Raw genomic sequence first — 62,136 nt, 5'->3', positions numbered from 1 at the left:
ATTAATGTCCTTTCCAGGCACTATTCAGAATTGATGAAACTATTGTGTACTTTTTTTCTCTCTGATGAATTACAGTTCTCTTCTGCATTTGTAAGTACTGGAATGTTATCCTTTCTTGAAATCTGCTACTGCAAAGATTTTGTACATGAGGACACCCAATATAGTTAGGATCATGTAGCAGGACACATCCATGCCAGAACAACTATAAGTACTGGGATGGATTAGATCAAGGGTCTTCAAACTTGGCAAGTTTAAGACTTGCGGACTTCAACTCCCAGAATTCCTGAGCTAACATGACTGGAGGAGGAATTCTGAGAGTTGAAGATCACAAGTCTTAAAGCTGTCAAGTTTGAAGACTCCTGGATTAGATGAGTCATTAGAATTCATGGGCATGAGCCTTGTACAAAGGGGCTATAACAAAGGACACTTAATTTTGAAAGATACATTTGGAGCAGAACATCTAAGACAGGGATCCCCAACCTTTTCGGCCGCGGCCGGTTCCGGCATCAGCTGGGCGCCGCGGCCGGTCACAGCGTCAACTGGGCACCGCCATCTTTTTATGATGAAAAAGCGCTTCCGGTGACGCCACCGAGCGCTTTCGCAAAAAAGATGGCGGCGCTAGCGCTTCGGTGAGCTTTTGGGTAGAAATGGCTTTCTACCGGAAAAGCTCACCGAGCATGCCGCCATCTTCTTTGAAGCGCTTCGGTGAGCTTTCTCACCGGAAAAGCTCACCGGGCGCTTTTTACCAAAAAGATGGCGGCGCCCAGCAACCAGCGGCCGGTAAGGCTTGTTCCGCGGCGGTACCGGTCCGCGGACCGGCGGTTGGGGACCCCTGATCTAAGACACCAGTGTGGTCTGATGGTTATGTTGCTGGGCTACAATCAGAGACACCCACTGCCATGGAAGTTGACTGGATTAGTAAGTCTTTCTCAGTTCATATACCTCACAGGGTTGTTGTGGGGGGAGGAATGGATTCTGTGTATACTGGCTTTGAGTTCCTGGAGGAAAGGTGAGATGTAAAGAACCACTTTGCAAGCAGTGGTTAGTCAATCCATTTTATTACTCCTGCATTGAGATATTGGAGTTGTTGCTTACCAACCCTTCAGCAATTAAAGTTACGATGGCACTGTAAAGGAGACTTACAACTGGTCTATGAAGTTGAGGCTGTCACAGTGTCAGTGTCCCTTTCATGTGTTCACAATTCAGGCATTTGGCAAATAATGTGCATTTACAATGTGTTTTTTATTTCATGGTCATGTGGTCACCATTTCTGACCTTCACAGCAGTGGTGGGATTGAAATTTTTTACTACCGGTTCTGTTGGTGTGGCTTGGTGGGCGTGGGTTGGTGGGCATGGCAGGGGAAGGATACTGCAAAACCACCATTCCCACCCCACTCCAGGGGAATATTATTGCAAACTCCCATTCCCTCCCCTCCCTACTAACCTGCTTTCCAGTTCCGTTCTCTTGTGCAGGGCAACCAAAGAAGACCCAGCTGATCAGCTGGGACTCGGGAGGCAGAGAATAGATGGGGGCGGGGCCAGTCAGAGGTGGGATTTGCTGGTTCTCCGAACTACTCAAAATTTCCACTACTGGTTCTCCAGAACTGATCAGAACCTGCTGAATACCACATCTGCTTCACAGCCAGCTTACAACAAGCATTGGGAAGTCAAGAAGTCACAAGGGGTGATCACATGACATTACATCGAACAACCACAGCCAGAATTTATATCATAAGTCAATCAAGAGTCACGTCACATTTCAGTTTGTGACTGTGTGGCTTAGTGGTAGAATTGCTGGTTCCAATTGTAGTTGGTGAGGACTACCTGTGTATTGTGATAATGATATGAGCCGTGGTGGTATAGTGCAGTGGTTCCCAATCTGTGGGCCATAGTCTACTACTGGGCTATGGCTTATTTGCAAGTAGGCCACATGAGTGGTGGGCCGGTGGGTGCATGCACAGTCCCTCACACAAGCTGGTGCCCTAAGGTTTGTCTCTCGCATGAATGGAGCTGCGAATTTGTGTGCACTGGCCCAGTACTTGTATGACAGTTCCCCTCTCACCCCCAGCCGGGTGCCAAGCTGCCTGTTCCTGATGCTCCAAAAGTGGAGCAGTGAGAGCAGAGGCCAAGTGGGACAAGTGCGCCCTGCTCAGCTTCGCTGACTCACCAAGGCTGCCTGTGCAGGATACCTAATCCACTTTTGGAGCGTCAGGCAACCTCAGCGAGTCTGAAGGAGCACGAGATGGCACCCCCAAAGGCTTCTCTTCTCTGTGCCAAAAACTTTTTCAAACAGACAAAAGGCTTTGGGGGAGTGATCTTGTGCTGCTTCAGGCCTTCCGTCCCTTTGCAAAAGCTTTTGGTATGAAGCCTGAAGGAGCCAAGGCCGCATCCCAAATGTTTCTCTTCTCTTGTGTGAATGGAGCTGCACATGCCTGCACACTGCACTGGCCCACTGCTCATGCAACCCAGTTCCTCTCCCCCCCGCCTGCAGCTAGGCTGCCAAGACGCCAAGGTTGGGGACCACTGGCGTAGTGATTAGAATGCAGTATTACAGGCTTACTCACTGCTCACTCCAGCTCAAGGCTGACTCAGCCTTCCATCCTTCTGAGATCAGTAATTGCCCCCAGATTGTTGTGGGCAATATGTTGGCTCTGTAAACCACTTAGAGAGGGCTGTAAAGTACTGTGAAGCAGTATAGAAGTCTAAGTGTTATTGCTATTACTATAATGGTTGTTATCCAGTACCATAGTGAAAATTCCACTATTTATCCCAAATATAGTGCATTTCCTTCAAATAGCCAGTGCTGCTATTTATGACAAAATGGACTTGTGTCCAATTGCATGGTGGTGTAAAAGTAAATTTTAAACATATATTTTATCAATGTTCGTTGTCAATGCTTGTTTTCAACAATGAGCCTGGACAAAAGGTTAATTAAATGGAAGAAAACTATCACAAGTTCATTTCTCATCTAATCCCTTAAAGAATGAAGACATCAGGTTTCTTTTTTTATAAAAAAAAGCTTCATTTTTATTGAAAAATGTTAAAATAAATTACATTTTATAAAGTCTAATATTTACATACAGTGATTCCAGTGACAAATTAACAAACAAGAACTGATATTTTTTTAAAAAAACAAAACCCCTGTGTCTTGTATGTGATGGAGTGACAGAGATGAGTTCAAGACTGTACAGATTTTAGTGAACTATTTGAAACAGTGATGTCTTAGCTCTAGTTCAATGCAACACAGAAAAATTAAAAATGGGTCAAAGTGGTAGCCAAAATTTATGTCTCAATAGGAGTTTTATGTATTGCTTTTTATTTCTAATTAAAACAAGATACAAAGGGTAGCATCTTATAAAAGAAAGTGATAAACCAGGTCACATTTAGGGATACAAAACAAGAAGAATGGGTTGTGATTTTGCTATGTTTTGATATATCCATTGCCAGCAATGGAGTTCATCATATCTGCAAAGAAAGAGGACCATTTTCAAAATGTTTCCCTCTTGCTTAACAGTACTGTACTTGGTTCTTTCAGTGACACATTTTAAAATAAGTATGAGTAGTATGGTGCTTTACATAAAACTGTTATGGAAACTGTGAATCAGTTTTGTATTAAATATATTTGGAAATCAATAATAAGAGTAGTTTCCATTCTTTATCATTTTTCCATATTATTATTATTGAAAACTCCAGGAAATACTACCAGCTTTAATTAATTGTGATTATGGGAAAATTCTACTGAGTAATAGGAAGAGCAGTCACTCATCTTGTTGCTTCAACTTCTGAAACCATTTTAGTTTCCAACAACACTATGAAGTTTACCTAGCTAGGTTTTAGGTTTTTCTGATCCAACTCACAATATTGGTTATAAGAAAAAACAGAGAAAGCAGCATCATTAAGGCTTCATGATCCACAGTTTATAGAGATACCAAGGAAGATCCTTCCCTCTTGTTCTGAAACATATGCATACTATTGATGCTCTGGTGCTTTTGATAGCTAGCAACCATTTTGTTAAAAGCCTTCTGTAAACAGCTACATAACACGAACCCAAAGCTAATCTGATTAGCTTTGTTAAACTGTATAGTCCTCCCTCTTCATAAAAAAACAGTAGTGGTCTGCAAACCTTACATTTCAGAGTATTTCATATTATAAAAAAAATCTTTCCAAAATGTAGTCAAGAAGCCAGAGAATCAAAGACACTTCAAGTGTTATTGAACCTGAATCAATGTTTCATCAAATCCCAAAATCAGAACTAACATTGTCTCCTCTGACATCGTATTTAATGTATTTGTCCAGGGCCACAAATAAAGACTCAGAACAAAAAGTCTAGTTTGCCTTAATACATGGAAGACAATATTTCCTATCAGAATAGTAAGGAAGATCAATTCTCTAATAGGGTGAGTTTACCACCGTGTAATGCCTGCTGGAAAACTGTACTCAGATAAAGGGCAATTGAACACATTATGCAGCTAATAAAACATTGTGCTAGTCATAGTGAGTAAGTACATTTTGTCATTTCACCTGTAGCAAGGCACAAAATGGAATTATTAAGAATTAAGGCTCATGTCAATGGTCCAAGCACTTGGAATAAATCTCCACTAATGAGCTCTTCCAGCAAATAGCAAATCAAGTCTAGCTATCAATTTCATTTTTATTTTAAATTTAAAACATGAAGCTTATTTGACAGCTAGACAAATCCCTCCAATTATGGGACACTTTTAAAGAAAGGTATTAATACCCTGTGTATCAAACCTGAACAGCAGTACCAAGTCTGAATTTTAGAAAGGACCTTATCTCTAGATGCAAACTTTCAAACTTGTATCGTTTCACATGTCTACCTGTGCAATCTAGCACATAAACAATCCCACACAACAAACACATCCAAAGCAGCAACATACACTTACACTCTCGCCTTCCTGTCCCTGTACTATATTTAAAATGCAGTAAAACTTTTAACAACATTCATTTTACACACTACTGTGTGCTTCTTTAGTGCAGAGGCAATTTTTTTAGTCATTCATTTATGAAATATATCCCTGAATACATCAGCTTTACAGGGTTACTTTCAGGAAAGCCAGGTATACTTTTGTCATTTATCCATGACACAAGTGGTACTTATAACTAAGAACCGCTCAATTGGAAATGTAAATTTAAGACACCACCTCTGGATTTTTGAGCTGTTTGATGATAAAGATGGTTTACTCCATAGCAATAAAAATCAACCTTGTCAAGGAACCACCTACTCAAATAGCTACCCTGTTTTAGAGAGCAACAAGAATAGCCTCTTGAGCTAGAATTCAGCAATGGCAAAAATCATTATATAATCCAAACTGTAACACTGGAACCTTCAATGAAGTAACTGTATGAAAATACAACTGTTTGGGCTCCTTCATAATCAAGTTTCTGCAGACATTTCTGCATAAACTGTGTACAATTCAAAACAGGAATGGACTTTTTTCAGCAAATATTTTAACTGTCTTTTCAAGAAGAGTTTGCGAACAGGAGTGTCCATCTAGTCAGAGACATGTTTCTAAAGATAATACATCCACTCTCACAACAGAGTCAAAATTACAGCACACGAGTGGATTTGAATGTACCTTATTATTCACAATTACTACTGCAAAATTCCACTTGGCCTTATTACCATTTTCAATTCTGAAATCCTCTCCTCAAGTTTTCAATACCCATAATTTTCATTCTATTTCCAAACTGAAGCCACTGAACTATAACATAAAAGATTTACACTGGAGTGTAAATCATTCAAGTACCTCCAGTACTTACACTACTAAAATACTTGAGAATTGTTTTTCAGCAGAAAGTTACAAATCATAGGCAGCTTTCTACTTTAAAAATAATCCCAATCATTGTGAGAATTTTATAGCAATATAAAAAGATAGATAAATTTTGATGTGACAATTATTTTGTTGCTTCTGTAATACTTCTCATACTCCTTCTCTTGTGTTAAGGGAGTTCATTAAAAATAAGCTAACACTTTAAATAGAAAGCCAGCTGAAATACTACAGCGGTATTTCAACTCATAACACAAGATTACCTACTCTAAAGTACCGGATGGAGTGGAGAACTTTATAGAAATGGAGCCACTGACAGAACAAAGAAGAAAGTAGTTATTAAATCCTTCACATGGAACTTCAGCCATTCAACCTATTTAATATGATACATTGATTCAAAAGCAGAGTTCCTTTAAACTTCACTTAGACCTATAAATGAAGTTTATTCAAGTATTTCCTCTGGAGTATGGATGATGGTGAAAGGGCACTTCTGATGCAAAAGAGAAGTTTGTTACTGTGCTTTTCTTCATTTTTAAATGTCCTTTATGTGTCTTCTTGCACCATTCTGTTTTACTGTATTTCAATCAGTTATATGTGCTTTTTGTGAACACTAGGAGCATTTGGAAATATTTAGTTTCTTGTCCATACAAGATTCATACTTCCAGTAGACTGACCCTGTGTTTGAAGTTAGTATTTTTGTTCATGAACATCAGCTCATAATTCAACAGAGCTATATTAACATAGACAGATACTAGTCAAGTCACCCATGCACCTCAACTCTGGCCTTCAGAATACTCTGCTCTTCCAGTTCAAGCATCCCTTAAAGGAAAATGAAGAGAGTTTTGTGATGTGACTGTGATAAACCCATCAATAATTCCTCCTCTGAACCTTGGCATGATTTGTATTCAGTTTCTTCAGAGCTGAAGAGTTAGTGCAGTAATCCAATGCAACCATGGCCTGCAATCAACCAAAACCAGTCTGACTGCAATCTTAAGAACAGAAAGAGAGGGGGAGGGAGAGAGAGAGAAAGGGAGAAAGAAAGAAAGGGAGAAAGGGAGAAAGGGAGAAAGAAAGAAAGAAAGAAAGAAAGAAAGAAAGAAAGAAAGAAAGAAAGAAAGAAAGAAAGAAAGAAAGAAAGAAAGAAAGAAAGAAAGAAAGAAAGAAAGAAAGAAAGAAAGAAAAAGAACCGACAGGCCCAATCAGTTTAGACTTTTCCTCTCTTAAATTCAAAAACCACTGAATCCCTAGAGAACCTTCAAGATTTTAGGACACTTATTTCATAGTGAGAAAAAATCATCAACAGACAAGATCCAGGCAACACCTGTTTTCAGTCTGCTTAACAGAAGGAAGTGGTGGAAAATCTCTCATAGGATATTCCTTCTTCTGCACTTATGGTTGTTGATTCAGATCATCATCTATTAAAATTTTGTATCGTATGATTTCAAGAAACTCCCTCCCACCTTTCTCACGTTGCAGCACTGGCAGTATCTGATGTGTTATAGTCATTCATAAGCTGTTCATAAGGCACTGATATCTCCATCTCATTACTGGTAAAAGTAGATTCATCAGAGGATGAAAATTTCATCAGTTTCTGTGGGCTTTGAGGCTCCTCCTGTGCAAGATTGTCATCCACTGAAGACTTTGAAGTTTCTTCATCATCTGAAAGGTTCTCCTCATCCTCATTTACAAATGTTATGTTGGCATTTTCGAAAATCAAAGGTCGATAATCCCGCGAATCCCAGGCTTCCCCTTCTTCTTCACTGATCCGGTCCAGCTGATTTACAAACACATTGCCCTCCACTGGGCTGTCCCCAAGACGTTTGTCAGTCAAATGCCTCATCATGTGATAGTTTTGCAGTCCAAGAGAAACATTGTCAAACATATTGTTCCTTGTGTACATCACTTTGAGGTCTTTATTGGTATTCTGTAAGGTTGGCTTGGTTTGCTCTGAGTTGAGAATTTTGTCACTGCTTGTTTTCAAAGCCTTCTTTCCAATCTGTTTAATGAGATCATTGTAACTTTCTTCTTTTTTGGAAAGGAAACTGAATATTTTGATATCTTTTGTGTTAGACATCTTAAGAACCTTTTTGGTGGGAGAGTGATTTTCAAAGGACTCTTTTCTTTTTTTCCTTCGTTTCTTGATTGCTTTATGAACCTCTACAAACATGCTGACTTTCCAATTGACAAACAGTGAAAGCCAAGCAAGGCCTAAGTAGATCCACAGCTCCACAAAGTATCTATAGAGGGAGTGGTAATTCATATCTGGATTCACACCTAAAAAAAAAGACAGCACAAGAAATATAACTTCAGCTATTGTACATCTGTAGGTGTTCCATTGATCCAGAAATTTGTTAACATTACTAAAACATTTTCATGCATAAGTTGTGCTTATGGCACATTTACAGGAAGTTTCTGCAAATCTCTTAGAAGTCTAGCTTATCTCCTTTCTGTGACCTCAGTAGTCAACTGAGGTGCAGATACTAAGCTGACAGAAGTCTACTCTGGAAATTAGAAAGAAAAGCATTCAATGTCCATTAGCTAAATGATTATACAGAGTTAGAATTATGAATATTTCAACATCAAGCACATACAAATAATAAATAACATTTTACAATCTAGGCGTGTGTATTTGTCAAGTCGCCCATACGTTTAGACAATGAAAGCATTGTAGATATCATCTGTCTTAGAGGAAGCAGAACAGCAAAATACACATAGTTCCATGGTTGTTGTTCCCTGAGATAATTTTTTCATCCCTCTCTTTTTGTCTTGAGTTTCTGCACAGCACAGAGACCAACACATTACTTAATCTTAATTGTAATTAGTTGTACTACTGCTCATTTCTATTTGCATGTTTTAAAATCTTTAAAGGCAAACTGCTAAAAATTCACAAAATGACACTCAAATGACAGGTTTATTACTGACCAGCAACGTAGTCTCCAAATCCTATTGTGGTGATGGTAATGAATGAGAAGTAGAGGCCTTCAATGTAATCCCATTCTTCAGTCACCATAAAAACCAAAGGAGGAAGAACTAAGTGGACTAGAATGCCCCAAATGATGAAGATAGCTGTGCAAGTAATTTGTGCCTTTCTCTGTAATAAATGGAAGGAAAAAAGAAGGATCATACAGTGCAATCTTAATTTAGTAGATTTCTCCCCCTCCCCATATTTAGAAAGTCCATCCTATCATATTTTTTTGATATAGTGTCTTGCAGCAACAGAATAACTGTGAGCTATAGGAAGTTGCTATTATTTCTGGCTATTTTGTGCAGACGGAAACAAGGTTGAAAATTTCTACTTTACTTCCTGTTTCATCTGTGTGCACGAAGTCCTATATGGTAGATTAATACCATGTTATTTTTGCTTCGTGAAGTGTTCTCATTAATTCCATCCCTATTTTACCAACTATAATAATAACTTGTAGAAATTCCTTGAGAAATGTCCTTTTCATAATATTTATAATTTCTTAATTTCCCTATAAAGGCTCTTTGACTTATTTCATAAGTGAAAAATGACCTACTAAATGCATTTTCCAACACTATAACCATATGAAATGTGATCTGTTAAAATAGGGTACTATTCAGGCCTGGATCATAAGCATTGCCTGCTAGAACATCCCCCCACCCCACCCCAATCAATCTAGTCCATCAGTGTATTTATTCTCACAAAGGCCAATCAACTGCACAAGGAAACTGCTGTTTTCAGCAGATGGCCTTCAGATGCAAAACCTCTGGTCCTTATGATTTTTATGAATTGGTCCAGCATTTTTTTGAAGGTAGCCAAACTGGTAATCAGCATGTCATCCCAAATTCCAAAGTTCAGTTAAGTAGTGTTTTTTTTTTTTTTTTTTTTAAAAACACCTTTTATTTGTCCTGATTCAATTTCACTAGGGGATTTCTAGTGCTTATATTTTGGCAAAGGGAACACTGTTTCTTGTTGTCTCCTTTATTCATATCATTCAAAGTTTTGTGCACCTCAATTATGTCACCTGTCATTCACTTCCTTTCTAGGTAAACAGCTATAGCTCCTTGACCATTTCAGTTGCCTTCCTCTTGCCTTCCTCTGACTATACTATACCCTTTTTGAAGCCTGGTGACCAGAGCTTGACATAATATGCCAGATGCAGCTGCAACATCAATTTACATCAGGGCATTATGATATCGGCTGGGTGAAAGTTGCACTAAAAATCTAAATTGTTAGCTTATTATGGTTTACAGTCAGCTTTCCTATTAGGCAAGGGAGTTATAAACAGCACCAAGGAACAGGAAACAGATAACTGACATAGCAAAAAACAGAGGTTGCATAAGATGAGCAAAACATAAATACTCTGTCTGGTTGAGAAAGCAGAATTCTCAAATCTAGAGAATTTAAAAGAAAAGAGAAAAGTGGAAATCCTTTGAAGCCACATAGTTTTAATAGAAGAGCAAGAAAATGACAATTTAAGCAGATTCATTTTAGACAGTATTCTGCCTTTTTACATTAGAGATAGGTATATCTCTGTCAAATTCCTTGCTATACAACAGTTAATGGAAAAAACTTAGTGGCAGTCTGAGCCAAAAATCCAAAATTATGAAGAATTATGAATTTAATAGAAGTTATGATATTTTTTTACTATTTTTGTCCAAGGGCAGAGATGTGGAACTGCAAGAATATATTTTAAAAATCACATTAACTATTAGTTAGGGTTTAAAGAATCCTTCCTTAAATTGGTTTTTTTTTAGATTGTTTATAATCCAATTCCAATAATTTTTATATGCTGGAAGCAAATTAAAAAGAATTCCATACCAGGCTTACTCCTCTCTTTGTTAGGAACTGGCCCAGCCTCTTGGCACGACCAGCAAAAAATTTCCCCAAAGCACTGATCCATGTTAAGCAGAGTGGAACACCAAAAAGTCCATAAAAGATACAGAAAAGTCGCCCAGCTGAAGTTTTTGGAGCAACATTTCCATAACCTGAAAAAGAATATTGTGATTAAAAATTAACCATGCCAGGAGAGTCACATGTAACAACAGGTGTAATTTGTCTTTTATGATTAGATGCTGAAAAAATCATAGCTTATTTTTAGAAACCTCATAGATTTTTTTCCATGATGATGTGTCCCTAAAGTGGTCTACTCTATCAGGTCTTCCAATGGTGACCCTTTGCCAGTACAACTGAGTCTATTCACCTTGCTACTGATTGTCTTTTTTCCCCTCTTTCCTTCCACCTTTCCCAGAATCATAACCTTCTCATAACCTATTATGAAAAAGTTAGGTCTTTTTCATAATAAATCCTATCTTTTTCATAATATATCCCAGTCATTTGTGCCTCAAGTGACAACTCTGGGTTGATTTCTTTTCTTGGCTGCCCATTATATTCTCAGGAGTCTTCTCCAGCATCACCAAAGTTCAAAAGCATGAATATGCTTCCTATCCTGCTCCTTCAAAGTCCAACTTTCAGTTTCATGTGGTATCACAAATAATATACTTGCCTTTGCAATTCTGAACTTTATAGTTATAGATACATTAGGGTGTCTGAATATCTTTTCCAAGACCTTCATGGCTGCTCTTAATCTGTGACATATTTCTTGACTGCTTGTTCCTTTATTACTGATAGTTGATCTTAAAAGGCACAAGCTATCCAGCACTTCAATACAGTACCTTCATTGTTAATTCCAAGGCTAGCTGTCTATTCTAAAGCATGTTGTCATTAATTTGGTCTTTATGTTTAATTTGCAGATATCTTGCTTTTTCAGCTATCAAAGTACTGTCATTGATAGTAGCCATTAAAGCCATTCTCAGCTTCAAACCAGCTTCCTTTAATTTATATTCAGCATATAGGTTGGGTAAATAATAGATTATAGAAATTATATAGCCTTGCCTCATTCCTTTGCCAACCGGGAGCCAGGTTGCTTCCTGACTTGTACAAAGGTTTCTCACAGGACAATAAGATATTTTGAGATTCTCATTTTTTAAAGCACATTCCACAACTTGACACGATTGACAATTCAAAGGCTTTTTAAGAATCTATTTGGCACATAATGACTTATTTTTTGGTATTATTTGGCTTTCTCAATTATCCAGCATGCAGCAGCAATAAAATCTCATGTTTCTTTTCTAAAGCTTGTTGAGGATTTGGCATCTCTTTTTCCATGTAGGGTTCTAATCTGTATTGGGTGGCCCTAAGCATTGCTTTGCTACAAAATGTGAAATTAAGAATATTGTACAATATTTCTGATTCTTCTTCAAGTTGCTTGCCATATTTCAATGGACAGTCCACTAGTTCCTATAGTCTTTTGATTTGTTAATGATTGGAGGGCTGATCTAACTTCATCTTCTAGTACAGAGTTCCCCAATGTTTCCAGGTTTGCGGACTGGTGTGGGGCAGAGGGGATTGTTCTGCAGCCAGCAAATATGCGTGCATGTGGCTCCGTTTGCGCGAGTGGCATGAATGTGCACATGCTGCACATGCTCGCTGGCCATTTTCCTGGCCATTTTGCAATACCCTCATGGACCACAAGTGGGCCATAGCCCACAGGTTGGAGACCCCTGTTCTAGCAAACATTGTGAATGCCAAAGTACAAAAATGTTTATGGGTTGTTTATGGGAAATATTGGAAGAGAGAAACCATCACATATATTTCAAATAGATTTTAATAATAGTAACAAATGAAACATGGTGCTTTATTTGATTTAGCAGCAAGTTTTCTAATTCCCTTTCTCACTTTCCCTGGTCAGTTTATTTTCCAACACTATGTGTGTTCTGCATCAGATCAAACAAACTTTGTAAACTCTTATGGGTGTGTGTTTTTTGTATCTTACAGGGATAGCACAAAAGCAAACCCAAAAATAATGTCATCCCATAATTCCGTTATCATATTTCTTCTGTGATTTTTCCATCAAAGTCAGCAATACCTTGAGAACTGCAGGGAAAACATTTCTCACTGCAGTATTGTAAAGCCACCATCTTGAAATACATAGCTTTTGAAAAAATAATCTTCTCATAAAACAAATGGCTCATAAAATACAATTATTAGGCATTTCTATGGAAGAAAAATATTGTCATAGAAATCTCTATGTCCCCTGTGCTTTCCTCCCCTATGTTTTACACAATAGATTGATTCAAAGACAGTGAACAAGGAATCTATTCCTACTAGCACATTCATGATGCCAATATTTATGTCTCTAAACTGCCAGTCTTAAAAAGACAAAGAGATATTGAGATCTAGAAGACTGCCGGACTAAGATAGCCCCCAGCTATCCCCTCCAGCTTTTTCCAATGTTTCATTTTTTCATTTTATTAAATAGTATTTTCCTGTATTGTTTAATATATAAATGAACCTCCATATGGACAAACTGATACTTACCAATGGTTGTAATCACTGTAGCAGCAAAGATGACAGCATTAGGCCAGTTCCAGTAATTAAATGTATCATTAGCATCGATTGAAACTCCTTGCCCAGCAGCTTCTGAGACCACCTATAAAAAATGAGACATGTCATTCAAAAAATGAGACATGTCATTCATTTATATATTATAAAAAGAGAAAGAAAATGTGTTTTTCCAATTCTTCATATGTTTGTGGCCTACTAATAAACATGGCCACAGTAACGAATTTTAAATTAGAAAATGTACTTATCGGAACAAATACACAACGTTCAATAATTGTGGATTTTAGAAACTGAATAGAAAAGCAGTAGTACATGGTAAATCATTTAATTCTGAGCAAATTTGGAAAAATATAATAAAATCCTTTTATGCAGAAACTAATAACCTAAATTTGAATTTAAATCTGACTGCTGTTATTGCTGTTTAAAAACAACCAATATTATCATCCCTTGCAAGGCACAGCAAATGCTAAAATAAATTCAAAACAATAGAACCAGAGTGGAATGATTTTCTTTGCTTCATACCTTAAAATTAATTTTATAGTATCAGGTCAAATCTCAAAGATCAAACTGTCTCTTGGTATTTGAGAAAATGTGTGTGTGTAGTTATTCATTACTGAAATTTGATTTTCAGTATTACAATCAAATTAGGTTCTGTGATTGTTAAAGCATTCTTTCCAGGCATCTATTCAGTAACATTACTTAAGAAAAATCAACTACTATTCTCCACAGGCAACTTACACCTTTTCTTATTGGCCTATTTATTTATATAGACACCATTTCTCCAGGAGCTCCAGGCACATGTGGATCAATTATATTTTATTCCCACTATAATAACTCTTTGGGATAAGATACGTCACTAACCTGGCATCATCTAATGGCTGAGAGTGAGTTTGAACCCAGTTTACATCATCTTGCTAACTCTCTGAGAGAGGCATGTGAATACATTCCAGCAGAGATAATACCAATGTAAAATAGTCTAGTAGTTTAAGCATTTGACTGGGCCTGGGAAGACTCATTTTTAAGTCTTACTCAGCCACATAGTTTACTGCATGATTTTAGTTAAACATCTATCTCAGCATAAGACTTTTAAGGTTAGGCTTCAGTGTAAACCTCCTTAGGCTTCAGAAAATGGTGGGATAGCAGTGCCACAAAATTCACAAACAATGAATCTGTGGAAAAGGATTCATTCCTCCAGTGAAAATGAATGAAACAGACTTGTATAGTCTCTTTAATAAACAAATGAGATTGAAACTTAAAAGGTTGGTCTGAAAAATTCAGATTGCAAAACAGACCACGTCATCCATCCTATATAATACAGTGTGCATTGAAACTCAGGCAATGCCTATAACAACTCTTAGCCTTCCTGTATATGTTAAATAATACCATCACTCTCTGTTAAAACAGTGAACAGGTAACACTGACTGTAATGCCAAGGCATTCGTGCAGAAACATCTGATAATTATAATCTGTCTCATAGTCCAGGGTCAGGTAGAACATTGAGCACAAAGGTTGGCTTTATAAAAAGACAGAGAGGAGTAAGCAGAAGATAAGAATAAAGTTAATATCAAAACAAAATACATAGCTTGGCCAAGAGATTATTGCTATAGCAGGTGAAGCCCAGGTCACATTGTTGAGGCCTATGTCCTCCACTGCAGGTGGAATGGCCAGTAGGTAGGAATGGTGGAGGTGTAGTCCAGTGTCAGCTGAAAAGGACCTTCCCCCAGTGTCAACCCTCCACTCAGTTTCTGATTCAGAAAGGATAGCTAAAGTCAAATACATTTATATGTGAATCAGTGATGTCATGGCCTTTTATGATGTCATGTACCTTTTAAACAACTATAGCTGAAACAATGATTCAATCCAGCATGATCTATGTCATCTGGAATCAAATGAACAATTGCATTAGTGACCTTGTTTTGCACAACAGTATCCACCCATTTATATTAATTTGTCATACTACTTGCATGTGTGAATGGCTAGAGCTATTTTTCTGAATCTATAGTTACAACACCACAAAAATATTAATTTAATCAAAAGATGAGGAAAATAAAAGGAGCATGTGAACTGGACACTAGTTTCTCCACAACAATTATACCCCACAGAACTGCCAGCCTGCTTGCCTGCCTGCCTATCTATCTATCTATTCTTTCTTATGCAAGATATTTAGATATCACTTTGGCCATTCCAGCTTTTAAAATACCAGGACCAGCAGACAGGCATGATATTCCCCTCTGAAAAAAAAATCGGGGCCGGCCAAAAGAGACCCCCCCCACCGCGCGCCAAGAAATCGCTGCCCAGCTCCCTTTTCCTGCCGCTCAGCGGCCTCCGCTCGCACCGCCCGCCCGCCCGGGCTCCGCTCGCACCACCCGCGCGCCCGGGCTCCGCTCAGGTATCCGGCTGGGGCTGTCAGGAGTTGCTACCGCCGGCGCGGCTCCGCACGGCTCCAGTCCCGCGTTGCCTCGGGAAGGAAAGGCAAAACCAGGAGCCGCTGCTGCCGTTGCAAAGCACCGCCGCGGCTCTTCCTTTTGCCTTTCCCTTCCTGAGGCAACGCGGGACTGGAGCCACGCAGAGCCGCGCCAGCAACTCCTGACTTGGGGCCTCCGAGGGGAGGGGAAGGAGGAGAAGAAGGGGGGGGTGAAAGGGGAGCGATTCCCAAAAAAATCGGAATTCCGATTTTAATCGGAAGAATATCATGTCTGAGCAGAGTATATCCAGATGTAGAAAAGGATCATTTTCTGACAAACGCATAACTGTACCTCTGCTTTTGTTTCTATTTTACTGCTAGCCATTAGGTAAGAAAAACTGTGTTAAGCAGAAGTAAATTTCACTGGGCTTTGTTTGATTTATGTCATTTTTAACCGTTAACAAAGTTTCCACCCAAATGATTTACTCTGATTTCTTATCCATGAAATAGCTGAAACAATCTTTAAGTGTTTGTGTTGCGGGGTAAGAGGTGGAAAGCATAAATCAGCAGATGGAAAGGAAGAGCCCATCATTTCAGTTCATATCCTGAGGAGGCTACAGGGCCAACTCTTTTCACTGCTGTGTCAACATTTCACAAGTTTACACTCATAGCTGTTCCTCTGCCAAAGATGCACCTCCCTCTGGTCCCTATTGGCATGCTTTGACTTAGGATGAGCTGTGGCCTTGCTTGACACTGCTTTCATTATACTTCCCACATATTTTAGCTATAATACTTCTTAAAACGAGATTGAATCAACAAAAATAATTTTACAGTGCATAGAGTAGCCATAAAAAAATCAGGATATTTCTGACAATTTGAAGTATGAAACAGAACAGGCATTACCCTATTGTTGCTTTCAATAGAGAATCTAATCGTTATTATATTATGTAGATTTTTTTCCCTAAAGGTCCTTCAGTTTTTATTATCTGGAAGCTGCAAAATCAAGAGAAAAATCAAAAGACTATATTTATGGAAATTATAAAAATTCATAAAAATATTTAACTTTCTTGGCTAAAAACATTTCCTCACAGACTTCTTGCAGATTTCATGCATTGTTTAACTCTAAGCCATAGCTATTTGCAGGAAATTCTCAAGTGAAAAATCATGCTTTTTAACATAATATATCTAAACTTATTTAGATTTTCAGAATTTCGAAACTATGTTTTGCTATTTTTGCTCTGATCAGGAGAGAACTAAAGTTGTTCTATAGATTTGTAAAGTAATTGTGTATTATGGGAAGTAGCAACAAAACCACAATGATTTCCAAGATACATCTATGAATATGTCCAACACATGTTTAAAGCCACAGTGTAATCCATTCACATAATTAAATCATAGAACCCTTATAATTTGGATTTCATGCTTTATAATTCTTTGTTATCCACCCTATGCTATAAGGAAGTACATTTTAAGTTTAAATAAATTCTAGTTACAGAATACATTCAAACAGGATTCTTTTACAAAAATAAATCTTGCCTTTTAGCTATGCTATAAACAGAAAATACATATACAAAGCATATATAATCTCATTACTCATTACTAAAAAATCTAACAGGATAGAAAAAAATTACATAATGCAAAAGTATCAATTGGAGTTGAATTGAAAACTGCACTGTGATGAAAGAACATAAAACAACTGAACATTCATACAAGCAAGCACTGTATGGAAAGACTTATTCTAGGTCTGTGAACTCTCACCATACAAGTTACTGAAATAATAAATCACAGACAGTAGTTTGGGAAGTGACAGGAAAGCTAAAAGCTGAATTCTGGAAATTGCTCAGTCTTCTGAATGGTTTTTTAATGCTTTAACAAAACAATGTAAATCTACAGTTTAACAGACTGATGGAAAAAGGGCATCAATGGGAGCTGGCTGTTTGTTAAATAACAAATAGGACTTTTTAAATAGCAATAGCACTTAGACTTACATACCATTTCACAATGCTTTACAGCCCCCTCTAAGCGGTTTACAGAGTCAGCACATTGCCCCCAACAATCTGAGTCCTTATTTTACTGACCTCAGAAGGATGGAAGGCTGAGTCAACCTTGACCCTGGTGAGATTCGAACTGCCAAATTGCAGGCAGCCAGCAGAACTACTGCAGTACTGCATTCTAACCACTGCGTCACCACAAATTTAATGTATAAAATCCATATAAAATAACATGAGCATTATCTGCACTGATAAGCTAAATGAGGATCTTGATGGTTGCTTTAGACAAGCAAGTTATGGACAAAATTTAAATGTTGTCTCTTATATCCAAAATACTGGTTCAAGGTTCATGAAAACAAGGTTCCACTGTAAATATCTTCTAACCCAGTGATCCCCAACCTTTTTGACGCCGCGGCCCGGTACCGGCATCAGCTGGGCGCCATCTTTTTTTGATGAAAAAGTGCTTCCGGTGACCTCACCGGAAGCACGCTTTCATCAAAAAGATGGCGGCGCCAGCGCTTCAGTGAGCTTTTCCGGGTAGAAATGGCTTTCTACCGGAAAAGCTCACCGAGCGTGGCGCCATCTTTTTGATGAAAACGTGCTTCCGGTGAGCTTTCTGCCCAAAAAGCTCACCGGAAGCACTTTTTCATGAAAAAAAGATGGCGGCGCCCAGCAAGCCAGCGGCCCGGTAGGAGTTGTTCCGCGGACCGGTACCGGTCCGCGGACTGGTGGTTGGGGACCCCTGTTCTAACCTCTCAGCAACCCCAATGGTTGTAAACTTCTTTGAAAGTTATGTGGTCCATCCATAACCCTTGGAACAATTATGTGACAGCTGACAAAGTGGAGGCACTAAGGTCCATCAAAGTTTTGTTATGAATGGCTGCTATTTTTCTAAACATACTAGGACATTATTATCTGAAGTTAGATTGATGCAGTCAGTTCTGATCAACACTGATAAAGCCGACTATTACAATAATAATATTCAACAACAATGAAACTTGTTACATTATAGCCCCAACAGGTTTCACTAGATTATGTTAATAGTTTGTCCTCTTGGCAAAAAGAGGCTTACATGCTAATACAAGTAGGATCAACAGCACCAGCAGCAATAACATGAGTGTTTTTAGTGCCAAGAAAGAGCTATATAGAAAGCATAAAATAAGTGACTGACTCCAGATTTTGATACAGGATGTCCTGAATGTTTATCAGTGAATACTTTTAGGACAGTTATATTTTGTGATATTTAATGTCTAGCACTATTCAAACCTTCATCTCCCCTATTTACCAGTGTTCTCTCAGAATTCAATTGCACAACAGTTGCAACAGGGCTGTCAGAGCAGATATGATCAGCTACAAACCATCAGTTTCCTGGATAGCAAACTGATGAATTTGTTCTCCAATATACTCTCCAGTACTCAAGATACAATCTTTTTTCCTGGCAGATAGGCCCACTTCCAAAGAAAGCAATGAGTTGCGACCACCTACTTTTATATTTTATTGGACCAATGAGCCCAGGAGATGGCACTTACATTTTAATTAGTGATATTTTAAAGTGGAGCAGGGAACACAGCAGGCATCTGTGGACCCCAACAGCACCATATTAGGATTCCCAACCATCATTGAGTACTAAAAAAAAAAAAGCTCTTCTACTACTGAGGCCAATGAAGCAAATTTAATAGGTACTCAACTAAAATTTGAGATATTTTGTTGTCTATAGCTAGCAAAATACACAGAAGTTGAGACAAATCATCGCATTGTGGGCTATGCCAAGCTAACTTGCAACTGAAAAATGGGAAACACTTTGTTATTTTAGAGATGATGGCTACAGCAAAAGCCATTTCTTTATACTGTACAAACTGACTTTGTGGGGGCAGGAACATTTTGCCCATTTTTCAATCCTACATTAAACTGTTAAAATGGGAGATATTAGTCTTGCTTGCTATTCTGACATGTCAGAATTTGGGGTCCTTTTTTTCAACTACAGATACAATTCTGGAATCTCATATAGCATGAATACTATGATGGTCATATCCATTATTATAAATATTTCTCCCAATATCAGATAAATATTACAGGAAATCAGCCACTTTAGGAATTGATTAATTAGTAGCTCATGTAGCCTGAACCTCCCTTAAGTGCAATTGGTGTCAGTACCCTTTTAGGCATTTCACAGGGGATCAAATATATGTAAAATGCGTACAAGCAAATTCATTTGCAGGCCTTATGGCTGCCTTTAAGTAGACCAATATCTCAGTTTCCTATATCAGACATGTGTAAATGTTATGTCCCTTCATGTAGCCTCCCAGACCCCAACTGTTTCCATAGTAGCACATAATCAGGGGCAAGACAACGACTTAAGGAAGCAACTCCTGTAAATAGCTCAGTCACTTGACATACCAACCTCTCAAATGTGTAGTAGCTACTGAGATCCTATGGATGGCGCTAGATGCTAGCAGCAAACTGCAGTGTTTAAAACCTATATGGGGCCTCTTGGCTACTTGCATGATCTCATTCCCTATCTTGGTAAAGGTGGAAAGTCCCGGACTTTCCAGGCATATAGGTGATCTCATTTACTAACATCACCGCTAGTCTTAAGGATTGGTTGGGAGGTTTTACCAATGTGGATGGGAGGTTTCACCCACGTGGGATATATTCTCCAATCCAAATGCTGTATCTATGCTACTCTTCCTTGCTTGTAAAAATGGTATAAAAGAATAAACGCTGCCCAGGCAGTCGGACATCTTGGCACCCTGCACAATGACTGATCTTTGAAATCCATCACAAATGATTCTCGAAAACTAATGTAACATGGCTGATCATTTTTTCTCTGGTTCCCTTCTACTTTATAGTGTTATTTTAAGTTCAACTCCACATTTGAATTCTCTGGAACATTCTATGACTTTTGGATAAGAGAAAACAAAGAAATAAACTCAAACTTGTAGGCAAGATGCTAGAAGTCACTGTCACCTACTGGGATTTTTCACTTTCATTTAACTGGCATTTATCAAAAAGCAAAACTGAAAGGTGCAATAGAGAAAAAACACAGGATATGATTCCATATTTCTTTGTACTTCATTTAGGAAAAGAGATCATAATTAAAAATTGTAAAACTTCACAAACACTCCCATCTGAGAACAAGTTGTATATATCTAATCCAATATCAACACAAAATGTTTAATCATATTATTGTCTAAAATATATTCAAGAAGCATTTCCTGTTTTGATAATTTGTTTTAGCCAAAAGCTTCAAAGTAACTTCTCACTAAATTTAGTCCCATACATCTTGAAGACTTCCTCATCAGCTCTTTAAAATCTTATGCAGAGTTGGAATCCTTTCATGTATTTTACCAACCCAAAGGTTATTAATAATCTCAATCAAATTAGAAATGTTTGTTTACTCTTAATTTGTTGTTATGACTAAGTTGAACTTAACCTATTCTATATATCAGAGTTTTGCCACTTCTTGAAATAACATAACATAATCTCTTACATATTAGCTGGCATACAAATTCAGTTCACCCATCTATTTTGATAGATGAGTTTTAGTTTCTTTTGATAAGGATGTGGAATAGTTAACCAGAAAAACAAGGCCAATCATGCCATCATAAAAAAGAGCCCATCTTCACTGAAGTGACAAATACTTCCTCAAAGTGTTATGTTCCTGCCCCTTTAAAGCAGTGATAAAGCTATTTTTAATGTTGTCATCATTTGGAGATTATTTAGGTATTTCAGCATATGTTTTTATTGCTTTACTATCCAAAGAGATCATAGACTAGCAAATAAAAACACAAAAATCACAATTAAAGTAATGAAGGAAAACTATAACTTCCAAAATATCTAAAAATGATTAGAGGAAATATCATGGCATACTGTACAAAATATAGAATAGCAATAACATTTAGATTTATATACCACTTCACAGCACTTTGCCCCTAAAAATCTGGGTCCTCATTTTATTGACCTCAGAAGGATGGAAGGCTGATAGAAGCAGCTTTGGTAAATTATCTATATACAGCATTGGGCAAGGCAAGTTTGCTCCTGTTGAAATTGTGATTTGGGTAGAAAGTGGGAATACACTTGTTACTGTATTGTTCCTGTTTCATTGTCACCTCCTCATGTCAAGCATGAATCTTTAAGGTAAGGAATCATTTTAAAATTAATTTAGGCCTCCTTTATGTATAGTACTTTGTATACTTGTGAACTCTATATTTAGTTCAAGATGTGTGGAGAACATTTCAAGTTTTAGATCAAATTTATGCAGAAATATTGAAAATTCAAACTTTTAAGCAGCACTATAATTTACCCTTGGTGCATAGATGTTAACTGAAATAAGATTGAGAAGTAAAATCAGCATGCTCATTCTCATTCACTAATTAAAATGAGAGTGATCCATCATACTTTACATCACATGAATATAAATTTCTACCCTTTGTACTACAGGTCTTTGCAAGGACTGTCTAAATAACATGCTTCTATTTCTCTTGCTCCACTCAGACAAAGAAAGTGAAAAAAAATGCTCAAATTGTAGGCATTAACTTTGCATTCTTTGATAACTGTTTAAATTTGCTAAGGCCTTAGTCAAGTTTTCCCTGTACTGTCTTTTGTAAACGACTGATTGTTGCCAATAGATACCATTTGTTCATTTCAGCAACTGACTGCTGATTCCGCAATTCTTTCTTGTGACATGAACAGCCAAGTAAATTTGATGAATAAATAAGATAAAACCGATTCCTTTTGTAGCTATCTTTTCAAAGAATGGCAACAAAGTTCACAGTGATATTGCAATATCTCTACTGAAACATGAATATTTCCAAGTTGTACAGGCTTAGTTAGATAATTTTATGCAGAACAATGGATTATTTCTTGAATCAAGCTATAATCAAAATAAATGTTTAGATGTATTCTTTTTCTTATTATTTATTAGGCTACTCAAAGCATTAAAATGATATTGTGGAAAAAGTAAAATTTAATTTTTCATTAAAAAGATAAGGATTGAAATCTGGTTGAAGTAAATAAATTAATCTACAAGTAAATACAAATGGAGATTGCAAAGGATTAACAAATTATAGATATGTACCATTTTCAACTCAAAAAACAGCATAGGTACACTGAAGCATTTAATACAGAAAAAACATATATTTGACTATGGTTTTGACTGTTCCTTCAATATTTATATATTTTAAGGCTGCAAAGTAGGCTGCCCTATTTATTATTTTTAATTTGTACAATTATTAAGGCAGCAACTAATCTTGCATCTGAAAGAACCTCCCTTTCTTATATAATGGAATGTCACAGAATTTGGAAAATTGGTAATTTGAAGCCTTGAAAATGGGAGCAAAAGTTGCCCACTTTCTTATTTGTTATATAACTGAACAATGCAATGAACATAGTTTTATTTTTGATACAATTTCAGAGGATATTGGAGAGGAATGTTTCTTACGCTTCTTTATATCAATCTTCATCTTTTGTTCATTGATTAATTTTAATTAATGCATTTTGCTACATTGAATATGGGATAAATTTGCATTGCTATTAATATATAGAATGATTCAAGCTTCAAGAAAGGGAATCTGCATAAATTGAGGTAAAAAGGATTAGAAATACCAGGATAAATGCCTTTAGAATATGCATGCAAAGGTAAAGACTATCCAAAAATGAAGCTTAATGATGCCTAAAAGTCCCTTTTACTCCATGGATTATTACCACTGTTTATGTGGAGAAGACAAAGCAATTAATGTAAAATGACATTAGCATAGGAAAGATGCTGTTTTAGGCATCAATATTAAACTTAGCAAACAATTTGGCTTTACTGTGGAAAGGTAACTGTAGCAAAATTTCATGGATGCATAACCTTATATTTTTTGATAAATGACCTTAAAACATAATTGATTTCTTAAGCAGATTATCCATATATATCATTTTTTTTTGTAAAAAAAAATCCTTAACAGAGGAACAAAATATGACAGCCTAAGGATAGCATGTAATTGGAATTTTATAATAGTCATAAACTTGAGTACTTTTTCATGACAATCTTGCACCCAACTAGAATTCAGACTGCTGGATCACACCCAAAGCAAATCAGTGTCATCTCTGAACTTTTGACCTACCTGCATTATCTCAGAACAAATAAGTAGAAACTAAGGAAAACATAGTTATCTCTGCTTTATGCTTCTCAGTAAGACTGAACTTGCTTTCTCTCCCTGTCCTCAAATCACAGAAGCTACTTCTTGTTAATAAATTACAAGCTTTCTTGAAGACAACAGCTTATCTTGATAACTAGTCTTCTTACCAGATACTAATTTTAAAGTAAGTTTTTTTTAAAAAAAGGCAGAATGTATTATTAATAAGTTATGAATCATGAGTGGGATTTTGAAATTTATGAAATTTGATGGCAAGCAAATGGGAAATGGGTCCATTTTTCTGTATTGTACAGCATTATATATAAACCTTCCATATAATTTTCTAGGTTCCTGCAAGGATTTCTAAGAAATCTGTTAGTTTGATGGATTTTTTTTAAAGCACTAGACCACTTTTTATCATTGCAGTTTTAGCTATATCTTTAAGACAAACCATCCTATGCACATTTCTCTGGCTAACCTTCTTTAATTACAATACATTTGCTTAGGATTGGGCTTTAATTTCTAGAAAGCTAGACACACAAGAAAAAGGTAATATATTTTGTATGGGCCACTGTAAATATAATCTCTTTCTTTCTCTCTCTCCTCCCCCCCAAACACAAATAAGCTCATAGTTTCATAGAAAATCTGCATCTAACTGGCCTATGTAGATTAAGCAAGATTAAAGAAAATATAGTTTCCATATAATTATAATTATAATATAATAATAATTAAATAGAAAGGAAACATGTTTGAACAACCTATAAAAGCAAAGTTATACAAAACTGGTTGCTATTTCATGGAGTTCTTCATATTTCTCTATTTTACCACCTTTAAATATTACATTTAGAAACATTTGTTTGTCAACACAAATGAAATTACAGCATGGGGAATAGGCTTATCTGTCAATATTCTCATACTGATGTAATGTGTGCATGATTAACAGTAAAACTGCAGTTGCATCATTGCTCATTAGCACAAATGCAATCAATTTTAATCCATATATGAATTGCTGCACAAAGGCCATTTTATATTTTTTCCTTCTGTTGCTTTCATATGTTAATAGCTGCTCTCATTTGCCTTCTGAGGACTCCAGTAAAATATATTATTCTAAGTAAAATAATTTCAACATAGTCTTTTCCCAGCATTAATCAGCATCCTTGCAGAGATATATAGCAGAGATAAACACATCTAATTCTGTTTTCATGAACTTTATACTTCATGGCCTGTATATATGCAGTGTGTGTGTGTGTGTGTGTGTGTGTGTGTGTGTGTGATATGTGGGTGAATACAGCCAAGAAAGAATACCTCCAAGTCCTTCATAATATAGTTATTCCTCATCTCTTAATAACATAAAAGTCCCTCAAAAATAATATATAGAATATATTCTGTCGAAATGAAGGCAACTGTTATTCATACAATTAAGTATGCATTATACATAACATAACTTTTATTACCTATAATTAATGACCTAATTTAGATAAGATTATTCCTCATTCAGTTGCTCTCTGCTCAATACCCAGAAATAAGCAAGAGAAATAAAGCACAGGATAGGACACTAAATTGTATTCTAAGCCTTGTGTGTCCACCCTAGAATCAAAATCAGCACTAGCATTCATAATTTTTTTTAGTGAATTAGAAACCTCATTGTACTTTGTACCCAAGAAATTCAGATGAAGAAATTAAAAGCAATAGTGCTCTAAAAATTTCTACTTAAATTAACTATTACACCAAACTTTAGAAATGTTGCTTTAACAAAACAGAACCTTTCAGCTCATGCAAATATACTTCTCCTCTAACAGATTTCTGGTGTTCAGGGAAGAATGGTCAAGGAAAGTTATTTCTGTTCCCTGAGTTCATGGTTAGCATTAATACACAATTACTTTGTAATTTACATCATGCTCACACCTGCATTTTGCTAACATTATTCAAGTGCTTTGAGGTATTTATGACATCTGACAGATATTCTAGCGCCAATATCCATGTAGTAGGAGCTCCAACTTATAGTAAATGCCTGCAAGAAACTTTCCTGATAAAACTGTTTGGCTTCTATCCATTGGAGCCATTTGGTGGAGTCTCAGTTCAGACCAAGAATTTTTAGCAAATTTCTTAAAACTGTACATTACCTTTCACATTTTTTGACTGGGATGTTAGAGAGAAATAGCAATAAATATAAATATTATAAGTTGGACCTCAATTTCTCATCCATGTACAGAATATAGTTCAAGGACGTTAGGGTGTGCAGGCAGAGGTGACAGGTCAACAGAAAAACAAGCCTGCTCTATAGTACTGCAAATCTCCAAATAGATGTTCCTACCACAATCCAATTAAAAGTCAACTAATATATATAATAAAATTTAACTGATAAAGGAAGCATGGACATTTAAAGCAGTTTATAACAATGAAATAATTAATAGCCCTGCTTTGAAAACTTGATTATGACTATAGTATTTTTGGCACCAAAACATACTTCACACAAATTGTGGTTAGCTCATTATATAATTAACATAGTTGTATGTTACACTAATAAATCACATACAACCAGATCTTACCAACATGTGTTCCAAGAAAGGAGACTGTTTTTATATTAAGAGATATTTGTATGTATGATGGCATGAAAAGAAAACCTTCTGTTGTTCACATTTTTAAACAGGTCATCATTTGCTTGAAGCAAAAGATTTCATTTTTCTTTTTCACCTTGCTCCCATTGTAATAGTCTCCATATCTATTTTTAAAGAAAAAGTAAACATCACAAACTTCTTTCTCTTAGCCAAGTTGCATTTCCAATAACCACTGAAAACGGAACACCCTTCTTTTGAAACAAGTGCAGCTGCAAGTGTTATTGCATCATAAAGCCTGAAAAGTGATCATCTCAATAGTTTGCTGGTCACAAAAGAGACAGCAGCTGTTGGGACTTCAGTCCAAGAAGCAGCTATGTTGGAGGAGGTTTGGATATAAATTCTCAAGATGTCTGCAAAATGAAAACTTGAATACTGCCTAAATATTTCATGGATTATTATTGTCACACACATTTTATACTAGTTTTACATCTCAATTAAATATAAAATGTATCACTCTTTAACATTATTTTAATTGTATAAAATTGGGAAAGTAACATTGAGAAATCTCTAAAAGCTTAGCAAAACTGCTCTATGATGCAATATTCCCCCAACATTTTATACTGATTGTATATAATCAAAAGGAGTAGACTTCATAGAGCAGATAGCAGCAATAGTCAATTGTAAATGGGAGTTATTCAGGTTTGGTTTGGAAAAATATTCTACTCCAGTTCCAACAAGGAAATACAAGATACTTTCATGATGCAACATACATTTACTTGAGACCCTGACTTTGTGATTCTTTAAACAAAAATTAACAATATCCAGAAACAAATCAAATGTAGGGCAAGAAAATGCTTTATCAAAGACAGCATCCTCTTCTTTTTAAACTACGAATATGTTACAGTATTCACATTTAGAATTAACTGTAGCTGCTGCAGCTGCTTCTTCCCCACCCTGCAGCCTAATTCCAAATGAGACAATCAATAGTATGGTATGTCAATCTATCTTAAAAGGCTGTGAAAACCACTGTCCTTAATGCACTGTTTGTAATATACCAGTTGCTCTGCTCTGGATTTATTCAGCTTAGTAGGTGATTGGCAGGAGTTAGCGTGAAGGTTTCCTAACCCTTTAAAAGAATCATTTCTCTTTGGAACAGTAGATGCTTCTCCTTAAATTATGTCAACAAAATAAACCTCTGTAACTTATCTGTACACATGCTTCCAATTTGGAGTTGGGGAAGGCAATACTGACAAGTGTTTTATAGCTATTCTAATGAGAAACTTACAAAGACTAGTAAAGGGGACGCAAGATCATCATGGCCTGACCTTTCAGTGGCTTGATTTCATGCAATACACAAGAATTCTCACGACATCAGTACATAGCCTGATCCATCACAAGATTTCTCATGGAATCCAGAGATTAATGGAAGATAAAGTTATATTCACAGTTAATTTCATAAATGAGCATAAGTAATGGAAGGTATGTAGTTTTCACAATACGCTAGGACAAATGTCTTAAGCACAGTTGCACCAGAGAGAAAAAATCTGCTTTTTACTATCCAGCTGCATGGTAAAAGCTCAGAGTCTTTTCTCTGCAGTATCTATGCCAAACATGTCAGGAGAAAGGTTAAGGTTCCAAATGGTCTTGGCTCCACACCCACTTTCCACATGTAATCTGCTTTCATAAGAATCGTGGATGAACCAAACTTCTTTTAGGTATAGGGTTGAAACAGACTTTATGCATGCCATCAAAATCAAATGACTACCTATCTTATGAAATAATCTTGTAACAATTCTAGATCAGTTACTTATTGCCCAACTCATACAGAGGAAAGAGGATAAGATCTATGCTAGTGTTGTTCCTCCTTGGCCCTGCCAGATAACATGCACTGTAGCACACGAGAGGGGAAGTGATCATCCAACAACTTGTGGGCAGAGAGTTGGACTGAAGCTGATTATCTTCATTGCAAGTTTAACCAAAACAAACAAACAAAAAAGCCAAGCTGCTCAATTTCTGGATGGAAGATTTTATTCCAGTCATGAATGATACCTGTACTAAAGAAAGGGATAGCCTGAAGGGAAACTGGTTCTTTATCTCTTCTACAATTACATTTTCACATAAGACTGGAACCATAATTATAGAGCATACTTTAAAAATAATAACAATCAAATATAATTTCCTAAAGGAAAGACAGGGAGGTGTATTAAAATAAGTTTTCAATGCTATGCTACTTTAAAGAAGACTCAGCTTCCTCTAAAAATTATCAATTTGTAAGTCATGACAATATGATAGTCTCTCTTCCCTCCTTTTTATATGTTTTCCCATTCCCATGCTATTCTGACCATCACTGAGGTCCTTTCCTTTACAATGCTAATAAAGATCCTTTCACCAATTTATCTAACTGAGAAACAAACCCTAGCCTATTCATTTTTGCTAAAAGGGAAAAGTCTGCCAGCTTGGCTCCAAGAAATGAATGGATTATATGGCTGCCTGCTTGCTTCTTTATTCCCCAGCATGTTTAATTAAACACTAGTAATATATTTTTGCTTCTGTATAATTGGCAGACCACAATAAAAAAAGTTAACCAAATTTAAGTACACCCATGTTAAAAAAACAAAACAATCGGCAAACACATCCTTATTTTAAAAATACAAGACAGGAAATGGAGAGAAAAGGAATGCAATACTGTATTAATTTTATGCAAGATGTAATGGGAAGTGTTGCAATATGTAAATGAGACTGTGACAGAAATTGAGGCAGGCTAAAGTGCTTTAGTGGCATATAGCAAGTTTCCTATCAACTAACAAAGCTGTAAACTAAGATAGATGGGCGTACATTCAACTTGTTACTATAGAAGTTCAGAAAATTTATCTTGCTCACATTCTGAGTAAATTCTAAGTATGTCACTTGATTAGTTAGTAGTATCAATCATACAGAGATACCAGAAAAAAAGAAAGCAAGTTCCATTTTCCTAGTTGTTGACTGCTGACAAAGTGGAAATTGCATCAGTTTATCAAGTGTGAAAAGACTCTGGCTAATTCTTTTGATACAAGAAAATATAAACTATCTATGATATACTCAACTCATGACCACAATTGAACCCAACATTTCCATTGCTAAACAAGGCAGTTTTAAGTGAGTTTTGCCCCGTTTTATGACCTTTCTTGCCACAATTTTTAAATGAATCACTGCAGTTGTTAAGTTAGTAATATAGCTGTAAAGTGAACCTGGCTTTCCCATGGACTTTACTTGTCAGAAGGTCTCAAAAGGGGATCACATAACTCCGGGACACTGAAACTGACATAAATACATGCCAGTTGCCAAGCGTCTGAATTTTGATCATGTGACCATAAGGATGCTATAATAGTTAAGTGTGGAAAAACTATTATAAGTCACTTTTTTCAGTGCCATTGTAACTTCTAGCAGTCATTAAATGAGTGGTTGTAAGTCAAGGACTACTTGTATGCTAAGATTTATGACTAAATGATACTGTTCAGTAGAGTAAGATATAACTACCCTATTTTTGAATGTATGTCATTGTTTTTATAAACATATATCTAAAGGCAGTCAGTCACTTCAGTTTCACAAATGATAATTACATTTTGACAATGTGAAGTAATCAGAGGTTACAAGGTTGCATTTATAATTATCTTTGACAGAAAGCCAACAAATTTCTGGAGAAGCTTTTATTCCAATGTTGTTATTATACTTAAGTCTTCACTCTTCAGAAATGAATTTTTAAAAAGACACCTTCAATTTTGACATATGACATGATGTAGTTTGATTGACTTGAGTTTAACATGTTAAGAAATTGAGGCGGGAAAGGAGAAAAAAAGTATAAATAACTGTGGAATTCAAAAAGTAGGAACAAAGCTTTAATATTTTTGTAAGGAGCCCAAACATACAGTACATCAGGTAGCATGACCCATTCAGAGTATCAGCCAATGTAACTGTGCACAAATAAGTTAAATTAAACCTAAGTTAAAAAGTAACATTAGTCTAGTGAATAAGCTAACTGTGATGTTATCTTCCATACATTATTTATTTTACTTTATTTATTTATTACACTTATATGCCACTTATCTTACTCTGCCAACAATTCTGCATTATTGTTCTGTATGAAAAAATCATGGACTTACAATTTCTAACTGATAATGCTTCATATATCTGAGAAAACATGACCTAATCCTTGGACGCTTTTGCCCAATAAAGTTGCCACCCTATGCATACTTATTAGATAATAAGTCCTTTTAAAATCAGTAGATACGATCCAAAATAAACATGCAACATAAGATTATGCTGCTATTTTAAACCCACCCCTCCAGACATACAGAGAAAAATATCTTTTCTAATAATCCCATTCAGAAGTTCATGACATCTTTTAAGAGAGAAATACACCCGTGGTTTTAAATAATAAAAAAAGTTTCTTATCTACTGTGTTACAGGAAATGAAAACCAGTTACTAACAGTTAGTTTATGACTCAATGAAGCCACAAAATAGGGACATTTTATCATTACAAACTATGTCTATGTTACCTCATTATCAGCATAAAATGTAACAAATTATCTATTAAGAAAAATTTAGCATGAACAGCAACTTTTAAAACAATTCATAGAACAAATCTATACACGCTAAGCTCTAACAATACCTGCTGTGAAGTAGAAAGCCATGGAAATTCACTTAGTTACATTTAAGCACCATCTTTCAGATTTTCAGGTATAGGATTAAAGACTAATTAGGAGTGGATTTTTATTTTTTTTGCAAAAAATCAGAATTTAGAAGAACACCTACCATATTGAAACTAGCATCTTCTAGCATTTGATTTTGAACTTGTTCCTTTATGAAACCAATCAGTTTAAGGGGGGGGGAAGGGAGGAAAGAATATAGCTTATTTGTAACTTCCCAGAAACTGAGAATAAAATAGGAGGAAGATAAGTATTTTTTTAAAAAAAAATAGAACATATAACTGGAAACCTAATAAAGGCCTCCCAGAAATTGAGGGAGTGAAGAAATGTAGATAGCATGTACAGTAGATGCAGAACAGAGCGCAATTGTGCAAAACAAGAAACAAGTTGTGTCCAAGTTACATATGAGAGCTAATAGGGATTTGAACATGGGTGTGGCACAATAATTTGACAAAGAGAAAAGGAGATAGTCATTCCAGCAGAATTCCTGGATTCACTTAAGAACTTTTTTTTAAAAAACAGAACAGTATTAGCTAGTCCAATACAAAGTGTCCAAAATTTTCATCAATGAAAATGGAAAGCAAATGGTCAATTTGTATTGGGGAAAAACCAACAACAACCCCTCAGAATTTACTAAATGAGTAAACATGCTGTGTGTGAAAAAGCATACTTGCAACACAAATTTAAAGGTCTTAATTATGATAGTCTTAGATGATAAATTCCATGCAATTAAGTTGCACGGACTCCTCATTTCATTTAGAATGATGCAATATGTGCAGCAACTGATGTAAGGTCAGTAGTACTGAAACTTGACTTCAGGAAGCCTTTTCCCCTACTTCCTGGGTACATTTGGTAGCCCATTAAACTGCAATGAAAAAAGAGGAAATGCTATGAAGTAGAGGTTTCTTTTTTTCCCCAAAAAGTTTTTAATTTTTTAATTTTTACACATCTCTTTGTGTGGGCAACGTGGTTCCAGATTATATCACTTGTACATAATCATACTTTCATTTCCACCAATCTTATATGATGTCATCTCATCTCATTATCCATTTCACCCATCTTTAAATAAATTTCCATTTCATATTTCAATTCATTAATTCAATATCAATATCATTTCATCCATATATTGATTCCCAGTTCTTTATCTCCTATTATTTCCATTTGTAGAGGTTTCTGAAGAATGTCTTGCTTTCCATGCAAATACTTACACTTCAAAGTGTATAGATTTGCCTCTTAAACAGAGCAAGCAACTTTTCTGAAAAATTTGAAATCGCCATCAGCTATATGAATGGTTCTATATATGTGCCCAATCACTTCAGCTATATGCAGCAGAAGAGTTTCAATTTGGAAGTCTACCAAGCATCCTCCCATGTGGGTGTAAGACAAGAAAATACAAGTCTATGAAAAGCAAGCAAGCAGAGTAGCACTGTTTGATGCATCAAAATTTAATAACTCCTGAAATAAAGGACTTTTTCAACTACAAGTGGACAAGAGGAAAATCCAGTTTTGGAATAATTTGAATAACAATATGGAGACACAGAGGCATCAAATTCATTTTATGGACAGAAACATCACGCTATATGTTATAATCCATTCTCCCAGATCATGACATATTTATTTGGCTTACATCACGGGTGTCAAACTTGCGGCGTCACATTGCCATTATGTGATGTTTTGTGAGGTTTTTCCCATTTGCAGAGCTGGGGTGGGCATGGCCTGCGTGTGATGCATCTAATCCGCGGGCTGCCAGTTTGACACCCCTGGCTTACATTATAGGTGTATCCAGTGACTTTTGCTTTAATTTCTCCTAGTCTCAGTTCACTCAACTTAAGTAGGATATTAATGACCATAACGACATAAGCCAAATTGAAGACAATTCAGTGATTATAAAGCACTGCGCAAGGTTAATGATGCTACAATGCAAAATGTGACATATAAATACATTATAACAAAACTATTTGCCTCTTTTCTTCTTACCTCTAGAAAACCCCTCCATCTTCGAGAGGAATGGAAAGAGGAAAATATATAATATTACAAACATGCAGCCTTGGCTAAACTCAATAACTGGTTCAGATTGTACTCATTTGTCACAGTTCAAAAAAGAACAGGTGGAATATTTGTACTGGAACTGCATTGCTTGTGTCTGCCTTTCTCAAACACATGATCTCCTATAAAGTATGGCATTTGGTGAACAATATTTTTTTCTATAATTTTAAAAGCAGAACCTGAATCTGGCAAATGCCAGGAAGGAATAAAATCATGCAACCCACATATATATATATACATGCAGTAATGTAAATATCAAACAAGTTGTTCTTTTACAGGAGAAATGAAAATGTTTTTTCCTTGAAGCATCTAACATCTTTTAAAAAAAGGTTTGCCTTCTTTAAACATTACAAGAATCAGATTGTAATCCAGAAAAAACTTTATTTAAAAGGCTACTGGAGAACAGCTAACATTTCTATGCAAAAGGGAAAAAGCTATAGAAGTGCAGCAAGGATTTGGCCTATATTGTGACTCACTCAGTCATAACAAATATATTGCATTCTTTATTGTACTCTCTGGCCTCTGTGCAAGACAGCTTAACACAGGTGCCAGACAAACTTTCCTACTTAATGGAGCTTAACAGATAAGAAGGGGCAGGCAAAACAAAGATCAAGAGAAGAACACATCCTTTGTTTTCCAGATCCTTATGAAGTTCAGCCAATCAGCTTAAGCTCTCTTGAAGTCTTCAGCCTTTCTACCCATTCTAAATGTATCTCACTGAATCCAAAGGCATGAAATCAATCAAAAAGTTGCAAAACCCAAACCACATGGAGGATAATGTCCAGTGCATTATTTTACAGCTCACCTTTGACCTTTTGAGAACCAGAGATGCACCAGCAGTTGATGGGGTTAGGCTGCCCATACCCATTAGCTGCCTGTTGACATTGTAACCCTAACTTTTTTGGCAATGATCTTAAAAGTCACCATTCAAGAACTGCAAGAAAACTTAAAAGTACAATTTGATTACAAAGTAGGCCTCCCTTGCACATTGGTCTCATAAATACATTTTTTTTTCACCTGCTCACATGTTAAATTTTGGAAATATTACTGTGCAACATTTGGGGGGTAGGGGGAAGAAACTGCAAACAAAGCACCTGCTATTGAGATAAATGCTCCAACATGGCACTCAGTGTGTTCTTAGCAAAGCATATAATAATCTGCTAAAATATGACCGGCTTGGTTTTTCACAGCGTAAGGGAACCAACCAAGTGAATCTGGACACTTCAGCAGTAACCTGTTTTTAAATGTAATTTCAGATATCAATATTTGCACAGCAAATCCATACTTTCCACTACAGCAGAGTTCAGCAACTCTGGGTGTTATCCATGCCTTGTTAAGTTTGTGCAATTCAGTGCAGGAAGAGGCACATACCTAGCTGTAAAGCCATCAGAGTCGAACAATGTTTTTACTGTGTCAAAGAACTGGCTCCTGCCTCTCGGAGAAAAACAAACAAACGCGTCTCAATTCGGAGGACCATATCCCTCTTTTTTTCACATTGCAAGGTGTGTGTGTATGTGTGTGTGCGTGAGAGAGAGAGAGAGAGAGAGAGGGCGCTAATTTTAATTTCTGCAGGTGCCATTTGCTCAAGCCCACAGTGTAACTGGCGCCCTGCAACAATTGCACATTTGAAAGGAGACAACCCATTTTGTTCGAGTCTAAAGAGATGGCGGGAAAGAAGCTTTTTAAAAAAATAAATAAAAGGGGGGGGACTCACCCGCAAGATCTTATCTAGCCCCTCCTGGCCCAGACAGGGAAACTCTTTCAGGAGCTCTGACTTTTTCTGCTTGTAACCCTCGGCCGCATTTTGCAAATGGGGATGCTCCAGTACTTCGAAGATAGCTGCTCCGATGGACAGGTAGAAAATAATCGCCGACGTTAACAAAGGACCCCTATCTACCATGGCGGTGCACAATGGGTAGCCTCGGCTCCAGAGGGAGAGGAAACGACACGGGGGTGCCTCAGCAGGAGAGTAATAAAGCGAGGAGAAGAGTTCCGCTTCGTCGCTAGGGAATGCCAGGGATCCTCACCCGCCTCGGCTTCACCTTTTCCTCCCCTTTTTATTCTCCTTTCCTCCCAACCGCCTTCTCGCTCTGCTCCTCGACCGCTCGGCTTCGGGCTACTCCTCCGGGTTTCCTCGCTGCTGCCTCCGTCGTTTGAATTTGGAGCCCTTCTCTTCACCCACTCGCCTCCTCGAGCGGCGCATGCGGAACGTCTCCCAGCCGGCCGCCACCAGAGGCGGTCCGAAGAGCGGCCAGCGAAAGAGCGAGGGTCCCCTCCGCTCGAGTCCCTGGCCGCAGCACGTGGCCTGGGGGGGGGGGAAAGACTCTCCTCGCGGTGCCGCGTCCCGGCAGCTCCACGCGAACTTCGAGCGCAACAAACCCGCCGCCGGAGGACTGAGGCAAACCCGAGCTTCCGCTTTGACTACTTCGGCCCCGCACGCTCGGCGGCGCTCTCGCAACTGAAGCGTGGCCTTAGTCTGAGCGCCGTCTTTAGTACGGAACGCCCACCCCGCGGTGCCAGCTTGTGGGACGGCCGGAGCTCTTTGCTACTGCCACCGCCTGGGTGGGGTGAGCTGCGAGCAGCGCAGATATAACTGAGATAGAGCCTAATTCTTACCTTGAAGTAGGTGGGGTCCTGCGTAATAAGTCGTGGCGACTGACACCCACGCCCGCGTTTACATTCTCCTGCCCTCTTTTTAAGGGTTGCGGGCAGGATAAACGCCGGTCAGTTGATTCGAAACGAGCGAAAACCGCCAGATTTGGTCCCCTCGGGTGACTTGCTGAGACTGTGGGATGAAGGGAGCCGCTGAGTGTGCCTTAATACAGTTCTTATTAGGATAATATTATCTGAGTATTTGAGGGGCTGCCAAAGAGAGGCCCTGTGATTGTGCCCTAATGAAATTGTCATCAGTAGACTCCGTATTTGAGGGGTATCAACTTATTTTCCAAAGCACCAGAAGGCAGGACAAGAAACAATGGATGGAAACTAATCAAAGAGAGAAGGAACCTGGAATTTAGGAGAAACTTCCTAAGAGTGAGGACAATTAACAACTTACCTTCAGAAGTTGTGGGGGCTTCATCACTGGAGGCATTTAAGAAGATACTGGACAGCCACTTGTCTGAAATGATATAAGGTCTCCTGCTTCGGCAGGGGGTTGGACTAGAAGACCTCAAAGGTCCCTTCCAACTCTTATTCTGATTGGATTGGTCTACTTTTAACACCCCAACTCTCATTGTTCGTCTGGGTTTTGCAGGAGAGAAAATAGTGAGCCAAGGCCAGGATCTGTTGGATTGCGTGGGGTCAAGGGCTCAAGTTATGAGTGATACTGTAATAATTAAGGCTCTGATTCTTTAATTGGCAGAGTAGCTCACATCTTTTCTCAGTGTTTTAAGAAAATGTTGCGATGATAAGGATGAGTCTTTTAGAGTGCCACAAGACTTTGTTCTTGTTGTAATAGATGAATGTGGCAGGAAGTGGGTAAATGCTTTGTTTTAGAGCTATACTTCATAAATGTTATTTTCCCCAGAGCTATATTGATAGGGAGGATGGACAGTCCTCATTCCACATTGTGGGTGGGCTTTGCCAATAGACTTTGATGGTATTACTGTTTTCTTTTCTCAGTCTTCCAGCCACATCACTGAGGGGGTGGGTACATAACAGGATCATGTACTGCCTTTTGTTAGGCAGTCTATGGGGACAATTTGGGCTGCTGACCTTGTCTGCAGAGCAGTATTGTGCCAGTCTGTATGCTTGTCTGGACCACTCAGTCACCACTTGTGTCAGGAGTACATACTTCATTTGCTTTCCTCCTGGCTGATGCAGCATCAACAAGGTCAGTTTTCCCTTCTCTCTCTCTCATGTCCTCAAATGCACTGGGGCTGAAAGTCCAAAATGACATGCAAGAGGAAGCAGTGGCCATCTCTTTTTCTGCCCATTTTTTCTACCCTTCATAGCTAAGATAATTAGGTGAGTGATAGCTGCACCTGCTCCTTCTGATTACTCTGCTGCAGTTTCAATTCTGTACTCTGTGATCCAGTAGCTTTTACATATGTTAATAGAATAATTATTAATTAATTATGGAAAGATGTATAAAAGTACTGATGAATGAATGGTTCATCGAACACATCAATCCAAAGTTTTCACTCAAGGCGCAAGTGATCAGGCTCAAAATTATCATACTTTTTCAGACTTTTTATGTAAGGACTTAACTCCTTGGAAAAGGCTCTAATGCTGGGAAAGGTGGAAGGAAAGAGAAGGGGATGACCAATGCAAGGTGGATATATTGTACTCAACCAAAGTGGCAATGAGTGTCCTAACCCTAACCCTAATTCTAACCCAAAACAAGAGGTTTGGGAATAGAACATCAAGGAGAAAATGTATTTACATGATCACTAGGTCTCAAAAATAACTCAGTAGTACATAACCAACCAACCAATCAATGCAAAAATAATTTCTGGTCTTGGCATCCATATAGAGCTCACCTTTTTCATAGTAGTTTCCAATGTTTTGGCATTGTGGATGCAAAGCTTGAACTACATGTGTACATCAAACCACTTTGACACAGAATGTCAGGCTAAGGTCAGGAAAAATGCAAGGAGGAAACTATACTTGTACAGAAAGCGAGTCAAACACATACTGAGAACCAATGTTTCCGGTCATTTAAGGCAGTGATCCCCAACCTTTTTTACGCCGTGGCCCGGTACCGGCATCAGCTGGGCGCCGCGGCCCGGTACCGGCATCAGCTGGGCGCCGCCATCTTTTTTTTGATGAAAAAGTGCTTCCGGTGACCTCACGGGAAGCACTTTTCATCAAAAGATGGCGGCACTGCGCTTGGTGAGCTTTTCCAGGTAGAAATGGCTTTCTGCCGGAAAAGCTCACGGCGCTGGTGCCGCCATCTTTTTGATGAAAAGTGCTTCGGTGAGCTTTCTGCCAGAAAAGCTCACGGAAGTGCTGGCGCTGCCATCTTTTTCGATGAAAACGTGCTTCCGGTGAGCTTTCTACCTGGAAAAGCTCACGGAAGCACTTTTTCATCAAAAAGATGGCGGCGCCAACAAGCCAGCGGCCCGGTAGGACTTGTTCCACGGACCGGTACCGGTCCGCGGACCGGTGGTTGGGGACCCCTGATTTAAGGGACACCAAAAAATGAAGTGCAGTTTCTAAAAAAAATTTCACCCAACTATCATTGCAACTTTGTTGAACGAAGTGTAACTCCTCAAAATAAAACAAATCAGTGCTTAGTAACAGAAGCTTCTTCCTATCATTTCCTGTTGCTTTTTCTCATGTACAGTTCAATGCTGCAGAAAGAAAAGAAGCATATGGAATCCTTGGAATAATTATTCTGTGGGTAAACCATTATGCGATTTGCAGAATTTTTCCCATTAGTTTAGAAATAAAACTTTAAATTTGTTATCTTGACAAGCCCCATACAGCGAATACAACATATAATTTAAATAACTCGGTCTATATAGCCCTACATCATCAATGTCTACACGGATGGGGCAAGCAAAGAAATGTGCATTATGACATATACCTCGTGACTGACATATTTGTATCCGACAGGAAACACAAAAGGCTGAAATTTATTGTGACGGGAACAGTTGTTACATAATTTTTGCATCATAGTTTGTACTGTATTCTCTGCATTGTTTTTTGTTGTGTAAAATCATACAGGTGACTCAGTTCTCATATATAATCTGAACTTCTCTGAAGTAATCAAAGCACAATACCGGTAATTAGAATTGAATTTTGATTTGTATCTTATATTCGTAGGCTCAGGCAATCAGTGATTTGTCCTTATCCTCCATCTACTTTACAAATATTTTATTAAGCAAATTATATATGTGTGAATAATCCTCATAACTAGTATGTATGATCATACATGTACATTTATTATAGGAAGGTTGTCAGAAAGTGAGGTGATTTTAATGCTTATTCTTGACCAGTTTCTCCATAAGCAAAAATTGACCATTTTTCCTTCTGTCAGCAAGGTGTGTTTTTCTGTTTAACTCTGGAATTCATACATCAGTAGGAAATCCAGTGCTGTTAATATATTCTTTATTATTATTTTTTCCTTCTGAAAATTTAGTAACCTTCATTATTTTCAGATAGACTGAGACTGCCTCTGTCTTTAGAAATAAGAATAATATAATATTATTCTTCAAGAAATTAGAATAAATATCAGGTTGTCTATATTATACATATGATATCTGTATGATACATAACTGGTAGGTGGGTAGATTACCTGTATTATTCTTACGACTCGACTTATTCTCATAGGTGTGCATGGGAATGCAGCCTTGATTATAAAGTAATCCATCTGGATTGAGGCAGGGAGTAAATTCCATAAATAAATCCTTTGTTTTATTTAATCTCTTCCTTCATATGTTGCTGTTTAAATATTGGTGTTGCATTTAAAATATTTTCCACAGCTTTCTGTGACCATTTAAAGACAAATTCTTATTTCCAATTCATAGAAGTAAAGAGTAAAGCAGTAATGCTAAGGTACAAAAGGATCTCAAACTCAAATTGCTCCAAGAACCAGCAAATACCACCTCTGACTGGAGATTTTACAGTATCCTTCCCCTGCCACGCCCATGGAACCGTAGTAAAAAAAAATGAATCCCACCACTGAACCACACTGCTATACACAACTTCCCCAGGCCTTTCATAGATCTACCCACTCCTACAAGAGAATACTTACAATGCTCACCTGAATTTGGTAAGCCACTCTCCCTAGCTCTGTTGCCAAACTACAAGCTGAGAATTTGAGTTTCCTGACTTATGTCCAGGGGTGGGATTCAAATTTTTAACAACTGGTTCTGTGGGCGTGGCTTAGGTGGTGGGCGTGGCTTGGTGGTCATGTAACTGGGTGGACATGGCTTGGTGGTCATGTTATTGGCTGGGTGTGGCCAATTCAATATCACTCACATCGAGGCACGCATCTCCTTGCCTGGCCTCTCATGACTGTGGGGATGTTGCAACAGTTGTAAGTGTGAAAAATGATCATAAGTCACTTTTTTCAGTGCCATTGTAACTTTGAATGGTCACTCCATACAAGCAAAGTACCAGCAAAGGAGGAAAAAAAAACTCTCCAGAGACAGGAAGTCTAGTCCTGCCAAGAACATAATAAGGGTTAACGGAGAGGCAGTTTCTGTAAGCAACACCAGAATGTTTCCTTTCTGCCTTCCTTACAGGATTAGGCCAGTAATTTCTTCTAACAAACGGTTCTCCGAACTGCTTAGAATGTTAACAACCGGTTCTAGCGAATAGGTGCGAACTGGTAGAATCCCACCCCTGCTTATGTCTCTAATTTATTTGTGCTGAAAAATGTGATAATCATTAAATGCCAGCAAAGAGATATTAGGAGGGGAAAAAAGATCTCTTTACTGCCATTTAGTGATTATCCATACATTAGCAATCCAGATGTGGTAAGCCTAGCAATCATATTTACAATGTAAATTGTCTTTAAGTCTGTACTATAGTCAGTAAAATGGCTAATGAATTCAATGTTTGTAATTGTTAAATAATACAGTAATAAAAGAATTCCATCTTAATATGTTAAAAAAGTTAGAATTACAGCAATTTAAGAATTCAGAAACCAAATTTGTTAGATGTTGACCCAGATGGTCATGGAATAGGCCATAGGGTAAATAATATTGAGCATAGAAAATTCATGGAAATTCCATAGAGCTCTTAGAAAATGTTTTATTTATTTTAGTGGCTTTTTACAGAGTGAAAGCTAAAATAAATTTATATTATGGACAGGACAGGGGGATGATGTCAGAGCTAAGAGCTAATTGATGGAGTTCAGTTGTATTTATTTAGGCTTAATTTATATATATATATATATATCAATTTTAAATAAATAAAATTTATTAATCTTTTTAATTACAAATATACGGATAAAAACTAATATGAACTACAAAAAAATAGAAAGTGCAGAAGGAAAAAAAGAAAAGACAAAATATAAAATTAGAAAAATAAAAATAAGAATACAGCAAAGAAAAAGAAAAATATATGAATGTATAAAGAAGTAACTTTCCTCTTTTTCACAGCAAGTAATTTTAACAACTTAATATTTTCTCTTAGAATGCAACAATAATATCTTTTTTCAGTCATTCAGTCCTGCTCTGTAAAAGTCTATTAAGGGAAATAATGATATATCTCTTTTAACCTAGATCATATAAACCCACTTCATAGTCCTTCCTTTTAATTTTAATAATCTGATCTTTAATCTCTTCGAAGATTGTTATATTTAAATTCAAAATCTTACTCCATTTTTAACTTTCCAAAATCAGTGTTCCAATTATTGTAGTTCACCATGATCCTCATTGGTAGTCTAGACTTAATTTCCTTATAGAGTAACTAACATTTGACTTTTAATTTGTTCTTGATAAGTATTCCTCACTCTTGACTATGATGACTAAAGCTAATAGAACATGGAATTAAAAAGATTTGAAAAGCTTCATTAACCCATTGTTGCATAATGAATGGGAACCAAAGGTTTGTACGAAGTCTTCATGCAAAAATTGAGCTCTGCAAAGAAGTTTGAAGAAAAATAAAAAAGCATAATAATGTAATTCTGTTAGGGAGTTCCAAGAATAAGGCACCTTTGTTGGGTTTGTAGAACACAAAAACTAAAGTGTTTGATTAACTTATGGCTCAATATGTTGTAGTAATCTAGTTCATGGTTCAATTTATTCTATAAACTAGGAGTACAAACAATGTGTGCAAATAATCTGAAGGAAACCAAGCTGAAGAAGTCACAGGCAGAAATATGCAGAGAATGGGAATCTCCCACTAACAAATAAATATCACATGCAATCAGGAAATTCATGATACCAACAATTGGCTAATGGAAATATAGGAAATATTAATATTGGAGACAGCTGATTGACACAGTTACCTCTTTAGTCATTTGCATGACAAAACTACGTGGTCACAAAAAAACAGATGCTGCAGAACTGCAGGTGAATTATGACTGGGCTGGTACATTTTTTAAAAATTGTGAAATTCAGTTGACAAAGTTAAAACATGTAAAATGTGATTTTAAAAATATTACATTGGAAAAAGTAGAAGAAAGAAACGTTAAATAATGACAAGTTGCTTTAACTGTTGTGAGGTTTTTCATGTTTTGAATTAGAATATTTAATGCTCCAGGCAGCTATGGAGTCTTATGCAAAGCTGTTTGAGAAGATTGGGCAAATCATTTGACAGGTTTCATTCATCATATTTTTAGGAGATAATGTCTTTTATATCCAAGTCAGCTATTTTTCTATAGCCATTTCTCTTAATTAAGCCAATGTTTTCCATTGCTTCTCTTTGTATGGCACTTACTAGCTATATTCGTATGACACCTTCAGTAATATAAGCTTTTGTAGGGTTGTGCTATGCTGTGCTGTACATGGTACCCTGAGATTACACTGCAGTAGTGGAGGGTAGATTACACTGCAGTAGCTATCCATGAGATTTCAGGAAAAGATGCAGATGCTTTAAGGAGCTGCCAACAAATATTTGCATGCATTTCCAAAATATCCTTTCCATATTGCATCCAAAGTGCTGTACAACTCTTAACATATAGTGATACTTTATCATGTAGGCTCATTCACATATTCATCATATTTTATATGCCAAATATTTTTTTAAAAATCCAAATCATGATAAAACTCAAGTCTGCATTATGATAATTTTGAGGTAACAGAAGTGACCTATGGGCCCTCCAATTTCAAGCTTATCATATTTGAACCTGAAATAGCTTCTATCTTGCATCATCTTAAGATTCTGCTATTGATAAAGAGAAGCATCCATGGAATATTCCTGAAGAAGACATGACTCTTCCTCTGAGACCACAAGATGCACCTATATGCATATAGTAATAAATGAATAAAACTGTATGAATGAAATAAATGAAACTGTAATATTTTTTATCTTTTGTTTTTTTTCAATTCCTTTATTTTATTTTATTTTGCATTTTTTTCAACTGCAACTCAGCCAGAGGTGCTCTTGTAAATTGAGAAGCCACATCAATCAAATAAATATATAAAGCCTCAGACTTGTAAGTCTAGGCTATGGAAAGACAGATTCATTTTATCTGATTAACATTATAGCGTTTACCTTAATAGATGTTTACTTCTCCTATTGAATATGTTATATAATTTTAAAGAAGAGGCACAGTAAATATTTCTGCCTTTTTATTTTTGTCTTTGCAGCTTGCTGAACCTGAATAAGTTTCTCAAGTGTCAACACCAACAGTAGCTTCTTGTTGTTTTTGTAGTCCCTATGCTATGTTTCAAAATGGAATTCAAATGTTGATTTAATTTATACAGTCCTTTGCAGGGGTGGGATCTGACAGGGTTAACTACCAGTTCGGTCATTTACGAGGTTCAGTGATTTAAGATATGCTTCCCTGCATGCTGCCGGTGCGCACCTGTAAATTGTCATCAGCATGCTGCGTGCAGAGAAGCAGCCTTTCAAAAAGCCCTTTTTTGCTGCTTTTTTAAACTGCAGCTATGCCTCTCACAGCAGCTGAAGTTGAAAAAATCAGGAATAAAGGTCAGGTAAGAGCATGGGTGGGCGGGTAGGCAAAAACATCAGCAGACATAGAACCGGTTCTATGTCTGCTGCTCTTCTACAGAGGTGGACAGAACCGGTAGAAACCCACTCCTGGTCCTTTGTGATTTGATGCCACCTTTAGGGCCACCTCTTCCAATCATATTTGATCCATTTGAAAATCTCCCAAGAGAGGCTGTCAATAATGTTCCTTATTCCAGTAAAATTGTCCTAGCCTCTGGAATGAATTTCCCTTGGAGTTATGATTAGCTCCACTGTTAATAGATTTCCAGAAGCTGGTTAAAACTACATTATTCCATGGCTTTGGAATAAATTGTGATGACTTTATTGCTGTGTTTTATAACTTGTGCACCACAAGAGACATGGCAGCACATAAATAAATACATGAAACTGTTCTTTGAAATTTAATGGCATGTTGAAAAGAAATTACGTAATAAATAAGGCTTAAAATTCTGTCTGTCTATCAACAGGATAACTCCCTGAAAACAGAAGAGACATGACCAAATTTGGTAGGACAAGAGAAGCTAACAATAGCAACAAAAGTACATTTGAAAATGGACTGGAGGTAGAAAAGTAATAATAATCCTCAGTGCATTCCTGAGGGAGAGAGAATTGGGCAATGGCTTAGAATGTTGGTGTCTGCTCCATTCTAAGTTCTCTTTCCTCCTGGTCACCTGCTCCAGAGTGTTGCTGCTATTAAGTGGTGGAAAAGAATTCCAGAAACTTGTTCTGCAGCTTTCCCTTACTTGGTCATCCTGCCGCTTTTGGGTTCTAGGTAGCCGCTTTTGGGTTCTAGGTATTTTCAAGCATTGGTTTTCATCACATTCTTCCCATGCCCGAGTTAAAAGTCAACAAAGTTGTGTCTACCAAGCATGCAGAGAATTTATATATGAAAAGGAAATTTACCTGTATTTTTGTTTTCTTGGGACAACTTAAACAATTTTATTTGCACCTCTGCAGAAATGTGTAATTTTACTTAAGCCCTTCAAGCCTTTTTACACTCCTAATGAATGCCTTAATACCACATCACCAGACATGCTAAATTTAGAAAAAAAAATGTATGTAATTTAGCAAGAATGATTTCCCACAAATCACTGTTGAATTCAGAGAGCAATAATGAATGGTTACATAATCAATTTTAGGTAATCAAATGGTGCATTAAATTAATTATGCCTTCAACTGTCATAATGATTGTAACTGTTCAGTTTTGTTCTCCATTTTAGTTTTAACTAACATTTGACCTCTTTGATATGGGAGATGATGGAGCATTTGTGAAAGGAGCTAAATAATGCCTCAAAATAGCAAGCCAATTGTGTAGTATAAATAGAGGGTAGATGTATTTATGAACAGTCTCCTTTCCGGCCAATAAAATGAAATACGCTATTGAGTGTTAAAATGAATAACATTGCATTGGTAGACAATGGAAATACTTGAAATCAAGTGTGAATTTTATTTATATTCAGTGGAATTCTAGAAAAATTAAGAATTTTAGACAGAAAGTGTTTCAGTGACTAGCATATCTGAAGAATCATGGAACTGAAAGGAAACCAGCAGTTCATTCAAATAAAAACCAAGGAACTGAACCTCAAAGCTTCCTTGATTTTTATTTGAATTAACTGCTGATTTTGTGCATTTGAAGTATTTAAAGCAAGATTCTACTTATTATGTTTTCCTTGGATGATAATTGTATACTTCGCTTCACAATTTTTTTTTACAGATGTTAAAAGTACTATGAAAACTAGGAGAAGTAGAGAGAAAACCAAGAGATAACATTTAATGGAATCAAAGAAATTTAAATAATTATTTTGAATCTAGTTTCCCACTCTGAAATTGATATATATTACATTACCTCTTTGCTATGTTAATTAGATTTAGTGGTTTTCAGCTAAATAGAACACATATGTGATATTGAAATATAAGTTATATTAATTACAATATTTTGTTATAATTTATTTAATTATTTGTTAGGTTTATATTCCCTTTTCATTCAGGAGTTTTAGGCAGTGTAGATATGGCTCACTCCTGTTTTTTCCACAAAAGTAATCCTGTGATGTAGAGAAACTGAATAGTGCAAAGTCACCTAGTAAATTTGTGCATCTGGTTCTCTTTGATATCATTCCAACAATTCCATCACTACACTTGCTCTTTTTTTTTTAATAGCCATTTTAATATTATTATTGTCAGCCAACCTAGACAGCTAGCTTATGGCTTAAATAAGCTATAAATAAATTTTAATATTAATGAGTTTCAGAGATGGAATGCATAAATAGGAATACCAGGTCTTCTTATGTGCTGTATGACTAAACCTATTGATATTCTCAAGTTCTTAGAACAAGTGGTGATTGCTAGCCCAAAGGTCAAATAAGATGGAGGATGACAATATGTCGCTTATTATGTCATCTATAAAATCAAACATATCTACAGGATTTTCAAATAGAAAATTATATAAATTTTTCTGAAATTAAATCTCACTGAAATTAATGGGACCTACTTCTGAGTTAGCCTAAACAGGGTTGTATTTCAACTGTGTCTAGATTCACACAGTGCACTACACAATTTCATTTTGCATTGATACCAAAATGCAAACAACAGTGGTTGCATTCACTTACTGCACTGGACCAAGCAAATGATATTATGTATAGTTTGCTGTATGAACACTGTGAAATACTGTTTCATATGGAATTATGATTCAGTTCATAAATTTTATAAATTTTATTTTTGCTTAAACTTCAACACGTTTTTACTAAATAAAATTAGACTACTTTAAAAGAGACAAATTTTAATGTTTCAAAAAGTGATTGCAAAATGAAAGGTTTGCATTGACTAGCATGCACTCTTCCTTCCCCTTGTCTGTTTCCCTGAGACTTCTTTAAGTAGCCTGAACCACACCTGGTTTCCAATTATAAAAGGAACATGCCAATAGCACTGGAGAGTGGACTGTGTGAGTATCGTGTGGGAGAGAAGATTTTTTTTTTTTACCTAAGGGAGTAGAGCAGCCATTAGTTCAGATGAACTAATGAAAGAGGACCTGATTTAGACTTCAGCAAACCAACAACAAAAATGAAAGGTGAAGCAAAGATGCTGAGAGCCTACAGCGAGCTACTGGTATATCACCTTTATTTCCCTTTGCCCCAAGTCCAGACTGAGAAGCTGCAGCTAACAGTCGCAGCATCCTGCTAACTTGAAGCTGGCTAAATGATAGCTAAAGCCTTATTACAAATTCAGGAAGCAAAGAAGAACAGAATATTTCCTAAGACTATTTAAGAACTAGATAAACAGATCGGCACGGAAATATTTGTATCAGTACACCATAACATAGACTTAGTGATGTGTTAAGGTAGGGATTAGGAAATGAATTCAGTACTTTTTTAATATATATAATAAAAGCCTCCTGGAAACATAGGCAAGATACCAACAGTGTTGGTGATCTGTACCATTTCTCAAAAGAACCCTCTCACACTTGGTATTAGCGGTAGGATGGTGCAGCAGCTGAGCAAAGCATGCCAGAGTTTTGATTGAAAGGAAGAAGAATCTGCACTCAGGAGAAGGGAGTTTGGACCTAGAAGGGATAGGGCACTACAAGGCATTGCCCAGGCTCTCTCCCTAAGCACATGCACATAGACTTGTGCTTATGTAAGGGACTTGGAGAAGAAAATGGAGGAAAGCAGACGCTGATTCCCAAGTCCAAGATAAAAATAAAGAGATTTTTCTTGGCTACGTATTATAAGAGACATGATCAAGCAGCAGGATGAGGAAAGAAAAAGAATGAAAGGATGAAGATAATTGTGGAGAGAAGCTGAATGAAGAGACCAATTTGAGAAAGAAATACCGGCTAGAAAGGAAAAGAGGAAGGCATTCCAGGAGATGATTGCTTTAATTGAGGGAAGCTTAAACCCTTCTTGTTCCACAGTGCCCAGTATAAAGAAAATTAAGGACCCAAACTTTTACAGAGGAAGAGTGTATAGAGTCTTTTTGTGGCATTTCAATGTGTTGCAGTTGCTTGCAAATAGCCTAAGAAACAGTGGGTGGTTCGGCTAATTCCATTCTTAAGAGCAGAGGTGGTATTCAGCAGGTTCTGACCAGTTCTAGAGAACTGGTAACGGAAATTTTGAGTAATTTGGAGAATCGGCAAATACCACTTCTGACTGGCCCTGCCCCCATCTATTTTCTGCCTTCCAAGCTGATCGGCTGGGTCTTCTTTTGTTGCCCTACACAGGAGAATGGAAAGCAGGTTTGTGGATGGGGAGGGAATGGGATTTTGCACTAATCTTCCCCTGGAGTGGGGTGGGAATGGAGATTTTACAGTATCTTTCCCCTGCCATGCCCACCAAGCCACACCCACCAAGCCACACCAGGGCCACCAAGCCATGCCCACAGAACCAGTAGTAAAAAAAATTAAATCCCACCACTGCTTAAGAGTATATACAGGGCTCTTTTCAGAAGTGATATCTGATTATAATTATGTTAAGGAGGTTGTACTATATAGGCATGGATTGACTAAAATACATACAGACCAAGGTTTAGGCTGTATCCCTATAACCACAGGAAGGTGTAAGAGAGTTATGAGCAAGGTTAAAAGATATAGGAAGAAAATAATTAAAACCAAATGATAAGGATGATCATATTGGATCAAATTGTTAGGACAGTTTCTCCCAAGTTCTACCAACTTGTGTTAGATTCTGCCATTACTTAGAAACAGGACTGTAACCTTTGCAGAGGAGTACTTAGCTGCACAAAAGGCAAAGAGATCAGAAAAAAGTTAGAAATTGGAAAACAGCCACAACAGCAAAAAACTGGACTGGCAAAGTCAACACTAACAGGTGATAGGGGAGATAAAATTAAGGAAAGAGAAAGAACAAAAAACTTTCTCACATTCCCAATAAGATACCTACTGGAGGTATAAAAGTCCATATCTATGGTAAAGCAGGGCATTTAGCCAAGGGGTGGGGAGGTCACAATAATTTTTCAAAAATACAACAGCTCTTAAAGATCCTATGGGAAAAAAATGACCATGTCTGCAAAAGTAAATGAGACAAATAGTCTAATTATAGATACTGTGAATCCCAATGTAATTAACAAAAATAAAGAAAATCTTTACAAGTTATATAGACAACTACAGTAGTACAGACTCCAATTAAAATAGAAGGAACTACTAAGGAATCTTCTAGTCGAAAAAGTCCCAAGACTTCCTTTTGATCTTCTTACAGGAACCAATTTTCTTTCCTACTGGAAGTTAATTAAAAGCTTCAGACAGAAGTCCTCAGAAGTAGTTTGAGTCACCACAAGAGCTCAGGCCAAACAGAAAGAGAAGCTAGAAAAGGTTGGAGTATACTTCCCACTAGAGGTGGTATTCAGCAGGTTCTGACCAGTTCTGGAGAACCAGTAGCAGAAATTTTAAGCACAGGTTCTGACCAGTTCTGGAGAACCAGCAAATACCACCTCTGACTGGAGATTTTACAGTATCCTTCCCCTGCCATGCCCACCAAGTCACGCCCACAGAATCGGTAGTAAAAAAATTTGAATCCCATCACTGCTTCCTACCCATTCAGTGTTAGTGCAGGGGTATCCAAAGAAAGAAAAACATTTGCTTAAGGCTGATAAAATTAGAAGACACCCTACAAATAATTTAACTGTGCCCTGAAGGTAAACATAAGGGAGGAACAACAAAAAGGTTGGTAGGTATTATAGTAGATTTTATTCCTCATTTTGCCACCCAAACCAGGTCCTTACAGATTTAACCTGAAAAAAAGGAACTAGTTGAAGTAAATCCCCAACAACATTTTGACAGCATAGATGAAACAGGGAATTGGTAAATGTTTATGTTAAGGAACAAAAATGTATGGGAAGATGTTTGTGTGCTTTTAATGAAGGAACAGGTTTAGGATATTTTAATCCACTGTTTTCTTGAGGTTAAAGAATATGGTAGTAGGTATACTGAATGTGTATATTAGTATTTATATATGCACAGTATACAGGTATACAGTATGTGGGGCATACACATGTGTGCACGCACACTCACAAATACACACACAGAGAGACAATGCACACATATTTGGGGGCAGTACTGGCTTGTTTTGGAACTTCTACCAGTACATAATTCTCTGAGCAATAAATACAAATGCATTTCATCATAAGATTTAAACCTTAAATTACATACTCAGGAAAAGTGACTAGGCTACACCCATTGACGTGATCATGAGTATTCTGAAATAGTTGGCTTGCAAATTGCACCAAAGCTTCAAATTTTGATACATTCTATTGGATTTCTCATTGGCTTCATGAAACGTTTGGAGATGGAAGACTGTGATTGCTTATCTACATCCTGAAGCTTTACAAAATGAAGGAAGTTTGGTTTTATACTGTTATAAAATGTACAAAAAAGACTGATTATTCGGAAAAAATGTGCTACTGTAGTTGCTTGCCCTTTTTCTGAAGATGGCCAGTAACTGAGTCAGTTGACATTTAACCAAACAGGGCAATAAAACCCACACATTAAGATTCTTTTTCTTTGAGGAAATATTAGGTGTACCACTCCTTGCCAGATTGTTTCCTTTGGGATTTTTTTTTCTTTTTTTAAATAGCCAATCCAAAGCAGTATGAAAAAAATATTTAAATATAATTTAGTGGGAAAGAAACTCCTCAGAAGCAAAAGTAATGTTATGATTATGTCAAGTATCCTTTTTTTCTCCTGAACTTTCATTTCAGTCTTCCTTGTCATTTGAATTACAACTAGCTATTTTCCCCCCTCCAATTCTCACAAAATGAGTGCCCCTGGCAACAAAGAACCTGTCTAAGGCAGATACTTTTATTTAACATTCTTAGGGGTGGACTTTTTCTTAAGTACTTTTCCATGCTAGCAGCTCTCATTATGTCTGCTGATTCAAAGTGCCTCTTTTCTTGACCTCATAAATTGTCCATTCTTTTTTTAACCTTCTTTTCCCTGCCTCTTTCTCACCCGTTCTGTTTAAACAGTGTCTTTATTATTCACTCTGAGCACCTGTCACATGGGCCCCACCGTTTTTCCTGTTAGTTGAGTTAATGAAAAAAGGCGAAAATGGTTCATTTAAATGGCTAAAAATAAACTAAATTAAAACAGAAAAAACACTGAGGAGAAACAGATAATACTGTGGTGAGCAATTCTGTGATTATCAATCATTCGTACTATTTGCATAGGTCATCAGTTGTTTCAGCCTGTCTATTCAAAAGGGAAATAGCTTTCAGCCAAACTATATGTCTAAGACACATTTGCAGTACAGATGTTTCCTAAATCAAGACTATGAACAAATAAGTGTCTGAAAAATTGTTCTAGATCAAGCAAATGGAAAAAGGATAGTAAAGGAAGTCGGCATTATATAAGTCACTGCTTGAGATGTTACTAATGGTGATAAATTGAAACCTCCATTCAAAATGCTGATCTTCAAAATGCTTTATAACCCTATCATGCTTAATCTGTCAAAGGCCACAGATGCTGGCAGAAAAGTTGCTGCAGCTTTTCCAGAAAGGGTTCTAGGCAGAGACAGAGTTTTATCCCACAAAAGGATAAGTAGGAAACTTAACAAAAATATGTTGTTCTCATTTTCCTGATAATAGTATTCAAATATCAGAAATAATCATGATAGTAATGATTTTGCTTCAAAACTGAAGTAAAAGAGTTTGGGCAGGTTTAGGCTGCATTGATGGTTCAGGTGAATGTTTGTGTAGCAGGAAACTTTAAAACTCTGATGGGAAGGTGGCAAGTAGAGGCATAATATTTTGTACATCAGAGAACATTCTCCAGTACATTTTTATTCCTCCAACTGAACTTATTTCTGTTCTCAGGATAAGAGACAACTAGTAATAATAGATCAGAAGAGGAACTTATAATATTTCCATATGTTGGGCCTGATCTATATTAGAATATTTAACCACCGGGACATGTTAAACTATGGAGAATAAAGCTCTAATAGAAGAATATATTTGTGGCTCAGGATTCAACGGTGAAGTCCTTGGTGCTCTGTTAGTATTAAATGAATAGATTCAGTGAAATGGCTAGAAGGCAGCAGGCATGGTAGAAATATGGAAGTTCAAAATGCAGAAGCAGGCACTAATTTTTGTACTGAAATAGAGAAGCTTGACTTAAAGTCATATCAATTACTTATTTATTTTGCAAACAAACATCATACAATGTTTTATTGTAATGTTACTTAAAAATAATTAGGCTTTTTAAATGAAAATAAAAATGGAGGAATACTTCAATACCATTCCACAAAGGCAAAGTACATAATTTCTGTAATTACTGGAATATCCAACTCTGAATAGTATTTTTTCCTATTAACAAAACAAAAAGCATTTGGAATGCTATATAACCATCTGTAAGTAATTGGTGTGACCCAGGGAGAACACAGTGAATTATGGTATTCCAAAATATACATAAATGACAAAAAAAATAAACAAAATTTTGGAAAAAGTTTGCTACAAAGGAAAAAATGGAGAAATTGAAATATTTAATTAATTTATCAAATTTTAATATATACAAATGTTGACAGAAAGGTAATAGCTTGTATGTGGTCTGTTACTAGGAATGAATGTTTGTCAAAAGAAGTGGAAATAGTTGGGTATAAGAGTTTGCACCTGCCTACTTTGATAAGAAAAAGATAGGAACAAAAATGAATTGTTACAGAATGAATGTGGATTTAATATAGGAATGAATAACTCTGAAAAAGATGTACAATGAGGAGATTTGATGAGTCTGAGGAGAAATACATCATGCAATACTTCAGTTGACAAAATGTTGGCTTTAGGACAATTTTTATAAAATAAAGAAAGGTGCCCACTCTGAACCTTTATAATTTATCTGCATGATTTGACAATAGTACTTTGTTTCTCTTCAGACTGTTATAACTCAGTAGAACCCATTTGTTAATGATTAATGCTATGATTTGACAAATTTCCCAGTGGGGACAGCACTGATGATGTTTCCCACTGGAGAAAGCACTCATTGCTTTCCACCCAAACTTTACCAAGAGGATTCAAAACAATACAAAGTATAATTAATATGAAGCTATCCCAGTTCAAGGCTTTCAAATGTACTCTAAAACAGGGACATTCCTCACTTTACCAAAAACAGTGCCCCAAAACAGAGCAGAAAATTAAATAGAAAACAACAATTATCCAAATATTAATGATTGATTAAATAAGTCAAAATGAGGTTTTAGAAATGTTTCTAATTATTGTCTACTCCTATGTAAGACAATGTCTTCCTATGTTCAGAGAATCAGAATATATGATTCTATATATACCTTAAAGTACAGAGTTGCTAAGTCATCTTTACACATAAAGCTGTGTAAACTGAGCCCTTATAAATGAAATGCAGGTAGGATATGGGTCTTTTTTAGGGCCCCGAATTGCAGGTAAACTTGTTCTTCATTGGTGGGATTGCACGACCTGTATTATGTTTGCATGAGGATGCTGCTTGTTCCATTTGGCACAACTTGTCTGTCATCAGTGTTGCTTTTCGTAGGAAAAAAAAATGAGGGTAGCATTGCGTCTAGAACATGGGTGTCAAACAGCGTCACATTGCTGTCACATGATGTATCACGTGTTTTTCTCCTCCACGGAGCTGGGATCTGGATGTGGCCTGCACATGATGCATTCAGCCCACGGGCCACCAGTTTGACACCCCTGTACTAGAATGCAAGGAAAATACTTCCAAAATGCACACATACCGTAGGTGGGTTTGCATTGCTGGTCACAATAAAATCATAGCCAAGTGATAAATACAGCGGCATTGTGCTTAAAATAACTCTTAACCCTGTTACACTCAACCTTGAATTAAAGGTGTGTTTCCAGAACAATGAGGTTTGCTACAGACATATATAAACTGCATGTCTAGTGTAAAATACCATTTCAATCTTCTGTGAAAGCTTTTCTGTCTGGCAATATGTCTCTAAACACAGCTCCCCCTTCCCAAATCCAGCTGCCCCCAAATCTCTACAAATAAGTTTCTCCCCTATTCTCAGTGTCTCTGCTTCCACAAGAACACACATTTATGTATACATCTCTTTGACTCTGCTTCTTGGTTGAGAAAGTTGACTTCCCACACCTCCTTTACCAAAAGCAGATTGGAGATAGCTTGTAGTTCCAGGGAGCTATATAGTGGTAAGGTGTTTTTTTTTAAATACAAGGACAATCAGTTTCTACATTCAGTAGCAGCACTGTGGGAACATGCAGTAGATGTTTATCACATTCCATTAATGAATATATACTTCCACCTGGTTGATCAGTACATTGAATAAATGACCTACAGACTCTTCACATCCTGGATAAAAATTGTTTCAACTTCTGTCCTCAAAACAATGTTATAGAACATTGCACACCAGAACAATTAGACACAAGGATAGTTTTTCCCCACATGCCATCACTCTGCTAAACAACTAATTCCCACAACACTGTCAAACTATTTATTAAGACTGTATTACTATTATTCTTCTCGTCCTTCTTATTACCTATCTCTTTTTCTACTTAGGACAATAACCTTGTTGCTTGTATCTTTACAATTTATATTGTTTTATTTTAGTTTCGTAATATGATTAATTTTGCTTATTTAGTACCCTATGACTATCACTAAGTGTTGTATCTTATGATTCATGATGGATGTATTTATAATGACTATGATCATGATTTATAACTTATATCGTTTATGTACACTGAGAGCTTATGCACCGAAGACAAAGCTCTTGTGTGTCCAATCACACTTGGCCAATAAAGAATTTTATAAAGGCTCCTCTATACACCTGAAGAATGCTAATAATTGTACATGTTTTGGCAAAAAAGCCATCATCCACCAAACCAAATTAAAATGGGGTTACGTAGAAAGCCTTTTTACTGTTTCAATGTAATTAGCTGGAGAGATTCCAACATCTTCATTTCTAGTGAATAATGCAGGGTCTATGGCATTCCTTGTTTTCTTTTTTCCCCCCTAAAAACATGATTTCAAGCTCAGTTTCAGGAATTGTATTACCAGGCACCAGGCTAGAAACTGGGAGACTGTGAATTTTAGTCCTGCCTTAGCTGGATGACTTTGGGCCAGTCATTCTGTCTCAGCCCAACTCACCTCAGAGGGTTGTTGTGGGGAAAATAGGAGAAGGAAAGTTTGTTGGATATGTTCACCACCTCAAGTTATATATAAAAATAATAAAAAAGATGGGATATAAATAAATAAAATCTTCTGCCCATTCTTATTATGTGGTATTAGAATTTCTCTAATATCCATGTTGATTAATATTGTATTTTATTAGGTAATGTACCTTCATACATTGTCTACTGAGATTAAGGAATCCCACAGGTATATAATAGACAGTTATGTTGACAATTAAGCTACATTTTTATGTATTAGTTCAGAAAGTGTTAAGGTTAGCTATCACTTATATTAATCTGTTAATATAATTATGTAATTTCTATATTTTTATGTCAGACATTTAGTACATATGTATGTATATATGTATGTATGTACAGTATGTATGTATACTAAACATTTTAAGATCCCAATTTTTAAATATTTTGCAAGAAAAGTTTTGTTTAGAAAACTACTTGGTTGAGTTTGATTTGGTATTATTAAGGCAAAATCATAGACATACTTACCTAGATCCAAGTGTTCTTGACCATAATCAGAATTTCGGTGTAGAAAGTTAGCGCTCACCCCTCTCCTAGAAGAATGAAATATTTTGATAAATATTTAAAAAGGCTGAATATTATATTTCCCTGGAAACATGTTTTTTTTTAGAGGCAGGAAGCAGACTCTTTCTTAATAGCCCCCACCTTTCTTAATAGTCCTCAGCAGATGTTAGCATTTAAGAGATAAAGAGATAGCTAGCTCTTTTCATAACCAAATTCCCTGCAGCAAGATCTGAACAAAGGTAGGGTTAGCCCTCAGCCACAATAGGAATTGCCCAACAAACCCCTTCATTGCTTCACCCTCCAAATTTCAACCAAACTTATCTCAAACAACCTATAGAGCCAGCAGTGATCCCTGCAACAGTCAATTGAATACATGTTCTTGTTCAGGAACAGAAAGTTCAAGTGCAAAGCCCAAGAGAAGGTATAAATACCCCCTCACTCTCAACTCCCTGTGGCAAGCTATCCAGAATCACAAGTGCTTAGTGGTTCTGTTTCATCAATAAATGGATCTTCCAGTCAGCCTCCAGCCTCCATTTTATCTCCAGTGCCTTTTTCCCAGCTTGGAACTGGACCTGAATATTTCTTCCAACACCTGTATGGCAACTTAGAGAATGATTATCCTTTTATATCGATTATTCAAAGACATTAGAGTCATGAGTTCATTTTTATGCTGCTTTAGTAAAACTTGTAGAAGATAACAGATAACAGATAATCAGAGTTGAAAAGGACCTTGTAGGTCATCTAGTCCAACCCCCTGCCCAAGCAGGAGACCCTACACCATTTTTGACAAATGGCAGTCCAATCTCTTCTTGAAAGTCTCAAGTGATGATGCTCCTGCACCTTCTGAGGGAAAGCTGTTCCATTGGTTGATTGTTCTCACTGTCAGAAAGTTCTCACTAACTCCAGTGAATTTTTTCATAGTTTTGATGGCATCTTTGGTATGCTGCTCACAGTCATGCTGTAATATACCCGATGTAGCTGAACCATGGCATTAATATGGTTTTGCCATTCATATCTAGCATGAACCACATTGCTAGTTTCATTTTACTCTTTTTGTAATAATTTCCCTAGGTGTTTTTTTTTTCATTTAATTTTTTTCCAATTATAGCACGCACCACTGGTCTCATTTTAAAATAATGGTTTGGCTATTTATCTTTTAAAAATTGTTTGCCTTTTCCTGTGTGACAAGACTCTGTGAACATGCTGCCCTGTATTGCATTGTCTTCTGATTTTTCCCTTTAAATCTGCACTGAGGTATATGTAAATCTCCTCCACAATGATCTCACAGTTCATTTTTATCTGATATTAGATTTGCATGTGACTGGGTAATTATACACACAGTATTTGCTTTTATTCCTAACTGCAGTTGTAGATTACTTCTAGCAGCAGATTTCTTGGAAACAATGATTTCAAATGCTTTCTTAAATGTTATATCTGCCTCTGTTAATCTGCCTTTTTAAATACAATTTCAGAATTCCACAAGTAAATCAATCTCAATGGAATATTTTAGTAATTCTGTAAAGCTGAATTATGAGGGCGGTTAAGATTTATTTGAAGCTCTATTCTTTGTCTTCCATGACAGTAAAACAGTCTCCCTTTCCCAGAAACTCTTGTTGTCTTTACTCTCTACAACCAATTCAGTGATATTCTTCTTAATTCTTTGTTTATTTTTCTCCCCCTCCCCCCCAGATTAGACAAGGCACAAGAAGATTCTTTTTTAAAATGTTGCCAATGTTGTGTCTCTTCCTACTGATCAGATACAGTTTTTCTGCTGCTTCTTTACTGAAACTTCTAGAAGAATTTGTTCCTGTGAATCTTCAGAACAGCATATACAAGCGAGTCAAGATAGTCAAATAACACTTAGATCATAGGAAGCTTAATTATCCAATGCAGGTAGTCCTCAACTTATGACAACAATTGAGCCCAAAGCTTATGTTGGTAAGTGAGACATTTGTTAAGTGAGCTTTGCCCCATTTTATGACTTTTCTTGCCAAAGTTGTTAAGTGAACCACTGCAGTTGTTAAGTTAGTAGCACAGTTGTAAAATAAATCTGGTTTCCCCATTGACTTTGTTTGTCAGAAGGTCACAAAAGGTGATCACATGACCCTGGGACACTGCAGCTGAGTCAGTTGCCAAGTGATCATGTGATCATGGTGATGCTGCAATATTCCTAAATATGAAAAACAATGATAAGTCACTTTTTCAGTGCCATGGTGACTTTGAATGGTCACTAAATTAACTGTTGTAAGTCGAGGACTACTTTTAATGATAACCTACTACATTGCAGAAGTCTCTACCTCAAAAAATATATACCTCTGCTGTTTGGCTTAAGAATGAAAAAATTGCTGTTGCCTCAGTGTTACAAAATTTGTATAACTGGCAATAAATGTGATACTAGTGATAGTTATTCAATATTTCAGCTATCTTCAAGAAAGCTGAGAACCTTGAGTTTTACACACCAGATTGTAAATGTAGCTTGTATTCTATAGAGATTCTTGATCATCCATGTCATGCTTGTCCCAAAGGTGCTTTTTTCAGGGGGCAACTGGACTTCTTTGTTTTTTCTTTTGAAGACCTTTTGCTTCTCATCCAAAACACTTCTTCAGCTCTGACAGGATAGTGGAGAATGGAAGGATGTAGCTTGTACTACATATCTATCCTCTCTAATTCTCATTGTCCTGTAAAATCTCTGCACTTCTCAAAAAAAAAGGTGAAATATATCTAAAAAAGTAATCTCACACAAATCAGTTTCTTGTGTTCTTTTCTGGGAAAAAGAGCACAGATGCCCACTGCTTCTCTATTTTGTTTTCTCAAAAAGTTAAGACCATTTTATTTCAGAAGGTATTTTCTCTACATGAAATGTGTTTTTATTTGCCTGGCTGTGCTTTTCATTATTGCTGATATTTGTCAGTTGTGTGCTTTTACTGTGTACTTGTTCTGTGTTTTGTTTGTTGTAAGGCATCTTAGAATGCTTTGGCAGAATGAGAAGGTACAAATAAATACACATCTGAATCTTTCACACTAAGAACCATTTGCCACACAAGGATAACATACTGAATACACTGACAAAAATAAAAACACCGACAAAGCTAATATTTTAAGATAACATGGTTTTTCTTAGCCCAACTTTGTAGTTGCTCCAGAAAGATTAATGATAAAAAATCATCAATAATTATTTATGATATGAAAACTTCTAAATAAAAAAAACCCCAAGTACTTCATCATATTAGCCCATGAGGGGGGGAAACGTAAAGTCTATAGTTGAGCAATATCTTCATTAGATTCTACTTATTTGGTCAACTATGTGCTGGATTGTATTCCTGACATCATCAACTGTTGATTTTAAGTTTAAAGTTCAATGGCTAATCATAAGCTAAACTGTAGCTAGCATTTTAGTTAATATGTTTCCCTTTATATGTAATTCTATTCAGCAGAGTTTTCCTTTTCTATTAAGTTTAAAAGAGTAGGAGGGGAGAGTGAGTTGGACATTTATACAACAGGCTCAATAGCCAAAGACTAGTGTCCTTGTAAAATAACAGACAGCTTTTGATAAATGACACACAGCCCAAATTTTTGTAAAAATCCAAGGTTTCCTGTAGAATTCCTTTAGATAAGAATTTGAAGGGCGTTGATCATTTCTGAAGATACATTTCCCTCTCAAGGACAATTGTACACAATGAAACAAAGCTCTTCAGTCAAAATGAATAAAAACTCAGCTGTTTTCTTTGATGGGATGAGGTGGTTCAAATTTCACTGAAGAAACTTACAGTATATATTAACACAAAGAGTACAGTCTTAAAGTTACAGCCAAACAAAGTATAGTTTATGAGATGTTGCTCAGAAGAAACAAGGATGGGTCTCATTTAGCAAAACAAGTCCTCCTAATAAATTTTTAAAAATATTCTGGATCAGTGTAAAATATCAGCACAGTTCCTGTCTGCTTCACTATGTCAAAAATGCTATTTCTTACCTCCAAATCTGTTCTTTCTTATATTCTATGCTTTTTTTCTTTTTTCTTTTCTTTCTTGCCAGGGCCATATTACAATCATCACAGCACAGTTCAAATTGTTGGAACATATTTAAAGCTTTGAAAATTTTAGATCAAGGATTCCTAGACATCATTTTTCAAATATCAATCTGCTTTTGTCCCAAGTCCAATTAACAAATTTCTTTTCTGCATGTATCAAGGCCATGTTGATGGAGAAAACGAAAGAGGTTTTTCAGTGGCCACACCCAAATTATGGAACACTTGTTTTGACAGGTTACACAGACATCCACATTATTATACTGCCTTGCAAAGATTGTTTATTTCCAAGAATAAGCTTGTTTGATAGGAAATGGGAGGTTCAGTAACATTTTTAGCTGGATTATTTTTTGCAGCAGTTAAGCTGATACTTGTATGCAGCACCTCTGCTTAGATTATTTTAGTTAGCTTGTTAGTTTATACTTTTTGTTAGTTCCATTATTAGTTTAATTTTGTTTAGGAATGAATTATTAATTGCAATACATTCCAATTCTCCATACAATTCCTTAGAGATAACTTCAGTGGAAATATATAAATTGTATATTGTTATTGTTGGCAATTTTTTCTAGTGGCCCATGCCAAATACCTTGGCAAATACCTTCAAAGTGTTTACTTAGGTTATCTCCTTACATATGCTTGCTGCTTTCAGCTACTAGTTCCCATTTTCTAGCTTTCATTTTTTTCTGAATACTTAGAGACAAGCATTTTTTTTCATCTTAAAGAAAGCATTATATTTTCCTGTTAAATGTAGATTTTTCATTATTTCCAAAATCTGACCCTGTTTTATTCATGTATAATGAGTTGGCAACACCAAATTGACTTTGGCTGAACTTAGGGCCAGCTTTAGCCAAAACCAAATAGGTATTGTCCTAGGATGCCAATGCTTAGGAAATGCCAATACCGCCCCTCCTTCTGAAAACCAAGGTTATTCTAAAAATGTAATTCTTTGCATCAATGGGAGTTGATGTCAATGTGATCTAGGGCCCCATATATCCTTTAACCTGCACTGTTTGAACTTATATGGTTAAGCAGATTATATCCTATTTGTACTTGATTAGAAGACTATCAGGACATCCTAGGACTATAGGAGAGAAGGGTCCTTGGTGCTCTCTGAACTTGCTTGTTTTCTGGCAGACGTTTCATTACCCAAACTGGATACCAGTAACATCATCACTGCTAGTAAGGAGTGCAATTTTCTGTCAGTTTATATTCTGGCAGCTTGCCCTGTCAGTGTTGGTACGGGTGGTCTTAGAGATTCTTTGTTTGGGCTGTTTACTGTTGGCTCTTCAGCAGTTTCTTAATTGGAGTATTGTTGACTTGATTGTTGGTCTGATGTTAACTGTTGGAAGAAATGTCCATCTGGGTTCAGTTCCAAGTGTGAAGAAAGACATTGGAAACATGGAGACCGCTTGGAAGGATGGTTTTAATGGTGAACAGGACCACATTGAGGTCCTGGGCAAAAAAGCACATGGGTGAGAGAGGGAGTGAGATTTATAACCTCTGTTGGGCTTTGAACTTGCTTCCTGTTCCTGTGGCAAGAAATGTATCCTGACTGGTTGTCAGATTCCCATGGGGCCATGCAGGGGTAACTTTGCAGCTTGTCTTGAGTTCCAAGCTTGGTTGAATTTTGCTGCGTGATGTAATCTTCCCAGGTGCCATGTGGTGAGATGGGTAGAGGGCTAATCCTATCATGTTCTGAGGGCCATGTCTCAATCCCATCACCCTGGAGCTGAAGGAGGAGAGTAGGGAGCCGCAGGAAGCTGCTTTTGTCTTTAAAAAAAAATATTTCTCCTTTTCTCATCCAAGGAAATATAATATTCTGCCTTTTAAATATTTCCTAGAATATTTCATTCTCCTTGGAGAGGGGTGGGTGCTAACTTTCTACATAACCTTGGAATTAATCTATGCTGATCTGGATTGATTGATCTGGTGGAGAGGTGCTTGGGTCTTTTTGTTCCCTTTTAGGATGGTTGATTGTCCCTTACATAGTCTCTGGAAGTTGTTAATGTCTCTGTCTATTGATGGACTTGATCTGGTCTAAAAATGACAGGGAATTTCTAGAATCCTGGCATTCTGACAAATTAGCCATTAATAGACACATAGACATTAACTCTATCATCTATCTATCTATCTATCTATCTATCTATCTATCTATCTATCTATCTATCTATCTCTATCTCTAATCTCAATATATCTCCCTATATCTCTATCTCTATCTATCTAAATATAGGTATAGATATATACTATGCAAAAGAGAGAATCAACCAGCCCATAAGGGACCCAAATATCTCTCCACTAGATCAATCAGCATCAGATCACCATAGATTAACTCCAAGGTTATGCTCCAAGTTTTGGGTAATGAAATGTCTGCAAGAAAGCAAGAAAGCTCAGAGAGCTCCAAGGACCATCATTTCAACCCTGAGCTACAAATGTTTTCCTTTATTGGTTCTATAGGATACACCAGGAAATGGGGCTGGGGGGGGGGGAGAACTTAGAAGAAGGCAGTTGCCAATCATTTCCATTTTATTGCCAAGAAAACCATGTGGAGATGTTCTTGAAATCACCTGGAGCTTGACTTGAAAGAGTCTTATATTGTTAATGAAACTGTCAACCACCAGGGAAATCAGGAGTTCCAGGCGATTCAAATATGCATCAAGATATATTATAAGCTTGAGCTCTCTACAAGGATATTGAATTACTAACAGTCAATGGAAATTTGTGGGTTAAGAATAGGAAGGAGTTCAAGGTAGACTGGACTTAGATCTCTTGGTGGGCATGAAGGGACTCATGACTGATGACATTTATTTTATTTTTATTTATTTGATTTGTCAATCGCTTACAAAATAATAGGTATAAGGACAGGGATAGGATTCAAATTTTTTAACAACTGGTTCTGTGGGCATGGTTTAGGTGGTGGGTGTGGCTTGGT

At 36.7% G+C, this 62,136-nt stretch overlaps 1 protein-coding gene across 1 annotated transcript; it reads right to left on the bottom strand.

Annotated features, from left to right (window-relative positions):
• Positions 1–2,997: 2,997 nt before the first annotated feature.
• On the bottom strand, positions 2,998–35,455 carry KCNK5 (potassium two pore domain channel subfamily K member 5). The gene is made up of 5 exons (XM_026681404.2): positions 34,674–35,455; positions 13,132–13,243; positions 10,573–10,739; positions 8,712–8,880; positions 2,998–8,063 (listed from the first exon to the last, which is right to left on the bottom strand). Exons 1-5 carry the CDS (start codon positions 34,857–34,859, stop codon positions 7,255–7,257), a joined length of 1,443 nt encoding a protein of 480 aa, XP_026537189.1. The 5' UTR covers positions 34,860–35,455; the 3' UTR covers positions 2,998–7,254.
• Between the last annotated feature and the right edge of the window lie 26,681 nt (positions 35,456–62,136).

Source organism: Notechis scutatus, chromosome 1, assembly GCF_049901735.1.
Source record: "Notechis scutatus isolate UNSWTSFEM ecotype Mainland chromosome 1, rNotScu1.2, whole genome shotgun sequence".
Taxonomy (NCBI): domain Eukaryota; kingdom Metazoa; phylum Chordata; class Lepidosauria; order Squamata; family Elapidae; genus Notechis; species Notechis scutatus.
The sequence above is the reverse complement of the archived record's forward strand: the minus strand, read 5'-3'. Positions and strand labels throughout refer to the sequence as shown.

Excerpts from the sequence above, each read along its gene's own strand:
- KCNK5 (XM_026681404.2), bottom strand. The coding sequence starts at position 34,859 with ATGGTAGATAGGGGTCCTTTGTTAACGTCGGCGATTATTTTCTACCTG. Across the intron at positions 13,244-34,673 it reads GGCTAGATAAGATCTTGCGG|GTGGTCTCAGAAGCTGCTGG; the intron begins GTGAGTCCCCCC and ends CATTTTTTATAG. Across the intron at positions 8,881-10,572 it reads CAAAGAGAGGAGTAAGCCTG|AGAAAGGCACAAATTACTTG; the intron begins GTATGGAATTCT and ends CATTTATTACAG.